Source organism: Thalassophryne amazonica, chromosome 8 (genome assembly GCF_902500255.1).
Source record: "Thalassophryne amazonica chromosome 8, fThaAma1.1, whole genome shotgun sequence".
Classification (NCBI taxonomy): Eukaryota; Metazoa; Chordata; class Actinopteri; order Batrachoidiformes; family Batrachoididae; genus Thalassophryne; species Thalassophryne amazonica.
In genome coordinates, this window is record NC_047110.1 from 90,618,141 (window position 1) to 90,690,229 (window position 72,089).

Genomic DNA, 72,089 nt, shown 5'->3' on the forward strand with positions numbered 1-72,089 from the left:
AAAGGTCTTGTCTCAGAGTGATGCTGAAAAACTAATTCATGCATTTATTTCCTCTAGGCTGGACTATTGTAATTCATTATTATCAGGTTGTCCTAAAAGTTCCCTGAAAAGCCTCCAGTTAATTCAAAATGCTGCAGCTAGAGTACTAACGGGGACTAGAAGGAGAGAGCATATCTCACCCATATTGGCCTCTCTTCATTGGCTTCCTGTTAATTCTAGAATAGAATTTAAAATTCTTCTTCTTACTTATAAGGTTTTGAATAATCAGGTCCCATCTTATCTTAGGGACCTCATAGTACCATATCACCCCAATAGAGCGCTTCGCTCTCAGACTGCAGGCTTACTTGTAGTTCCTAGGGTTTGTAAGAGTAGAATGGGAGGCAGAGCCTTCAGCTTTCAGGCTCCTCTCCTGTGGAACCAGCTCCCAATTCAGATCAGGGAGACAGACACCCTCTCTACTTTTAAGATTAGGCTTAAAACTTTCCTTTTTGCTAAAGCTTATAGTTAGGGCTGGATCAGGTGACCCTGAACCATCCCTTAGTTATGCTGCTATAGACTTAGACTGCTGGGGGGTTCCCATGATGCACTGAGTGTTTCTTTCTCTTTTTGCTCTGTATGCACCACTCTGCATTTAATCATTAGTGATTGATCTCTGCTCCCCTCCACAGCATGTCTTTTTCCTGGTTCTCTCCCTCAGCCCCAACCAGTCCCAGCAGAAGACTGCCCCTCCCTGAGCCTGGTTCTGCTGGAGGTTTCTTCCTGTTAAAAGGGAGTTTTTCCTTCCCACTGTCGCCAAGTGCTTGCTCACAGGGGGTCGTTTTGACCGTTGGGGTTTTTACGTAATTATTGTATGGCCTTGCCTTACAATATAAAGCGCCTTGGGGCAACTGTTTGTTGTGATTTGGCACTATATAAATAAAATTGATTGATTGATTGAGATTTGGTACTTAAATTAAGAGTTGTGAGAAAAAATGAGGTTGAAGGTCCAGTGTGAATTGAGGACAAGCAGAGGTGAGCGGGAAGAGGAATGTTGTAAAAATGAAGTGCCGTTTAGGTGGCTGTGAAGAAGAATAAAGTACCTCAGAGACAAGGATGGGCGCAAGAAGAGAGGAAATGAAGAAAAATGAATAGCAAGAAGAGTGGGAGAAAAAAGTACAAGAAAGGAGGGAGCAGGAGGAAAATGGGGAAGATCATGTTGATGTCTGCTTCTTATTCACACACTAATTTTCCCCCTGGAGCTCATTAGAATATAAAGAACGAAGCACACAACCCGAAAAACCAGCAGAGTGAAGAGAGGGGGGGGGGGGGGAAAGGGGAGGTAGAGAGGAGGAGGAGGGAGAGAGGAGATGAGGAGCAACAGACTGAGAGAAAGCTTCAGTGGGAGAGGAGAGAGACTCAAATAAGAATTTTTGAAATAGAAAAAGATCAGTAGAAACAGAAAAGAGAAAATGATTGGACGACTGGAGCCTAAATGATTTACAGAGAATATGAAACGGTGGAAGTGGGACAAGGAAATTTGTTTTAAAGAATGTGTACACACAAGTAAACAAGAAACAATTAACAGCAATCATGTGACATGTGTAACCATGAAACGGAAATCCAAATCAGCAACAAAACTCACAATATATTAAAATATATCCAGCACACACACACACACACACACACACACACACACACACACACACACGCCTGAGCTTTTATGGCTTGTTTTTAAAAATGATTTCAGCAACAACCAAACAAACTGCCACAAAAGGCTGAAATTAAGTTTAAGAAAAATAAAAGTACCATTTAAATTTTATTAATTTCTTCAGAGCAAATAAATAAGAAAACAGTAGATAAATTGATCTGATTGACTGATAAATCAAATAATTGTCATAGTATTCACATTATTTTACAGCCCAGATAATAATAATAATAATAATAATAATACATAGAAATCAATAAAAAGTATCCAAAAAATAAAACTCCAATTTATTTAAAGTTTTTTTTCCTTCAGGTAAATTATATAAATTGTAGGTTCAGCCTTTTAGCCACAACTTGGTTTTTACCCAAAAACAAAAACAAGAAGCATGATTTTAATCAGAAGAGCAAAACAGCAGCCTCAGATTTCCACACACAATCACTAGTAGTTTCCTCATAGAATATTTTTTTTCTTTTATGTAACACTTAAATACAGAAATACAGATATTATAGTCATCAACCAGATTCAGTGTTCAGTATTAGTATTATCATTATTATCATCATAATAGAATAGAAATAGTGGCTTAAGTCTCGCTATATTTATATAACCATTTACATATTGTGTAAATCATAAATGTATATATCCTTTTTCCAATTAAACTGGGACACTATTAAAAATATAAATTAAAGCAGAATGGGATGACTTAGAAATCATTTAAACCCAATATTTAATTGAAAATAATACAAAGACAAAATGTCAAATGTTAAAACTGGGAAATACTGTTTCCCATAAAAGCTCATTTTTAATTTGATGTCAGCAACATGGAACAATAAGTTTGGCACAGTCATGTCTTCATCGCTGCATTGCAGAATCATGGCATCGTGGCAATTTATGAAATTTAAAATGCAAAATCTTTCCAACATTTTGTAGGAAATGTTTTAGATATGGCATTCTGTGCCCATGCAGCCATGCACCTTTAAGCTGGGCAGAATGTGTTTTTGTGTTGTCTTGCAGACAGACGCAGGACAGCCAGGATGCAACATGTGCTGCACTAAAACGTGCATATCTTTTTCTGTATTACCAGTTCCCTCACAGATATGACACCCTCCTCCCCCCACATACCATCACAGATGCTCCTTTTTGAGCCTGACCGTCTCTGAAGATGGTCATTGTTCATGAAGGTTTGGGATTACAGTATTTTTTTGTAATATAAGACAACTCTGATAATAAGATAATTCCCCCTTTTCAAGACATATTTTCTGAAGACCAGTTTGTTTGTTTATTTTTTGTCTGTTTTGTTTTTTGTTTGTATTTTATTTTATAGTGATACTTAAAAAGCACATTTTGTGGGTAGCGCCTCATTTCTTTTTATCAACCACGTACTGATGCATTCACCTCTCAGTCTGTTGGTAGTCGTCACTTTAAGGACCACGATAAGATTTTGTGTGTTAACATTTTTAATATGGCTATTTTGTTCTTGCCATCTTCTAACATTTACACTGTCATTTCTTGGCTGCTTGAGAGTTGTTTGTTGACTATACCGCATTTATCACCATAAAGTTTGCATCATAACTTCTCAGTTTCTCAGGCCCCATAGAAAAGCACTGTCATGGCACCACAGAGTGCTTCATCCCAGAGGTCTCATAATAATAATAATAATAATAATAATAAGAGAAATAATAGAGTGCAGATTGTGTTTCTATAACAAACAGCTGACAACCCTATGCTGCGTTTTGTGATTAGGAAACACAATGTTTACCAGAAACGTTGTGACTATGTCCAACTTCTTCCATATAAAGTTAAAGGGTTGATTCGCTTCAGTTTACTTGTTTCACAGATATTTGGCACCACCTACTATTGTGGATGTATTGACATGTAAAAGTCTACACCCTGAATATAAAACAACCTCAGCTGTTTTCACCCCTGTTGTTTGTTTATTTGTTTGTCTATTTGTGAACAGCCTGTAACCCACAATTTTTCATATATCGTTATGAAATTTTACAGCAAATTCATATCCTGATAGGCAAGATTAAATTTTCAAGTCATAGGTCAAAAGTCAAAGTCAGGAAAAATCTTGGAAAATTGGAAAAAAGTCCCTATCCTTTAACACTGAATTAATTTTCAAAAGTTCATTGCTCTGTCAAAAAAGATTTATTTCATATCAGAGAGCGTTATGTAGGATGGCATCCTTTATTGACTGACAAAGTTGGATCCAGTTTACAGATTTTTTTGGCTATTTAAATTTAACATTGAAAAACCCATTTGATGTATATTTGACATTATATCTTAATCAAACATGCCCCAATCACTTTCATATTTAAAGGTGAGATGCAGAGTGGCACACACTATCACTTGACAAAGGTTGATCTGGATCTGATCCAGATTGTGGAGTTTGTGGACATTTGAATTTAACATTGAAAAACCCATTTGGTGTACATTTTGCATTATATCTCAATCAAGAGTGCCTCAGTCACTCTCATTTGTGACAATAAGGTACAAACTAACTGACACCCTCAATGAGTAGACAAAGTTTGATCTGCATCTGATCCATATTGCGGGTTTAGCAGATATTTGATTTTAACATTGAAAAAAGCTTTTGATCTATATTCTGTATTATATTTTAGCTTATGAAAAGCCACTTCTAACAGAACTTAAACCTTGAACATTTTTTCCAAGGTAAAAATTTGTGGAATTGGAAACTAGTCTTGGCGGAGGTTTGCGCTGTGCACGGTGCTTTAGTTTTTAAGATGTCTTTCTAAGAAAAGAAACATCATGCACTTCAAGCCAACATTTCAAGTCCATGATTTTTTTTGTCAAGGATCTTTATATCCACTAACATGATCGTCTCTTCTGTTCAACATCCCCTGTATCACGTCAGCTTGTTATTTCAACTTGTCACATCATTATTTGCCTGAAAACTCACCTGTGCCACTTTTTTGAAACATGCTGCTGGTGTCAAATTCAAAATGAGCATATGTTTAACAAAAAAGAAATTTCTCTGTTTCCACATTTGATCTGTTCTCTTTGTTCTATTTTAATGGAAGATGGGGTTTGAATGAGATGCACATCATCACAATCTGTGTTTCCTTATATTTTACTCAGGGTCCCATCTTTTTTGGAATCGGGCTGTATATATATGGTTGAAAGTTAGTTTCAGTGTCCAAAATTCCAACATTGAAGAAAAGCAAAGAAGAATCCGTGCTGAGAGGCAAACACGTACTGCAGCAGATAAAGTACAGACAGGAGGAAGGCGAGAGATGAACTGTTGTGCAGAAAAGCGAGCGAGGGGACAACAAAAGATAAGATGGAACTCTGCACCTGTGGACAAGAGTGTAGTCGAAGAAACATCCAGTAGCAACAAGAGTTTTAAATAGACAAAGAAGTGAGGAACAGAATGAGCTGCAAGATGTGTTGATGAAGATGTGAATGGGGGACAGATGATGGTGTACAGGGGAAAAATATACTGTTGCAAAGTTGCAGGAACATTTGCAAAGTGATTATTTAAAAATGAAGGCAGGAATGACTGTGTATGACAAATACCACAGTGACTGAGAGGATAAGGTATGAAATATATGGCTGAATATGTTTTATTGTTACTTTAGGTATGTGCCAGCTATCACAGTATTAAATTCAAGCTCACGCTTTCCTGAATTTCAATATTACCTTATCTAATTCAGAGTTTGTATGTTATCTGAACATGTTCTTTAAAAAATAAAACCTTACTGGGTGGGCAAAAGCATCATGTTTTGAATGAGATATTCGTCCAGGAGACCATCAGGGGTTTTACATATTTTCATGCTGAACACAAAGCTCACTTTGTGAATCCCCAGAAGATCATTGTTTGCAGTATGTTCTTTCTGAGATGCTCCGTTAGATTTTTGAATTGAATTGTGAATTGTGCAGCCAGAAAGTAACACAAGTAAAATTAAAAGGACAAACACGCCTGACCTTGCACAAAATCCACATTGCAGGTGGAACTATGAACAAACAAAAAAAAGTTAAGGTTCTTAAAGTAAATGATCATCTTGTTCTCAAAGTATGTATGTACTTTGACAAAGTGTCTTACGCTACGCACAACCATAGTATATCGGTTTCATCTGGCATCACGCTGCCCCAGAACACAAGCAACATGCTACAGCTTCCCCGACCCTCTATTAATCCTCATGTTTCTCATAGAATTTCAATTTCTTTTGTGCCTGGAGCACTAGTAGAGACTGCGCTAAACAGAAACCTTTCTACGTTGGGTTTATGTTAGTTTTACAGCAGAGTTACACTACGGTTGGGGTGCTACATGGGAGCTCACTTCGGAGTGCAAATGTGTGCACAGTTATACCGGAGTCCTACCTTCTTTCTGTATTACCTGCTCTTTAATTTGGGATTTTTGTGCATTGTTGCAGTGAACTCTTTATTATTGGTATTTATTCTTTTATTATTAGAGTTTGTTTGTTTAGTGACAGTATAGTAATATAATAGTCATTATAGTAATTATTAAAAACAAATGTGTGATTCTTTTGGCGGGGGGGGGGGGGGGGGGTATAAATCGCAGTTCCAAATATATATGTATATATATCAATTGGCAATTTGGTGTAGAGTTTCAGCTTAATTTACACACAGAGCTTTACTGGACCCCATGCTCTGCGTAAAGCCACATAGGTGGGGTTTATGCTGGTTTTCTCTGAGTTCAACCACACAGGAGCTCACTTTGGAACTGTATTACTTTAATATACAGCATGTTACCCTTTACACACAACTCATCACAACCAAAATGTCCCAAGGACACACTGAAATAAACTCAAACTTTAATCTAAAGTGGAAAATTGAGAACAAAAGTCAACAAAACATATATAGACCATCAGTTAAAATATGGAATATCACGTATAAATTCGTAGTTCTCGTCATCTTATTAACATCTGATTTTCCTCCCAAATGAAAGTAAATAAAGTACATTCAAATTTTTTGCACACTGGCATCCTAATCCTCTAACAGCAAGCATATTTTTGAAGCGGTCATATCTTTTTATGGTTGTTAAGACTCAAGAATAGCTGTATTTGGTTCAATTTTTCACTGGTTTTGATAAGATTTGCAGTTCTTTGGTGGTGGGGTCTTATGCAAAAACTACATGAAAAGCATCCAATCAAAAAATGGTACTTTGAGCTACCCACTAACAGTAATTTCACACACATATCTCATTGTTTGCTTTCATGTAAAGTTGTTATGAAGGTAATTTTGTTTTGTTTTTTTCATTTAATACTGTACATATGGGTCACGTGCACTCAGAGCTAATGAGCATACAGAAACTAAACCATTAAAAATGAATAGAAATTTAACATATGCAGTTGTATGTTTATGTGCATTGAATTTGACTAATTGATTGGAGAATATCTGACTAGCAAAAGACAGAATGTGTGATGTAAAAACCCAGCGAGATGGGAAAAAGCATAGCAGTAAATGGGTAATAATATTATGACAGCAAAAACATATGTATGAGGATAAAATTTTCTGAGCAGCCGATTTTATAATCACTTTTCAGAAATTCTGGTTCTGCTTTTGAAAGTCAATGCAATTTCCCTTAATAACTAAACTCCACATATGGCTCTAATCAGTGGGAAATGTGGGAACTCACAACCTTCAACAGTTCAGCTGATGGAGATGAATGGATTAATGGATGACTGAATGAATGTGGAGGAGGACGGGGTTTGCACTATGCCCTTAGAACATACTGCATCAATAATAAGCTGCCTCTTTCTGTGGGTTTAAAAAAGTTCTGGACGGCCAAAGCTGCAGTCAAGCCACAGAAAGACAGGGAGCAAAGGATGGATGAAAGGATGAATGAACAGAGTAAGGGAAGTCAAGAAGCTGGCCATTTCATTTCTTGGCTTCCTAACTCTTGCTCCTCCCTCCAGTGTCAAAGCCAAAATTCTGTTGTCACATTCTTTTTTCTTTTTTTGCCTCTATGTAGTCTCTTCTTCTTTGTCCTCTCCTTCCAACCGCCATGTCACCTCTTCAGTGTGTGCTCCATCTTATACTAGCTCCTCCTCCTTTGGTCCATCCCCTGCTCCTCTTCCTCCCTCCTCCTCCTCTCTCCATCTTCTCCTACATGGGAAACACCAAGAAGCCGGAGAAGGTGGAGTATTTCCATCCTCCCATTAAATTTCCTCTCTCCAGTTTGAGGTAAGCCCGGTCTCCCTTCTCCATCTGGATCAGAACGCCATTGCTTGCCGCTTCACGCGTCACATCCTGGTCGCCGGCAAATGCTGAAATCACTGGCCAGCCGTTGTGCATCAGACTCACCTGGATAAGACAGACAATGGCAATGCAAGCTGTTAGTCACCTGTACAGTTAGAGAAACGTAGAGACATCTGGTAACGAAGAACATTTTCGGACATATTTCACAGCAAACCTCAGGCCGCTAATCTTTCTTGAAATACCCCACATGTTGTGATAACACCAACAGAGATTGTTGGGGTTTTTTTTTTTTGTAAATCACAGCTTGAATCTGCTGCAGAGTCAGCACAGCATCATTGCATTTATCACTTTCCGTCGCAGAGCTCAATTTTACTACCGCTTGTAGAGGTAGTAACAATAACTTGGAGAGACATTAAGACAAACATACGAAGATAAAAATAGTCGCACACTCCGACTGTCCAACAAAACAAATGTTTCAATGAGGAAGAACACCATGTTCTTTTAAAGACAAGCCACTGTCAGTGGTTTGCTTATCCTTTCACAAATTCACCAAATACTGTCTTTCTTCTCTGACTAAGCAAGCATATATCTGCACAAAAACAATAAAGTTTATCAGTTTGAACTTTAAATATCTTGTCTTTGTGGTGTATTCAATCGAATATAGGTTGAAGAGGATTTGAAAATCATTGTATTCTGTTTTTATTTACATTTTACACAACATCCCAACTTCATTGGAATTGGGGTTATACTTTGCCTTTCATATTTTGCTGAGTGGCTGGAAACTGAAGATGAATCAATGGTTCCTCCCCTATACACTCACTACTGGTTGCTAGTCCAGGCTAACAAGTTTTAGAACCCTCATTTTTGTGGTTATACATAGTACTTATTACAAGAGAAGGCAAGGGAGTATGAATCCTTTAGAGTCACCATGGATCTGCTGAGGCCTTTCCCCTTATTGTTTGTATGTATTTATTTATTTATTTTTCCACTCTTTCTTTCTTTCTTGTGGACTATACCTTACATGGTGGACATGACATTAGCCTGGCCAACTGTCTGATCACACAGATCACACGGTTGAGAGGTGATGTTCTTCATGGCACAATATGTGTTCTCCAGCTGTGAGTTGCTCCAGACAGGTGGGCGTGTCACCAGCGAGCCGCTGCAGGTGACCGCTGTATCATCGCTACTCACAGCTGGAGAACACATATCATGGCATGAACAATATCACCTCTCAACACCACCGTGATGTACATGTGTTGGCAGGCTCTCCTGAAATGGTAAAAAAAATAAAAACACATATCATTGTTGCAACACATTCAGCTGCGCCTCAGTGCACAGTGCAGACACCATCGGTCTGGCTGCCTCATGTGAAAATATCCGTCTGATCATGTGAACAGCCAGTTGCCGATTAAAATGTCACGTCCACCATGTGAGTTATAGCCCACATCTCACGGTCTCTTTCGGCACACCATGCACTGGACACCTGGACGAGCACAGGTGGCTGATGTGTTAAAGATATGAACACATCATTTCATTCATGTCAGTTCATTAATTCCTTGTTTATGTCCATGGCCATGGTTCATGAACATGGAGGAACAGAAGAATGATAATTCTTATATTGTCTGCTCTTTTTAACAGGAATTAAATATTTTAACAGACAAAATGAAATCCATTTGTTTTGTCATTTCCAGCACAGACCGTCAAGTCATCAGGCATCAATTACACATCGATGTCAATAACATGATTGTCTTACATTTAAACAGGACATCCATTGTTCTTACAATTGTATGTAAAAGTTTGGGCACCCCTGATGATTTCCATGATTTTCCTTTTAAATCATTGGTTGTTTGGGTCAAGAATTTTAGTTAAATATATCATATAGCAGAGAAACACAGTGATATTTGAGAAGTGAAATGATGTTTATAGGCTTTACAGAAAGTGTGCAATAATTCTTTAAACATAATTAGGCAGGTGCATATATTTGGGCACCCCAACAGAAAAAAATACATCAATATTTAGTAGATCCTTCTCCTTTTGCAGAAATAACAGCCTCTAAACACTTCCTATAGCTTCCAATGAGAGTCTGGTTGAAGGTATTTTGGACCATTTGTCTTTACAAAACATCTCAGATTTGTTGGTTTCCGAGCATGGACAGCTCGCTTACAATCACACCACAGATTTTCAATAATATTCAGGTCTGGAGACTGAGATGGCCATTCCAGAACATTGTACTTGTTCCTCTGCATGAATGCCTTTGTAGATTTTGAGCAGTGTTTAGGGTTGTTGTCATGTTGAAATATCCATCCCCGGTGTAACTTTAACTTTGTCACTGATTCATGAACATTGTTCTCAAGAATCTGCTGATATTGACTGGAATCCATGTGACCCTCAACTTTAACAAGATTCCCAGTACCAGCACTGGCCACACAGCCACACAGCATGATGGAACCACCTCCAAATTTTACTGTAGGTAGCAAGTGTTTTTCTTAGAATGTCATATTCTTTTTCAGCCATGCATACCGCCCCTTGTTATGTCCAAATAACTCAATTTTAGTTTCATCAGTCCACAGCACCTTATTCCAAAATGAAGCTGGCTTGTCCAAATGTGCTTTAACATACCTCAAGCGACTGTTTGTGGTGTGTACGCAGAAAAGGCTTCCTCTGCATTACAGCATCATACAGCATCTTTTTGCACAAAGTGCGCTATATAGTTGAACGATGCACATAGACACTATCTGCAGCAAGATCATGTTGTAGATCTTTGGAGCAGGTCTGTGGGTTGAATATGACTGTTCTCACCATCCTTTGCTTCAGCTTAACTGAGATTTTTCTTGGCCTGCCACTTTGGGCCTTAACTAGTACTGTGCCTGTGGTCTTGCATTTCCTCACTATGTTCCTCACAGTGGAAAATGACAGCTGAAATCTCTGAGATAGATTTTTTTATATCCTTCCCCTAAACCAAGATGTTGAACAATCTTTGTTTTCAGGTAATTTGAGAGGTGTTTAGAAGCTCCCATTTTGCCACGAATTAGAAGAGATGCAAAGAGGGGAAACATTTGCAAATGGCCACTTTAAATACCCTTTCTCATGATTGGATTCACCTGTGTAAGGAGGTCAAGGGTCAATGAGCTTACCAAACCAATTCTGTGTTCCAATAATTAGTGCTAAATGTATTCAAATCAATAAAATGACAAGGGCATCCAGATTTATGCACCTGCCTAATTTTGTTTAAATAATTATTGCACACTTTCTGTAAATACTAGAAACTTCATTTCACTTCTCAAATATCACTGTGTTCATCAGCTATATGATATATTTAACTGAAATTTCTGATCCAGACAACCAATGATTTATAAAGGAAAATCATGCAAATTATCGGGGGTGCCCAAACTTTTGCATACAACTGTATAATGTTCTGTACTCTTTTTATTTTTATCCTGTTGGGTGTTCTGTGGTATGCACAAGGTTTCAAACCGTGAGCTTCCAGGATGCTTATTTGTGAATGTGAGAACTGATTTTAAGCACCCTATTATTACATGTGAAAATGTGATTTTTGCCATTTTTTTCTTCATTAGTGTGTCAGTAAAAAGGCAAATTTGAAATTTACAAATATCCATCCATTATCCATACCTGCATACTCCAGTTATGGGATATGTGCTTGCTCATAGGGGGTCGTTTTGACCGTTGGGGTTTTTCTGTAATTATTGTATGGCTTTTGCCTTACAATATAAAGCACCTTGGGGCAACTGTTTGTTGTGATTTGGCGCTATATAAATTAAATTGATTTGATTTGATATGGGGGGTTGGAGCCTAGCCCAGCAGTCATAGGGTGTAAGAGGGGTACATACACCCTGGGCAAAATGCCAGTCTGCATAGGTGTCAACCTCACTCCAGAAAGGGCAATGAGGGTGCAGGTTTCTTTGTATCTAACAACTCCACCAGGTGATTTCACTGAGTAACAGCAGACGGGATGAGTTCATCAGTGAAATCACCTTGCAGACGTTGACATATTTTGGAAATATGTTTTTACAATCTTTACAGTTTGTAAAGACTGTAATACAACTTTACTGTAATGAACATTACAGCTAACGTTCTGAGGACATTTGACAAATGTTCTTACAACGTTTTGGGAACTTTATTTTGTTAGCTGGGCAGATGACATAAAATTACTTGAATCCTAAATTTTGGTGATGAGGTTGTGATTGAGGATGTTTTAAGCTTTATTTTAGACATTATGAGATTAAAATGAATTTGTCAAAAACAAACACATGGAGCTCCATGAGTTGTCAATGAAATGTAACTTAATTCACAACCAACAATGAGCAATTTCACATATAAATTAAATGCATGTTACAACAATAAGTGAAGGTATGAGCTGTCAGGGTGCTTTTGTAGTTAAGCTGTTACTGTACATGAGTGTATTGTATAATGTTGATCTGTAAATGCGTATTATTGTGAAATAATCAATATAACATGAACAGATCAGAACACAAAAGCGCTTTTGCCAAATCCAGTACAATTCACTAAAGTTCAATTGAAATTAAACATCTCTAAGAAAGCCTTTCCTTATATAGAGCCCTGTCTCTGCATTTGGGGTTAATAAAGGTCTTGGCCACTATTTGAGGAAAATAATTGTATTTGAGGCGTTAAGGTGTTTTCTACATGGTACAATTCTTACAACTCTTAAAAGTTTTGCACCCCTCCTGTTGAATTTGTTGACAGAACCAAATTAAAAGTTTTTTTTTCCTATTTCTGTTTTTGCACTAATGAAAATGCACTATTACTATTCATGCATTAATACCATTCCCACTGCATTTATTTTTAAAAAATGACTAACATGTACACATCCTGTAGGGTTTTGTCATGAGCTGTAATTGTTTCACAAAAACATCCTGACAGAAATACATTAACACCTGAGGTCTAAATGCACTAAAATACTTCTGCTCCTGCAGGAAGTCATTATACAACAGTTGATAATTGATTGAACACAGAAACAAGCATGTAACTTATGTGTACCTAATGGCACACGATGGTAAAGAGGTACAGCAGGCATACATGGGCAAATGCATGCCTGAGTGTGTGTGGGCAGTGGATATGGGCTCATCATAGTCAAGAGCTCTGTTGACCAGACGTTCCTTTTAATATCCAACTAAGTGTGAGTGTGCATGTGGTTAACACTGATTACAGCACCCTGTGTACTGCAAGAATACACACAAATTGTGGAAAACTTTATATTTTACAATTCCATAAAGAATATAGAAAGTAGTTTCTAAATCCACAGACATAAAAGACATACTGTATTAGTATGAAACCTAATGTTTTTTTGTTGTTGTTGTTTGTTTGTTTTGGGGGGCAGGGGGGTTGTTTTTTTTTTTTTTTTTTTTTGTAAAGTCTGGAAGAAAAAGAATCCAACTTTGTACAATATGACCCACTCAAAGTTGAATTTAAACAAAATACAGTGACTTCTTGTCCAACAGAGGGACACTAAAGCTGGGAGCTAACTGTATGGAACATATGTGCAAGTACCCAGAAGTGAAATCAATTCTCCAGGACAATCACTTCTGTTGCTGTCATGTTCGGATTATGTGCACAACAAAGTAGAATGTTCAAAGGCACAAAATAAAGCTGAAAATTCACCAGTTAACTCACTCATATTGCCGCCAATTGAGGTTTTTAATCCTCTTCAATAGTCCCTAATTACAGGCTCTGTTTCTATACATTCCAAGTGAACCAATCTACTCATTCTGTAGTTCAAGACTGGAGCACTGGGAGACTATAAAAGCCAAAGCACATGCGTTCTGTACGGGCTGCTCCCAGGCTTTAGGTCCGCAAATAAAAATCCAGTATCTGTAATTACCCATTTCAAGTGACATGTAAACTGCCTTAACATAAAGAATAAAAACCATAAGGTAAGTTAAAGACAAAATGTTCTTTCAAAATGTTGACAAAAACAATGGCAGAGTTACTTTGTGTTATGATATAATACAGACCAACAGTCAGTTATGAAGAGGTTGACAAAATAGCAGCGATAAGGTAAATCAAATCAAATCAATTTTATTTATATAGCGCCAAATCACAACAAACAGTCGCCCCAAGGCGCTTTATATTGTAAAGCAAAAGCCATACAATAATTACAGAAAAACCCCAACGGTCAAAAACGACCCCCTATGAGCAAGCACTTGGCGACAGTGGGAAGGAAAACTCCCTTTTAACAGGAAGAAACCTCCAGCAGAACCAGGCTCAGGGAGGGGCAGTCTTCTGCTGGGACTGGTTGGGGCTGAGGGGAGAGAATCAGGAAAAAGACATGCTGTGGAAGAGAGCAGAGATCAATCACCAATGATTAAAAGCAGAGTGGTGCATACAGAGCAAAAAGAGGTGAATAAAAAGAAACACTGGGTGCATCATGGGAAACCCCCCAGCAGTCTAAGTCTATAGCAGCATAACTAAGGGATGGTTCAGGGTCACCTGATCCAGCCCTAACTATAAGCTTTTTCAAAAAGGAAAGTTTTAAGCTTAATCTTAAAAGTAGAGAGGGTGTCTGTCTCCCTAATCCGAATTGGGAGCTGGTTCCACAGGAGACGAGCCTGAAAGCTGAAGACTCTGCCTCCCATTCTACTCTTACAAACCCCAGGAATTACAAATAAGCCTGCAGTCTGAGAGCAAAGCGCTCTATTGGGGTGATATGGTACTATGAGGTCCCTAAGATAAGATGGGACCTGATTATTCAAAACCTTATAAGTAAGAAGAAGAATTTTAAATTCTATTCTGGAATTAACAGGGAGCCAGTGAAGAGAAGCCAAAATGGGTGAAATATGCTCTCTCCTTCTAGTCCCTGTCAGCACTCTAGCTGCAGCATTTTGAATTAACTGAAGGCTTTTCAGGGAACTTTTAGGACAACCTGATAATAATGAATTACAATAGTCCAGCCTAGAAGAAATAAATGCATGAATTAGCTTTTCAGCATCACTCTGAGACAAGACCTTTCTTTAGAGATATTGCGCAAATGCAAAAAAGCAGTCCTACATATTTACTTAATATGCGCATTGAAGGACATATCCTGATCAAAAATGACTCCAAGATTTCTCACAGTATTACTGGAGGTCAGGGTAATGCCATCCAGAGTAAGGATCTGGTTAGACACCATGTTTCTAAAGCCTCGGTCCCACCGAGTGAAGGAGTGAAGAAGGAGCCACGCACCCTGTTTTTTTTTTGTTTGTTTCGTGAGCTATCGTGGCATTATAGTGGCTCAGAGTGGCTCTTAGAGGCATTATCTTCAGTTAACGAGGCTCCTCTCTGAGCGTGGCGCTAATTTCAAGATGTTCAAAATTTAGCAACAACAGCGTGGCGCAGTTTGTGTTCGAGTTACTGCAACGGCTTAGAGGCATTTGTGTGGTGCTTATGAGTCTGCAAAAAGTCCATTATCCATGTGCCTGGCACCTTCGCAGGACCTGAGAGGCTATTTTTGGAGCGGCTCCTCCTCTTGCGCACACAATTGCACCTGCTCTGTGCGCTGGACTCTATATATTTTGTAGTGGATTAATAATTTTCTGCCAAACCTTGGATGTTGAAAACACTTCTAATTACTTCTGGCATCACAGAGGACTGTTTCATCTGGACACTTTTTCCTCTCTTACCTGCTCCATGTGGGATGTATTTTGAACAGCTTAAGGTAATTATTTTTAATGTTTTTTATAGATTGATAAAACAGTTCCTAGCTGTAAAAGTATGTCTGTATGTTGATGTCTGTTGTATGTAAAAGTATGTTAATTTAATATCTTGTTAATGGATCACATGAGCTCCGCTGTGTGTGCGCACTGAGGCAGGACCTGAGAGGCTATTTTTGGAGTGGCTCTTGCGCACACAATTATACCGGCTCTGTGCGCTGGACTCTATATAAAATAATTATTTTGTAGCGGATTAATCATTTTCTGTCAAACCTTGGATGCCGAAAATACCTCTAATCACTTCTGGAATTAATGGATCACTCTGCTGTGTGTGCGCACTGAGGCAGTGACTCATCATCACGCTTCAAACGAGCATTTAGGCAGAACACCAGCTCACAAAAGAGTGATATTTCAGTCAATATTGGACGAACACAAAGTTAAAATTTGGGTGACTGCGTGAAAGTGGATGTGTGTTTAAAGCCATGGAAGATAATAACTCCAGTGGAGCAGCTAAGAGCAGGAGCTGTGCGGCAACACAGGTGGAGAGCGCGCAAAAGACCGATTTTGAAGATATAACACAAAGTTAAAAGTTGTATCATGGTGACTTGTAAGCTGCGGAAGAAATAAAGAAATATATATAGAAAATGATCCTCAGGTGTATATAATAAAACGGCCACCTCATTCTGTATGCAGAACGGCACCGCATGCAAAAGAGTGCTTTTGCAGAAATAAACGGACGAACACAGTCAAAAGTGGATTCACGTTGTAAAAATGATTGTATTTAAAGCCAGGGAAAAAATAAAGCCAGCAAGCCACGGATGGAAAGGAAGCCACTTAGAAAGAGCAGAGAGGCAGCTGTCCATGAAAGGACAACAGCAGTGTGCGCGCAAAAGAGCGCTTTTGCAAAAACAAACGGACAAACACAAAGTTAAAGTGGATTCCCGTTGTAAAAATGACTGTGCTTAAAGCCAGGGAAAAAATAAAGCCAGCAAGCCACAGACAGAAAGGAAGCCACTAGAAAGAGCAGAGAGGCAGCTCTCCTTGAAAGGACAACAGCAGCGTGCGCGCAAAAGAGCGATTTTGCAGAAATAAATGGATAAACATAAAGTTTAGTGTTTTTAAAGCCGCAAAAAAAAAAAAAAAAAAAAAAGCCAGAGAGCCGCGGAGCCAGCGAGGAGCACAGCGGCGGCTCTCCAGGAACCTGTGGTTCGGGTCTAGCTGGTCTGGTGCATTACAGGTGGACAGCAGCTTGGCGCACAGCGCACAACTGCGGAACTGTGATGGAGTGTCTATTTTTGGACATCTTTAAATGCTGCTGTGAATCTGTGAATTGAAAACCCACACTTTAAAGGGACCAGGTGTGGGAGGGCTGGAGGTTTGGACCAAACTCATGCCTAAATGTGCGCCAACATGGCATTATCATGGCGCTATCATGGCACTACGTGGCTTAGTGTGGCTGATGCGAGCCATTCGAGGCTGTAATGACAGGTGGTCGTGGCTCACTAGAGGCTGCTACGTGGCACAGAGAGGCACATAGTGGCACCTTCATAGTGGATACTGATAGATGAAAACGTGGGTCATTCTTCAAATAATCACACCACACCCATGCGTGGCTCCTTCTTCAGCCTTCATTATTCAGTGGGACCGAGGCTTAAGATTTGTGGGGCCAAGTACAATAACTTCAGTTTTATCTGAATTTAAAAGCAGGAAATTAGAGGTCATCCATGTCTTTATGTCTGAAAGACATTCCTGCAGTTTAAAGCCTTGGTCCCACCGAGTGAATAAGGAGTGAAGAAGTTTTTTTTGTTTCGTGAGCTATCGTGGCAGTATAGTGGCTCAGAGTGGCTCTTAGAGGCATTATCTTCAGTTAACGAGGCTCCTCTCTGAGCGTAGCACTAATTTCAAGATGTTCAAAATTTAGCAACAACAGCGTGGCGCAGTTTGTGTTCAAGTTACTGCGACGGCTTAGAGGCATTTGCGTGGTGCTTACGAGTCTGCTAAAAGCCCATTATCCGTGCGCCTGGCAGTTACGCAGGACCTGAAATGGCTTTTGACCTTTTGGAATGGCTTTCCTCTTGCACACAATTCCACCTGCTCTGTGCGCTGAGCTCTATATAAATAATGTAATCATTTTCTGCCAAACCTTGGATGCTGAAAACACCTCTAATCACTTCTGCAGTCACAGAGGACTGTTTCATCTGGACGCTTTTTTTTCCTCTCTTTCCTGCTCCATGTGGAATATATTTTGAACAGCTTAAGGTAACTATTTTTAATGTTTTTATAGCTTGATAACATCACGCTACACAGCACTGCGTGGCTCATACGTGGCTCATGCGTGGCTTAGCATGGCTTAGAATGGCTGATACGAGCCATTCGAGGCTCTAATGACCTGTCGGTCGTGGCTTCTACGTGGCACGTGTGTGGCTCCTTCATCCTTCATTATTCGGTGGGACCCAGGCTTAACTAATTGGTGTGTGTCCTCTGGCTTCATGGATAGATAAAGCTGGGTATCATCTGCGTAACAATGAAAATTTAAGCAATGCTTTCTAATAATACTGCCTAAGGGAAGCATGTATAAAGTGAATAAAATCGGTCCTAGCACAGAACCTTGTGGAACTCCATAATTAACCTTAGTCCGTGAAGAAGACTCCCCATTTACATGAACGAATTATAATCTATTAGATAAATATGATTCAAACCACTGCAGCGCAGTGCCTTTAATACCTATGGCATGCTCTAATCTCTGTAATAAAATTTTATGGTCAACAGTATCGAAAGCTGCACTGAGGTCTAACAGGACGAGCACAGAGATGAATCCACTGTCTGAGGCCATAAGATCATTTGTAACCTTCACTAATGCTGTTTCTGTACTGTGATGAATTCTGAAACCTGACTGAAACTCTGGTAACTGTGCGGTGGGTTTGCTCTGGCTACTACCAATACCGCAGCAGTATACAAAATCCATGATCAGCCAAAACATTAGCCAACAAAACCCCCCCAACAAAATCTGCATTAGTACGGAGTGTAACCAGCATGCTGAACAGACGTTTAGATACGTAGCTATGTGGCCTGGCTCAGATGATCAGGAGCCAATAAAATCAACACTGACTATGCCTGAAAAATGCACCAAAAAAAAGCTTTGTTCCAAGATATCGTTACTGAGTTAACAATAATGTTTTGGAACAACTTAGCATATTGACAAGGTGCAACTTTCTCTCATGAAAATTGCAACTTGATTTAAATTAAGATGGTATGTTATAATGTTAGAGAAAGAACAAAGTCTTAGCTTTGAGTCTGCACCTGAATTTGTAGATTATTGTTGTGTGTTGGGGGGTGTGGCTGGATATTTTGGTGTTCTTTTCTTTTCTTTGCTCTCCAGGTGACATGAGCACTGATTTGTCTGTGGAGAAGGTGCTGGCTGAAGAATCCTTCACCCTCATCAACATCATGTGTAGCACCTGTGAATGGTGCTCACATGCAACCTTAAAGACTTTCAGCTGAAGCAGATAATTGGATGGCGTTCTGCATTTAAGTCATGTGTGATTCAAGCAGAACTGCCGGGAACTCGACCTTGTGATGTTCGTTTGTGAGACGCTGAGGACCGCGCCTGGGTTTGACACATCGAGCCCGTGAAGCAAGGAAGGGTGAGGACACATGCTGTCAGCACACATCAAAGGTGATTAAGTGTTTAACTAATTATTGATAGTAACTTGGTATTTTGTTACACAGTATACTTGAATTGTGATGAGAATTGTGCAGCTTGCTTCTCACTGCTGTGGCGTGCGGATAAGTGATCCTCCACCTGTTGTGAGAAGCTGCTCATTTGCATAAAGTTAAAAAATACAGACCTGAATGTGTTGCTGATAGCGTGTGTCTTTTGAAAGATATTAGTTGTAACTGCTGACTTACCTCACCTCTTCTTTGCTTCGCAGAGAGTCGGTTTGTCGTGTCCACCTGGGGGGTGTTTGGCGGTGGTAGTGGGTCCAGGAGCCCCGGGCTTCAAGCCTTTTGGGTGCTCGAGAGCGTGCCAGCCTTCACTCCACCAGAAACACGCCGTTTTAGTTTGTACACATTATTATGCACCAAAGAGGGTGAAAAATAAATTGTTCTGTTTTGGAACCGCTTTCTGGTTATTTTTAGCGCTGGGTTCCGTCAGACACAGGTCCGCTCCTCAACCCGCATCGACACATAACAGTAGTTCCCGGCCATTCCATAATGGACCCAGCGGCAGAGGCGGTTCCTTTTGCCGAAAAAGTTCAAGAACACTTGGAGAAAATATGGGAGCAATTACAGCATCTCGCAAACCAAATTAAACAAACAGACGCCCGTGTTACGGAGCTTGCAGCGCAAGCCGTTCCGCTTCCTGCTGCTCCAGCTGCGGCACCATCGATACTAGTGCAGATAACTCCGTCACCCAGAGATTCGGCGTCCGAACCGATTGTTTGTCGTCCGGAGCCTTGTGCGGTGATGCAATGTTCTCTGGTTTCTGCTCAGTCAGGTTGGAGCGCCGCAGCTTTACGAGGAATGTTTCTAGATGGGTTAAATGAGTCATTAAAAGACGAGCCGGCAGTCCGTGACGAGCCAAACGATTTAGATGAGCTAATATCGTTGGTGATTCGTCTAGATGATCGGATGAAGGAGCGTGGACGCAAGAGAGGACGCCCATTAGAGCGGGTTTTTTTTGTCTCGGGGCTTTCCCCGACACAGATCTGGGCCGCCTCTTCTTCGCCCCACTGAGGCTCCTCCGACGGGACCTCTGGCTCCTCCTGTTGACGAGCCCATGCAGCTCGGACGAGCAGAGATTACTGTATTGCCCCGACATATAAATGTCAAGAAAAATAATGGTGACGTATCTCCAGGTGTTCTGGGACAGGCAAAATAACACACATAAAAAAAAAAAAAAAAATCTAGCACGAGTAAATGTTTTGTTTTCTTTAAATAGGGGTTATAATTGTATGGGGAGTCAGAGGCATATCTGGTGGAGTGACTGTTAGGCGGTTAGAAGTCTGCCTGGGCTCACGTCATTGTTAATTTTTATGTGTTTTTAGGTATTTTCTGTTTGGGTTGTTGGGTCGTTTTATTTTGTTGTTTTTTATTTCTCTACATCCCTAACCCCAACCTCACTTGCCCCAAGACCGTTTGTCTTGTGGGTTGTGGGGTGGTGCAGGCTGGTCACGCTGAGCATTCTCAGAAGACCTCTGCACCTGGGGGGGGGGGTGTTAGAGGCGTTTTTCTTGGTTTGGTTAGGGCCCGGTTCCACTCCAGCCTCGGTGAGCCTTTGTACCGTTCGTCATTGGTGTTGCCGGGGTGTGGTGCAGCGGAGACTTACCTCAGTCGGAGGGGTGGGCCGATCTGTTGCCGTTCGCCATTTCGGTAGTTCCACCCCTCCCGAGAGGCTGGGGTATGGTCGAGTTGGGGCACCGGACGTATTTCCGGTTCTCCGCTGCGCCTTGGGGTTGGAGCTGGGTTAGTTTTTTCCTGTTCCCTTCTCCAGCTTAATGTTTTGAGCCGTTCGCCAAAGTTGAGCCGCCGAGGGGCTCTGGGAGGGACCCGGGGTCTTTCGGGGTGCCAGGGAGGGTAACAGGGTTTACGGTCGTTTTATATCCCCCCGGGGTTGTTTTTGGTAGTCCTCGGGGGGTTGATTTTTGATTTTGTTCTGTTTCCTTCCGGGTTCCACCTCCAGGGTTGATGGGACGGTCCTCTGGGGGGGAATTGGCTTGGGGCCAACTAGCCAAGTGTGACCGGGTCTGGGGTTCCGGGGTTGTGGGGAGGGTACCTCCTGGGGTTGATGGTACGGTCCTCTGGGGGGCGCCGTTTGCTCCATGTACACCTGGGGACCTTTGTGGGATTCTGGTTCTGGTTGTTCCTCCTGGAACTGGCGGTAAAGGCCTTCTGGGGGGGGTTGGGCTCTGCAAGTCGTTCTGGGGGGGTTGTTTGTTATTTTTCTTTTATGCATTTATGTTTGTATTGTGTTTGTGGGACTGTGTTGGGTTTTTGCGTTTGGGAGTTTTTCTTTTCTTCCCGGGGTTTCATGGGACGGTCCCCTGGGGAGGTTTTGGGTGGGTTTTGTGTTTTTTTTTCCTGTGTGTTGGATTGTACTGGGGAATGTTTTGGGGCTTTTGTTGATGCCAGTCGGCCTTCCAGCTGCGGTGCCCTGTCCTGCTGTCTGTGGTGGACCTTGGGAGCGTGGTGCTGTCTGCTTCCTGACGAGGACCCCGGTGGGAGGTGCTGTTCTCAGGCCTGGTCTGTTCGGTCGCCGGGAGGCTTCCCGTTAAAGGGGGGGTACTGTTGTGTGTTGGGGGGTGTGGCTGGATATTTTGGTGTTCTTTTCTTTTCTTTGCTCTCCAGGTGACATGAGCACTGATTTGTCTGTGGAGAAGGTGCTGGCTGAAGAATCCTTCACCCTCATCAACATCATGTGTAGCACCTGTGAATGGTGCTCACATGCAACCTTAAAGACTTTCAGCTGAAGCAGATAATTGGATGGCGTTCTGCATTTAAGTCATGTGTGATTCAAGCAGAACTGCCGGGAACTCGACCTTGTGATGTTCGTTTGTGAGACGCTGAGGACCGCGCCTGGGTTTGACACATCGAGCCCGTGAAGCAAGGAAGGGTGAGGACACATGCTGTCAGCACACATCAAAGGTGATTAAGTGTTTAACTAATTATTGATAGTAACTTGGTATTTTGTTACACAGTATACTTGAATTGTGATGAGAATTGTGCAGCTTGCTTCTCACTGCTGTGGCGTGCGGATAAGTGATCCTCCACCTGTTGTGAGAAGCTGCTCATTTGCATAAAGTTAAAAAATACAGACCTGAATGTGTTGCTGATAGCGTGTGTCTTTTGAAAGATATTAGTTGTAACTGCTGACTTACCTCACCTCTTCTTTGCTTCGCAGAGAGTCGGTTTGTCGTGTCCACCTGGGGGGTGTTTGGCGGTGGTAGTGGGTCCAGGAGCGCCGGGCTTCGAGCCTTTTGGGCGCTGGAGAGCGTGCCAGCCTTCACTCCACCAGAAAGACGCTGTTTTAGTTTGTACACATTATTATGCACCAAAGAGGGTGAAAAATAAATTGTTCTGTTTTGGAACCGCTTTCTGGTTATTTTTAGCGCTGGGTTCCATCAGACGCAGGTCCGCTCCTCAACCCGCGTCGACACATAATTATATTGTTTTCAAATGCAGCTCCAACTGTTCCATGTGTTGGGGTTTCCACATGGAAACCCCAACAATAAAAGCACATATGACTGCTGTTAACTAAAAAAAAACAAAAAAAAAAACAAACCTCAATATCCAGGCTCAGCTTAAAAACATTAAAGTTAACAATTTTCATGAATCTTTTTAAGTAATCCCAACTCAGGCATTACTGAGTATAATGCCATGAAACCTTTACAGTAAGACTAACGTAAGCTTAAAAAGCATTTAAGCATTTAGTTAAGTAGTTTAGTGTACTTGATTTGCTTTGTCCCCTACGTGGTAAGTTGAACTAAGGTTTTGATGTGTAGCCAAATTATTTCATTTACATTATTCTAACTTTTTCTAACTATTCTACTCAGAAATGTCCTGTGTGCAAATTGTTAGTGTAGTTTTTTGAGAATTAGTACCTTAGTAAACTCTTGTCAGTATTTAAATGTAAAAATTCCAGTTTTATGATAGTTTATTTGAAAATCATTAGTGTAAAACTAACACTGACAGTGTAAATGTGTGTGTGTGTGTGTGTGTGTGTGTGTGTGTGTGTGTGTGTGTGTGTGTGTGTGTGTGTGTGTGTGTGTGTGTGTGTGTGTGTGTGTGTGTGTGTGTGTGTGTGTGTGTGTGTGTGACTAGAAGACTGAAAGTGTGTCCATTGCATGGTACAAAAACACTACGAAATGCAGTAATATCTCTGCAAAATGTAAAGTAGGTACTCTTCTGGACATTTGTGTCTTTTATTTTGAAGACCAGGAAAGAATTCTTGAAGATGATGCCAAAAAAAAAAATCTATTGACCTTCTTTCATCTGTCCTCATCCAACTTAATTCCTTTAAAGTTCAATCCAAATATATCAGATGCCATTATAGACATTTTAGTGGCCATGTAATGAATAATTGCTTCAAAAAAGACAATTATTGGAATAGGCTTCAATTTATTACACAGATGTTCGAAATTGAACATTATACATTTGTGCTTTACCTGAATCTTGCTGCAATTGTAGACATTACTGACCCAAAATGTGTGTTCATTCAGAGACACATGCATCAAGTAAATGCAGTCTTACAGTGCATCTGGAAAGTATTCACAGCGTTGCACTTTTTCCACATTTTGTTATGTTACAGCCTTATTCCAGAATGGATGAAATTCAATACCCCATAATGGCAATGGTAATTTTGTTTTTAGATTGTTGCAAATTTATTAAAAAAAAAAAAAAAAAACTAAGACATCACGTATACAAGTGCATCAACAAAGTATTGAGCAAAGGGTGTGAATACTTACGTACATGTGATTTCTTAGTTTTAAATTTTTAATAAAATTGCTTTAAAAATTACTTTAAAAAAACTTTTTCGAAATTAATTTAATCCATTTTGGAATAAGGCTATAACATAACAAAATGTGAAAAAAGTGAAGTGCTGTGAATACTTTCTGGATGCACCATATAGCAAATTTAGGTAGATAGGTAGATCTGGCTTAAATGTGTCTTTTCTTTGAGAGTTCCCCTATTTTATTGATTAATCAAAGAAACCAAGGGGCACCAAGGATTCTGTGGTGTGCTTGGGGATGGTCTAGTGGTTAAGCGTTGGGCTTGAGAACAGAGGATCCTCGGTTCAAATCCCAGCCTGACCAGAAAAATCACTAATCCTGGGCAACGTCCTTAATCCCTTAGTTGCTCCCGGTGTGTAGTGAGCACCTTGTATGGGAGCACCCTCACACTGGGATGAATGTAAGGCATTATTTGCAAAGAGCTTTGAGCATCTGATACAAATGGAAAAGTGCTATGTAAATGCAGTCCATTTACCATTTACATAATACCTAAAACAAAATATCATCAAAATATGCAAACAATCTATTTGGCAAACCACAATACATTGAATAACACAAGGAGGAGGTTGGTTGAGGTGGAACGAGTTTTCTCAGCTGCCACAGCAGCACTTGAAACTGGTAGTGAGTGCAAACACAGAGTGCTTGAAAGATTTGGATGACTATGCATATGATTGTAGATGATGAGTTTGTAAACTTGGCAAGTGTAAATATGAATGAATTCATCATTTATGGCGTGAGTGAGTGGAAGCAATTAATGCAGCTGAACAGACAAAGGTTATTCTATTATTCAGGCAGATGTTCTTACACTAACATGGTCAAAGAGGCATCAGTCTGAGGTGACCGAGCTTTGCCTGGTGTGAATTTGGATTGTGACCATCTCGTGCTGTAAAAAAAAAATAATAACTTTGCTGCTTCCCAAGTTTCAATTTTAAATTCAAGAATTGTAGAATCTTTGGCAATAAAGAAAGAGTTTACTAAATTTTACAATGAGTGATCAGATTATTGTTACATTGGCAGAATGCAGTTGTGTGTAATCATACTGTTTTATACCATGGTCAGTGAGAATTCCATGACTACCTGGCGTGCATTATTTTCGTGTATACGCTCACGGAGTTTCGCGAGTTAAGTTACTGTAATATCACTCCGCTCTGGTCGTCACCATAGCAACGCGCAAATCAGTTGGTGCAGATCAGCTGTGTTTTGACAGGCGAATGACAGAAATGCGATCAAACATGGATTTCCAAGTGAATTTTAATATTGAATGCACTTCGCAGAGTAACACCACTCTGCTTCGCGTCGTGGTGTTTTAGACTCCGTGTCGTGCATTCAAACCGTATAATGCACGGCTTCACGTTGTTTAATTCTTACTTAACCCATTCCCATCTATATAGCTAATATGATCAGGTCAGCTGATGCCACCGTGTATTTGTTTACATCAGAGGAATTTGTGGATTTTTAAGAATTCTAACAGCAGTATCTGCTGCAGACATCTTAAATTCATAGCTCCCTGCATCTAACTAATAGGCGGTGGTGGAGGTTTTCAGGATTTTTGTCGTTTACAAAACTGAATTTTGTCAACATACACACAAGACTTCAACTTAGTGTGTCAGCAAGGAGACACTAAAACTTCCTCAATGATCCAGGGAAGGTCTAAGCACAGACAGCATCAGATTGTCTCACTTGAGAGTTCCTGGCAATGACACACCAAGGTGTTTATGTTTGTTTCCCTACAGTGGAGTGTCTTAGGGATTACCTCGACCCAGTTCACAATAAAACTGGCTTACTGTGTTTTGGAATGTAGCCTGCAATGGTCAAACTGTTGTTTGCTCACAAGCACTCTGTGTGCACAGGTTTGGTTAAAGAATATAAAATATAACCTACCGCATTGCCGGTGGGGATCCACAGGCTCTAGATTGAGTAGTGTTTATAAAATAGGTAGGTGACGTTTTTTCAAGGGTAGTAATAAATTAAGCAAAGTTTCTATAATGAGTTGGAATGGTGTGTGAGTGCAGAATGTTTTAGAACTTTAGACCTCAACAGTTTTTAGAAGAACTCAACCCTTGTATTTCCTTTTAATTCCGTAATTTTTTAATGTTAATTTACTGTCTTATTGTATTTATACATTGTTTAGAATCTAGTTATCACATACACACTATTATTATCATTATTATTATTACTATTATTATTATTAATATTTTATTTAATTTTTACTTCTATTTTGTCATTTGATTTTTAAATGGACCATAATGGAAATACATGTTTTCACTTTCTTGTGTAATCCATGTATTTTTAACATATTTATAATTATATTATGTACTTACATTGAACTTACTAAATAAAATCACACACACACGCTTTTAATATATAAATGATTTACCACTCCCTGCTGGATTGGCATGTGAGTCCAGAATGTAAATATCAGTGTCCATTGTTGTTAGCTAATATATGTAGCTTCTCTAAAAATATTAATCCTATCAACGTTTAGTTTTGACACTGTTCATCCTTGATCCAAAATACATAAGCATACCAAACGGCAAATGTCAGCTCTGTTTAGTTTGTGCCTGATCAAAATTGCACACATGCATGCACACACCATATTTTCACCCGTTCCACACGCATTGTGTGTCCAAAATCATTCCTTCACCAGATACCCCATCACATCTCCATGTACGCCCTCAATAACTACAAACTAGAAGTTAGCCTACTCCAGCTTAAAGGTGACGTCAGCTGACACTCTGATTGGATGGATTTATTGTATGGCTACACCATGCCTACAACCTGTCCTTGAATAACTGGAGACTTTTATCCAGCACTGATGCAATCTGCACCCTAGCTTGCTTTCAGATTTTGTGTCAGATAAACAGCAAAGATTTGTTGGAACCACTTCAAATGGACTTACACTTTTCACCTTAGAGTAGTATCTCACTGAGCCACGACTGTTGGAGAGTAGATGGCAACGTAAATTTGTGACCAAACACGTCAATGAGCGACAAATCATAGTTGGTATTTCACTGAATTGGTATTACTGAAACATTTTTTGCATGTTCCCAGAATTTTGGCTGAATGTCAACCAAATATCACACAGACTTGGGGCAAAGATGTCTGCATACATATCATGTGAATGCCACTCAAATGCCATGTGGCACTTTCGCAATTATCAAATGCAGCCTTTGTAGATGCTCGGATCTGTAGATTTGCAGGTGAATACCATGCAGCACTCTCACTGATGTCCAACACCACTCACCGCTGAAATGAAGTCACATTTGTGCACAAAAAGGTCAGCTGGTATTATCCTGCTATTATGTCAATAGAGGCTGTGGAAATTCCCTCAGCTGTACCCAGTAAGGAACAGCTCTCTAAATAATAATGAAATTTAATTGAATTTAATAATAAAATAATAATAAATAAATAATAGATAATAATAAGTAATAATAACAAAGCCTAGTGTGGCTCCACGAAGAAGAAAAAAATACAAGAAGAAAACAGAGCACTCACCCACTTGAAGCATGATTTCCTGCAGGATAAACTTTGTATTGTCCAGAGAGAAAAGACATTGGCTGTCACCGTTGTGCACCGATCCGATGTGCACAACATCCACCTGTGGACAGATTTTCTCAGGAATAACTAGCATTCGTCCACTGCTTTGCTGAAGCCCAACTTTGTGCTCCTGCTCTGGCCCTTTATATAAAAAGTAAAGATAATCCCAGCTGCCATGGACAGGGGTGTCCAGCCCATGCACGCACGCAGTTCGGCAGTTGAGCCGCGGCTGCTGGACTCCCTCAGCTGCTTCCAGAACCACTGCCTCTCTGCAGTCATTTCTACTATTTTCGTGTTCTCCCATGGCAGCTCATTTGTGTCTCCCAGGGGGAATGTCACATCCTCATTTTTGTCTCCCGCCACACAGATTGTAGTTTCATCCATTGTAAACCACTCACAAAGTTCTCTCATAATTCTCACACATTATGAGTTGCAGGGACTACGTTCAGAGACTCTGTAGCAAGGAACCTTGTCACCTTGCCAACTTTGAACTGTTCAAAATCTAGACAGGACACATTCGATGCCCTTACTCAAGCGAGGGAATTGCAATGCCCAGCAAACATTGCACGTAATCAAGCGAATTCCCTTGTAATTGTCGTTCACATGCTGTCACAGCACAGTGGGAAGGTACCCATAGACTGAATACGACAGGTCACTAAAACACATATGGCCGTTTATGATGGTTTTCCTTAGGGCTGCTTCACACATAGTGCGAATACATACAACTCCAGGGTGACTCACAGCGGTAGAGCTCGTGTGAGCGAACCACGAAACATTGCACCGATGGGCAGGCATGCACGATGCAGGTGTGACGGTTCGTGCATGCGGGAACACAGTACCAGCTGTGAAAATAAAAAAAAAATAAAAATTACATGCCACCCACGGGAATCGAACCCGCACCTTCCAAAAGCTCTGATTTCCAGTTAGAAACTTTACCAGTGAGCTACCATCGCTATCCTGTGAAAGCTGTGGAAAACTGCCCGAGATCAGAAAGGACATGGATGTATTAAAAAAAAATAAAACCACACACCATAAAAAAGCACAGCATTTATCAATCGGGCAAAACAAATATGATCTGTCTGTTCCTCTGTAGATGACCCATGGTCACTGACGTATACTCGGTGACATGAAATGACATGAATGAGAAGCAGTGTGCTCTGATCATGTCCACATCTGCTGGCGATGTCCAGCCGGCCCTGTGTCTTGTGGAGGGCATGCCACAGGACTTACACCGCTTCATGTGGAACAGAGCTCACGTGGGTGACGTGACAGTCAGATCGCCTGCTGCGTGTTATGATCAGCCCGTCGCCACAGCGATTGTGAGTAGAATTTTGAGGGAACAAATGAATTTACTCCATTTTGTAATAAGGCTGTAACATAACAAAATGCAGAAAAAGTGAAGTGTTGTGAATACTTTCCAGATGCACTGTATAAGAAGTAGGAAGGACAAGGAGAGAGAGAGAGAGACGTTTGTGTCTGGTGTATGTGTGTGATGCTCCCAGAGACAGACTTGCAGACAAAGAACATCACTTCGTTACCCTCTGAGAAATACACACATACAAATCCTGCAGATGAATCCCACCCACTCCCAAAGCGTTCAGCCAAACCACTCATGTGGAACTGACACTTACACCCCTCCATCCCTGAACCTACTCTATATGTTTCCCTCTGCTTCTCTTTATTTACACACAATCCCTTCATGTCTTGCCGCTTTAAACCTCGTTTGTGCGCATACTGCCATTTTTGTTTGCTTGTTAACAACTGACTTTTTCCTTTCACACATATTTGTTTTTTCTATGTAAAGTACCACATTGACTCTGTTCAAACATGACCCATTTGTTACAAAAGGAGCCACTATTTGGTGTCTGGCACAATGCAACAACACACAGCGTTATATATAATGCAGAAGGAAACAGAATGCAATGTGCCACCAGCATATCTTTTTGTGCAGCAAGAGCAGTTAACTGTAATCCACATTACATCCTCCACACATTTGTAAAATCATACAAATTCAAGTAAACAGCACCTTTTGTGCAAGTTTGCTTTTTAATGTAAATGGACTGCATTTATATAGCGCTTTTCCATCTGCATCAGATGCTCAAAGTGCTTTACAATAATGCCTCACATTCACCCCGATGTCAGGGTGCTGCCATACAAGGCGCTCACTACACACCGGGAGCAATAGGGGATTAAAGACCTTGCCCAAGGGCCCTTAGTGATTTTCCAGTCAGGCAGGGATTTGAACCCAGGATCTTCTGGTCTCAAGCCTAACACCTTAACCACTAGACCATCACCTCCCTCATTAATGTCTTTAATTTATTTGCAAATTCTCACAAATTATTGTGACCCTTCTGTGGATGGCGCACTGCAGCACAGACACCTCATCATGTGGAACAGAGCTCATGTGGGTGACGTGATGGTCAGATCGCCTGCTGCGTGTTCTAATTTGACAGTCCATTTCAACCTGGCAGGCTGTCATTGTCCGCTCCGTGCGCGCGCTTGCTGGCTGCAGCTTGTTGCCACAGTGATATATGTTTTTAGTTATGTCCACGTAAATACAGCAATCAGATACACGTGTGTCACAGTGGACAGGTGTTAGTCCATGTCCATCCAAATACAGTAGGTGTTGCCTAGCTGATATGTCCAGAATGACAGATCACCACAGACGCTTCTGTCATAGCCACACTTCCTGTCAGTACTCACCGCACACATCAAAGCCACACTCGTGTGGAACTTAGACAAATTTCACAGTAGTACAACAGTGGTAGCCTGCAGTCTGCTGTTGTGGGAAGAGTGCGACTGGCTACACATTTTCTAAGTTCAATGCGAGCGGTGTTAGATGTTCGTACGTGTCACCTGGAATTTGGCCGACACCTGCTGCAAGAGGGTGCAATGGGTTCTCACAGCGCACACTCTGTCATTCAGCCACTGGTGTGCACAAATAATTGTAGCAACAGGTCTACGAGGCGTTGGAGGCTGGGGCTATTTCACACGGTTTGCGCACGATTCCTGCGTCATGTGTATGGGGTGTGCACTTTGTCCAAACTTTGCACTATGTGTGAAGGGGCCCTTAGATTTAGCTTTAAAACCTTGTAACAAGATTGCACAATACCCTGAGTTTTGGAATTGTGTTAAAAAATAAGACATTTGGCATATCCTTATTTATTTACTTATCTTAGAAATTATGACAAAATTACTTTGTCAGCTTTGATTCACACTTCAAACCAGTATTAAAAAAAAAAAAGCTACAGAAATACTGTGTAGTCCTGCAGTAAGTGCAGAAAACGGTAGTTTTTAACGGGCTCAAGTCTCTGTCCTGTAAACACACACACAGAGGGTCAGTGTGTGGTGTATTTCAGTGATGTATCGGTCTAATAAAAATGTGACAGCAGCTTTAGAATGATGAGGCGTATGTGTGGTCACACACTGTACTGACCTGTTTGAATAACGTGTTGGATTTTCCCAGTGTGCAGCTTTATGTGCCCAATGTCATCTGGCCCCTTACACAATTACAATTACCAGCCATAAATCTAAAATAAAGAAGATAAGAGGATTGCGCTTCAAGTTGGGATTCAATCAGTATGCATTCATTATAAGTGCCAATTAAATGCTGAGTTAAGGAGAGAGGCAGAATAATAAAGACTTTTTTAAAAAACAAAGAGAAAACTGTGGAATAACAATGAGGAAACGTAAAAAGAAGAAAAGAGGCTGAACAAAGGGATAAAATGGCCAAAGAACATTGGAAAGGAAAGAGAAGGAGGGTGAGAGGATATCTGTCTTTGTGCAGGTAAATATGTCTCAATGCAGCAGCCTAACCCACATCCTGTTACTGCATCATCATCTATTGTCCAGTTGACTGTCTGGATGTGACAGTGATGCTCATTTGAACTTGCTCTGTATTTTTTTTTTATGTATAATGTACAATGAAATTAAAAAGTGCTTCACCTGATGTGCTTAAGAGTGCAAACATAACATCCACAAGACAAACTATATATAGAGTAAGCGTGTACAGGCAAACACACAAACACACATCGTAATAGAGAGCTGTGAGCTGCTACATCTGTGCGTGCCGCCATCTTCATCAGTGCCTGCCACCGTCTATGATGCAAGTGGGCCTTGACAATGTGTCACTGTCTGACATTTTAGGGATGAAACCAGACTGATTTTTCTAATCTCTTCTTTTTGTTTTTTTCTCATGTCAGTGTTTCTCACATCTCCCTCATCTCTCGACCTTTTCTTATGTTTTTACTCCTTCTCCCTCTCCGGAATTCTATTTTTTCATCATATTTTCGTCCTTCTCTCAATCTGCCCTTTTACACCCCCCACTCATTTCTCAGGTTAATACGCTCTATGGTAGACAAAGGCACAAACCGGAAATGGTACAAAAAATCTCCGCAGTGGGGAAAAAGCCACAAACCCTTGTCGTAAAAAGCCACAAACCGACGGTAGACAAACACACAAACTGGAAATGGCACAAAAAATCTCCGCAGTGGGGAAAAAGCCACTGTCTGAACATTGTGGCTGCTGGTACCTCTTTACAAATGAAATTAAATGAAGCTGTACTATGCTTTCACAATTGGTCTTGATGAAAGATATTTGCAAAAGCTAGGGCAAGCTAAAGGTCACAGAGCACTCAAAAACGTGAATGTGGTGGGTTGCACACTTTATATTAACTTTTTTTTATTTTAATGTTGCTTAAAATATGTGTTTTTGAAGTTATAATTTCATGAATATTTTTATTTAGGAATATTTTTGCTTTTAACTAACCTAAAAGAATTTTGTAGAACCTGTTGACAATAAGTAAATAAAAAATAATTTAGGTCATCATTTGAGTGCACTGTTATAGTTGCAGAGTGTAACTTTTTCCTGTTGCATCACCACTTATGCAGCTTCATGGTAGTGATACAGACAAGGATCTTCTTAAAAGGAAGTAGCAAAATTTCAGCTGCAGGTTTGCCATGGGAGACTCGAGCCTCTCTTTGATCTGTTTTCTTGTTTAAAATTCGTGTCGTGCCACTCCACCATGAAGCCACGACTGGTGATGCAATAGACAAAAGTTACACCAAAGCTTCTCCAGTCACACCAACAGAAGCCTATAACTCCTTTAGAATCATCTGGGTGTCTTGATGATTTCTGTCACTTGTCTCCTGCTTGCACAGTCACTCAGTTTTTTAGAATGACTTACTCCAAACAGATTTTCCATACAGCACCATACTGTTTTAATTTCTTAGTGACTGATACAAATGAAGTCCAAAAAAATATTCACTGACTTGGAAATGTTCATGCATTCATCTCCTAACTTGTTTGGAAAAAAAATTGGCTGTAAATGTGATTATAACTTTTCTGTAAATAAGATTTTCAAAATTGTTTTTGTCTCTTTTGTACTCAGGCTAAAAAGAATGACCCAAGCAGATGGGGAATCCCCTGAGTCTAGTCTGCTGGAGGTTTCTTCCTGTTAAAAGTGAGTTTTTATTTGCCATTGTTGCCAGTGTTCTTGTTTATGGAGTGGGTAAGGTTTCGCCTTTAATCTATGTATATCACTCTGACTCATGTGATTTGGCTCTGTACAAATCATTTAAATTGGAGTATTTCAATTCACATATCCAAAGAAGGATTCAAGTGTAATAAAGGTGATAAAGGTGTTTTTAATTTGTCATTATCAGCATTATGGATCAGAACATAGTTGCCAGTAAACTGAAAAATTCTACATTAAAATAGCCAATATGATATGATAATGTATTTGCGTTTCTTGTTTGGGTGGTTTCAAGAACTCAACCTACCTTTAAAAGTGGTTCCCTTTTTTTGTAATGATCAAAAGTGCTCAGAGAGTAAGTACAGAGACTGTTCACATGCATTTAAAAGTATCAAACATGTAGAGAAAATGTTACATGGGCTTTCAAAGTCACGTCCACTAACAAGTAAATATGTGAACTTTCTTCCAAAAAAATTTATCTATTTTTCTGTGTAGTAGAATAGAATGTAAAGCTGGAGAAAGACAGAGACGTTGTCATAACGTTATCTGTTTAACTTTCACCAGTGCTAGAAAAATTTCTCAATATGAATATACAAATTTCAAAAGGTTTTCACTCATTGTCCTCAGCAAAAAATAAATAAATAAACAGCAAGAAAATGTACAAAACTGTCACCCAGCATTTTCTTCCTAGTACAGTCAGAAAATATATATATTATTAATAACAACCTTCAGAAAACACACAAATCGCAGTCAATTTCCTTGTGTTAAATTGCACCAAAAGCAGAATGCTTCACTGAGAAGGAGATGAAACACTGAATGAAAAAAGAAAAAAAAAAAGAGCAGCTGTTATTCTTCATAGCACAGATTGTGTGCACCGAAAATGCAGTAGAAAAGTAAACAGATCACAGATGTAATTACTGATCTAAAACATGCCTAATTGTGCCTGCAATTTATAGCCATAATAATGAAGTCCTTTTCCCCAGAGTACTGAAAATTCTGCAGTAACACCAGTATGTACACAAGGAGGCAAAACGACATGCTAAAACACCACAAATTCTCCAGTTCCTCTGGTCCTAACAAAGACCAACAACAAAAGGATTTACTGACAATCAGTAATCAGCACACATTACTTTTATAATGAAGGGATTCACATTAGTTTTTCAGTTACTGACAAAATGCTCAAACACACCATGCATGTGTGTTCTCAGGCCAACCATGCAAACAAAGACCATATTAAAACTGCAATGTGTAGGATTGGGAGTTATAAAATCTCACGTACATAACCATGTGTTCATTAGTGTATAATTACCTGCAACGATGAACCCATGTGTTTTTGTGACCCTAGAATGAGGCCTTCATTATGTATATCTTCTTCTTCTTTTTTTTTTTAAATATTATTATATTAGTGATAAAAATGGAGGAGTGGGGTACAATTAGTTAAAACTAACAGCTAACCTTAACTTATCTAGCCAGCTGCAGCACCGTTTATCATAGCTAACAATATAGTCGGTTCTGTTCTGTTTGGGAAGCTAACGTTAATCCACACTTTTGTTTACATTTGTTGTTATATGTATTTGGTAATACCGTTATTGTAGGGTTAAACTATGCTATTGTACTTTATATGCGCGTTACCGGCTTTGTTTAACATTGTTGGCTAGCAAGGTACGGTTGGGTTATTAACAGCTAATTTAATTGTAGCTCATCTAGCTATAGTTAGCTTATTTTTTTATTTACATTTTTATTTTACATGGTGTAGATTTTTAATTATTCTTCAGTTTATGGGTTCTTTAATAGATATCAACATATAGTATCTATGTTTGGGGTTTCCATTAGATAGCATATAGAATATGTATTATGTCTTCTTATAAGCTAGCAGGGTGAACTTTAGATAGATACCTCATACATATTGCATCATATCTTCTGTTTCTATAATAAAATAACCATATTTATAGCTTAGCCTACTAGCTATAATTTAATTTTACTACTAGTCTACAGACAAGGCAAACATATACTACAAGCTTCTCCTGTATGAATATTTAGTTTTTAGAAGGTAACTCCTATAATATTATGTAGTAACTATATTTCTTGTATATGTTGTTTATTACCCTTATTGTATAAATATCACATATATATATGCTGTCTATTTTCTTGAGCCGCTTGGGTGGGTAGGGAGAGTTCCCATGGGATAAAAAAAAAAAGCTTTTCAACCTACCATACCTGGTTCTCAAGACCAGGCACCTAACTGGCTCTACTCTATTCTATTCTACTCTTCTTTTTTTGTTAGATATTTATGTATACCTTAGTATACACTAGTAGTTCTACCTTAGAATTGGAATGTATTATAGAAGACAATTCTTACTGAATTTTCATGAGGCTAACATGTTGCACCATCATGGTGCACTGCCGTGCTGATACAGCAGCTGAAAAGGGACATATTTACTCCACCTTATGCATTTTGCAACATGGCTGACAGACTGATGAAAAACTGAGTAAATTTTTGCTCCTTCATAGGTAGATTGTCTGTTAGTTGCTAATGCAGACTAACAATTTTGAGAACTCTCATTTGTGTAAAATAGAGGCTCATACCTATTGCTTATAAAAAGAGAAGGCATGGGAGCGTGAATAGCTGTCGCTGTTCGTGTGGAAAAACGTCCCCTTTTGACAACAATGCAATCTGCAATCTCACCACAAGATGCATTAAATCCTACACATTGTACAGTGAGAAAAATAAGTATTTGAACACCCTGCGATTTTGCAAGTTCTCCCATTTAGAAATCATGGAGGGGTCTGAAATTTTCATCTTAGGTGCACGTCCACTGTGAGAGACATAATCCTACCCTTTGCAAGAATTTTCTCTCAAAAATTCTTGAAAGGGTAGTTGTAAAACAGCTAACTGATCATCTGCAGAGGAATGGTCTATTTGAAGAGTTTCAGTCAGGTTTTAGAATTCATCATAGTACAGAAACAGCATTAGTGAAGGTTACAAATGATCTTCTTATGGCCTCGGACAGTGGACTCATCTCTGTGCTTGTTCTGTTAGACCTCAGTGCTGCTTTTGATACTGTTGACCATAAAATTTTATTACAGAGATTAGAGCATGCCATAGGTATTAAAGGCACTGCGCTGCGGTGGTTTGAATCATATTTGTCTAATAGATTACAATTTGTTCATGTAAATGGGGAATCTTCTTCACAGACTAAAGTTAATTATGGAGTTCCACAAGGTTCTGTGCTAGGACCAATTTTATTCACTTTATATATGCTTCCCTTAGGCAGTATTATTAGACGGTATTGCTTAAATTTTCATTGTTACGCAGATGATACCCAGCTTTATCTATCCATGAAGCCAGAGGACACACACCAATTAGCTAAACTGCAGGATTGTCTTACAGACATAAAGACATGGATGACCTCTAATTTCCTGCTTTTAAACTCAGATAAAACTGAAGTTATTGTACTTGGCCCCACAAATCTTAGAAACATGGTGTCTAACCAGATCCTTACTGTGGATGGCATTACCCTGACCTCTAGTAATACTGTGAGAAATCTTGGAGTCATTTTTGATCAGGATATGTCATTCAAAGCGCATATTAAACAAATATGTAGGACTGCTTTTTTGCATTTACGCAATATCTCTAAAATCAGAAAGGTCTTGTCTCAGAGTGATGCTGAAAAACTAATTCATGCATTTATTTCCTCTAGGCTGGACTATTGTAATTCATTATTATCAGGTTGTCCTAAAAGTTCCCTAAAAAGCCTTCAGTTAATTCAAAATGCTGCAGCTAGAGTACTGACGGGGACTAGAAGGAGAGAGCATATCTCACCCATATTGGCCTCTCTTCATTGGCTTCCTGTTAATTCTAGAATAGAATTTAAAATTCTTCTTCTTACTTATAAGGTTTTGAATAATCAGGTCCCATCTTATCTTAGGGACCTCGTAGTACCATATCACCTCAATAGAGCGCTTCGCTCTCAGACTGCAGGCTTACTTGTAGTTCCTAGGGTTTGTAAGAGTAGAATGGGAGGCAGAGCCTTCAGCTTTCAGGCTCCTCTCCTGTGGAACCAGCTCCCAATTCAGATCAGGGAGACAGACACCCTCTCTACTTTTAAGATTAGGCTTAAAACTTTCCTTTTTGCTAAAGCTTATAGTTAGGGCTGGATCAGGTGACCCTGAACCATCCCTTAGTTATGCTGCTATAGACGTAGACTGCTGGGGGGTTCCCATGATGCACTGTTTCTTTCTCTTTTTGCTCTGTATGCACCACTCTGCATTTAATCATTAGTGATCGATCTCTGCTCCCCTCCACAGCATGTCTTTTTCCTGGTTCTCTCCCTCAGCCCCAACCAGTCCCAGCAGAAGACTGCCCCTCCCTGAGCCTGGTTCGGCTGGAGGTTTCTTCCTGTTAAAAGGGAGTTTTTCCTTCCCACTGTAGCCAAGTGCTTGCTCACAGGGGGTCGTTTTGACCGTTGGGGTTTTACATAATTATTGTATGGCCTTGCCTTACAATATAAAGCGCCTTGGGGCAACTGTTTGTTGTGATTTGGCGCTATATAAAAAAAAATTGATTGATTGATTGATAATCTAAAAAAAAACAAAAAAAAACAAATCCGGAAATCACAATGTATGATTTTTTTTAATAATTTATTTGTATGTTACTGCTGCAAATAAGTATTTGAACACCTACCAACCAGCAAGAATTCTGACTCTCACAGACCTGTTAATTTTTCTTTAAGAAGCCCTCTTATTCTGCACTCTTTACCTGTATTAATTGCACCTGTTTGAACTTGTTACCTGTATAAAAGACACCTGTTCACACACTCAATCAATCACACTCCATCCTGTCCACCATAGCCAAGACCAAAGAGCTGTCTAATGGCACCAGGGACAAAACTGTAGACCTGCACAAGGCTGGGATGGATGACAGGACAACAGCTAAGCAGCTTGGTAGAAGACAACAACTGTTATGATTATTTATTAGAAAGTGGAAGAAACACAAGATGACTGTCAGTCTCCCTCGATCTGGGATTCCATGCAAGATCTCACTTTGTGTGGTAAGGATGATTCTGAGAAAGCTCAGAACTACACAGGAGGACCTGGTCAATGACCTGAAGAGAGCTGGGACCACAGTCACAAAGATTACATTAGTAACACATGATGCTGTCATGGTTTAAAATCCTGCAGGGCAGCAAGGTCCCCCTGCTCAAGCCAGCACATGTCCAGGCCTGTTTGAAGTTCACCAGTGACCATCTGGATGATCCAGAAGAGGCACGGGAGAAGGTCATGTGGTCAGATGTGACCAGAATAGAGCTTTTTGGAATCAACTCCACTTACCATGTTTAGAGGATGACAACAACCCCAAGAAAACCATCCCAACTGTGAAGCATGGGGGTGGAAACATCATACTCTGGGGGTGCTCTTCTGCAAAGGGGACAGGATGACTGCTCTGTATTGAAGAGAGGATGGGTGGGGTCATGTATTGCGAGATTTTGGCAAACAACCTCCTTCCCTCAGTAAGAGCATTGAAGATGGGTCATGGCTGGGTCTTCCAGCATGACAATGACCCCAAACACAGAGCCAGGGCAACTAAGGAGGGTCTCCGTAAGAAGTATTTCAAGGTCCTGGAGTGGCCTGGCCAGTCTCCAGACCTGAACTCAATAGAAAATCTTTGGAGGGAGCTGAAACTCTAAACCTGAAAAATTTGGAGAAGATCTGTATGGAGGAGTGGACCAAAATCCCTGCTGCAGTGTTTTTCATTTCATTTCATTTCATTTATTTATTTATTTAAAAGGGACAACACATATTAATGAACACATAAAGTGTAAATATGTCATGATTATAGCCATGGGCTAATTTCCATCTGTAGTCCCTGAAAGACTATAAGAATTAAACAATTTACAGTAAAAACACACAAACATCACAGGAGCTTACAGTACAACAGACTACATTACATAGGGGTCACCAACTACTACAAGACACTGACTAGACAAAAAACAGGAAACAAAAGGACACTGACATGATCTGAGCATGAAGGTTAGCTTACACAAATTTAGTCAAAGGAGGACACACAGTTAAAAACAACAAAAAAAAACTATATGTACAATTCAATTAGAATAAGTTAATTAAAACTGCAAGTCTAATTTCATACATTTATATATTTTAAAAACCATAACTTTAAAAACAATCATTTATAAAGTGCTGTAGTGCATTGCACATTCCCTACAGTTCTTCTTAGTTTCTACAATTGAGTTCACAATGCTCACATTTTTTATTTGATTTGAGCCACTCTAAGTGACTTTTGAAGGCTTTAAAGCTTGGAGCCTCTATCACTGTAGTTGGCAAAATGTTCCATTGGGCACTGCCTTTGTAGGACAGAACATTTTGTGCAAAAGCTGTTTTTCACACAGACACTTCACAGTCCCCTCTACTCATAGCCCTGGTGACCCTCGGACCAACTGTTCTATATTTAATATAGTTTATAAGAGGTGGAGGAGCCAACCCATGTAAAATTTTATATATTAGATTTTATTTTATAAAATTTTCAAAACTAAATAAGTTACACTTTGTTAAAAGCCTTTCAATCAGTTTTAAAATTTTTAAATTGAGACCAGCTGGTTATGCAGTAACCTACATGAGAAAAAATCATACAGTGCAAGAACATCATAGCCGCTTGATCTGTCATTGACCTCCTTATTTGGTTGAAGTTAAACACATTGTATTTGATTATTTTAGTTATCATTTTAATATGATTTTTAAAGGAGAGTGTCGAGTCCAGCAACACTCCCAAATATTTGAATTCTTTAACTAACTGCAGTTCATCATCTCCGATGTACACATTGGAGCGCTCTATATTGGAAGCCTTTTTTTAAAAATACATACAGACAGTTTTCTGTATGTTTAATTTCAGACATGATCCGTTAAGCCAATTTGAAATATACTTTAGGGTTGATGTAAGAGTTTGAGCTGCTGCCTCAGGTGATCTTGCACTTGTGTAGATTACCGCATCATCAGCATAAAGTTGTATGTCCACATCTTCACAAACACTTGGTAGGTCATTAATGAATAATGAAGTGTGTGCAAACCTGGTGAAAAACTACAGGAAACATTTGATCTCTGTAATTGCAAACAAAGGCTACTGTACCAAATATTATCATTGATTTTCACAGGTGTTGAAATACTTAACTGCAGCAGTAACATACAAATAAATTATGAAAAAAAATCATCATTGTGATTTCCGGATTTTTTTTAGATTATGTCTCTCAGAGTGGGCGTGCACCTAAGATGAAAATTTCAGACCCCTCCATGATTTCTAAGTGGGAGAACTTGCAAAATCACAGGGTGTTCATATACTTATTTTCCTCACTGTAGCTTTATGGAGACTGCTCCTTGAAAATATTTCTTAGACAGCCAGTAAGGAAACAAAGAGAACCACACAAAAAGCATGATGCCCTCTCCAACCATGCGTTTAGCCAAACCATGTACTATAAACTGCACTACCTGAGATCAGAGCACATCCCACTTCAGAGTAAATTATAAAATCTGAAAGAAAGAAAAAAAAAATCCTCTAAAACTAAAACTTGATTCCAAACTATTTTAAACTAAATATTAGTTCTTGGGAAGAAATGAAAGCAAACCTTGACCACAAGTCAAGTCACAACTGGGAGCATGCGCTGCTGTGCTTTGCCCCATCCACATCACCACGGAACCACCTTGGGTCCTGGGTAGCAACCACCCAGGCAGACAACTGGTCCATACCCACATCTCTAAAATAACCCTCTATCCAGGTGAAATGTGGACGTCCCCTTGGCCTTCTCCAGCGACTGGAGTCCTTAACACTCAGGCACCTGTGTGTTGGTTCATGCACAGAGAAACGTGCCAAAATGTTGTAGCTGACACTTCCTCACAATGCAAGTGATACTCCTAGCCATAGTCTCCCTTAGTAACTGCTCGTTTGATACAAAGTCATTCCAGCGGTACCAAAGGATCCTTCAGAGGCATCTAGTACCAAAAACATCTAATCATTGACTTAGATCACTGGTTAACATCCAAGTCTCACAACTATACAGCAAGACAACTATACAGCTGCTGCTTTTTTACCTGTTTAATACTTCTGTTAGTTTTTCAGTGTAACTGCTGTGAATTTTAATTCATTTATTTGCATCTGTGTGAGCCTTAGGAGTGGTAAGCTTATCCATTATTGGTTAGCTTGTGTTTGCTTGGCTACATTCTTGAATTTCTTAGTGCACAAAGTACACTACTAATTCTACTTTACACACTCCGTAAATCCTGCGTGATGTTGGAAGATAGGGTGGCTCTCTTAGAGAGCCGTGTCCCTAAGTCAGAGCAGCTTCTTAGCTCAGTGGAGTTAGATGTTACGGGCACTCCAGATAAGGTTAGTGTTGGGCCGGCTAGCGAGCCCATTAGCATCAGCTTAGAAACGCCGGCTGTGGAGGACGGCTTTTGGACTGTGGGTAGGCGGAGGAAGCCCCGTAGGGCTTGGTGCCCGGTTGTGGCACCCCGATCACACTCACCAGTGCGAACTGTGAATCGGTTCTCCCCCTTGGATTTGCCTGATGTGAATTCTCTGAGCCCACAAGTGACTTCCACTCCTGTCGCCAGGCCGAAACACCGGACTTTAGTGATAGGGGATTCTATCACCCGCAAAGTCAGGTTACAGATGCCGGCTGACATTAAATGTATTCCTGGGGCCAGAGCACCCGACACTGCATCTCTTCTTAGGGTGCTGACGCTGCAGAAGGGAAGACAGATGAAGGAACATGACATGAGATAGTCACATAGTTATTCACATTGGCACCAATGATATCAGGATGAAGCACTCAGAGGTCACAAAATGGACATAGACAGGACTTGTGACCTTGCCAGAAAGATGTGTTGGTATCAATTAATAGTCTCTGGTCCCCTCCCCTCCCGGGGAACTGATGAGGCGTTTAGCAGGCTGACATTGTTAAATAGGTGGCTGGCGCAGTTTTGTAGACAGCAAGGCTTTAGCTTTATTGATAACTGGTCTTTGTTCTGGGGCCGCCATGGCTTGCTGATGCCGGACGGCCTCCACCCTACTGAGGAAGGCACCGCCATCTTGACTGCGAACATAGATAGAGCTCTACAGGGAGGGTAACATTCGGAATCTACAGCAGGCGACGGAGCAGATGATTAGAGACCCTGCAAGGCTAATGACAAATGTGGATGTGGAATCCATTAGCTTAGCGGGAAAATTAGTGCAGAAAATCCACTATGGTGATAGTGCAGTTTATTTGCCAGGGAGGGAATTTCAACAAGTTGAGACTGTGGCCTGCTTCTGTAGTCGTGTCCATAAAAATCATAGAGGGATATGCTTTCCAAACTTAATACCCATTACTATATTGGATGATGTTGAAATTGAGGATGGTTGTGGTTGTTCCAGCAATAGCAAAGATTTTGTGTCTGCTACCTACAACGCACGTGGAATGTCTCAAACCTAAACCTACTTCTAGGCATCTTATATATGCTACTCTGGAACCACCCCTAAACCCAAACAGCTCAACTGTCAACTCCACTGAGGTCCTTAGACTGGGTCTGATTAACATAAGATCACTGTCCACAAAATCATTGTTGATCAATGATCTAATTATTGATCATCACTTAGATATGACTGGGCTATGTGAAACCTGTCTTAAACCTATAGCTGTCCTCCCCTTAAATGAGGCCTGCCCACCAGCATATACATTTAGTCACGTCCCTCGTGATGCGAAGCAAGGCAGGGGTGTTGCTCTTATTTATAAATCTAGGTTTAGCTTATTAGCTGTTGGGGGTTACAAATATAACTCGTTTGAGCATCTGATTCTGTGCTCTGCTCAGGATATTACACATTGCCAAGGTCAGAAGAATAAAAATCGGTCGTATTACTTTGTCACTCTATATAAGCCTCCTGGCCCATATTCTGAATTCTGAATTTGGTGCATTCATCTCTAACTTGTCAACTAGTGCAGAAAACATTCTGATCATTGGTGACTTTAACATTCATATAAATAAGCCTTCTGATCCCCTCTGCAAATCATTTATGGAAATTGTGGATGCATTAGGATTTCGGCAATGCATTCGGGATTCGACGCACATTAGTGGAAATACCTTGGATCTGGTTCTCACACGTGGTATAGCTGTCACGAACATTGACATCATGCCTCTTACATCTGTGGTGACTGATCACTCACTTATTAAGTTTACAGTTTCGCTGCTGTGTTTAGTGGAACAACAACCTTATATATCATTATGGCGATGCATCAACTCCTCAACTAAGACTGAACTCAAAGCTAGACTGCCTGATGTCTTAGTTTCACATATGACAAATACCCAGTCAGTAGACAGACTTGTGGATAGTTTAAACTCAGTGCTCAAAACTACACTCGACATGATTGCACCACCTGTGTTAAAACCGCGCTCCCCCAAATCACAGTCACCTTGGTTCAATGATAAACTGCGTGACCCCAGTATTCCACCTTGCGTGGCATGATGCTATCTTAGACTATAAGCATGCATTATTGGCTACAAAGCGGACCTACTACTCTGATGTGATCAACAAAAACAAGCATAACTCAAAGTTCTTGTTCGACATGGTGACAACACTTATGCATGGACAACCAACTGTAGTTCGCTCTCCTTTTACAGCACAAGATTTCCTGGATTACTTTGGGAAGAAAATAGAAGACATCAGGTTAAACATATCCCGGCATGCCTTAACCCAGCCACTACACCCTGCTATTGAGGTGGGCGCCACTACTAAGGTATTACCTAGATTTACAGAATTTGATAGTATCTCACTAACGTCATCAAAAAGCACAACCTGTTTATTTGATCCTATACCAACAAAACTGTTTAAGGACCTGTGGCCCACTCTTGGGCCGACTGTGCTGGAAATTATTAATCTTTCTTTAACTTCTGGATCTGTTCCTAAATGTTTCAAATCTGCAGTGATTAAACCATTACTTAAGAAACCTAATCTTGACCCTAGTGTATTGAAAAACTATCGGCCGATATCAAATCTATCATTTTTCTCTAAAATTCTGGCAGCTCGTAGACTATCTTACTGAGAATAATCTCTTTGAGCCACTGCAGTCTGCTTTAAGAAAATATAATTCTACAGAGACGGTTCTCACTAAAGTGGTGAATGATCTTCTGCTTACAATGGATTTGGATACCACTACGATTCTGTTGCCGTTAGATCTCAGTACTGCATTTGATACAGTGGATCATCATATTCTACTTGATAGGCTGGAAAATCATTTTGGGATTACTGGGAGTGCCCTTGCATGGCTGACGTCATACTTGACCAGTCGTTCTCACTGTGTTTTGTACAGTAACACTACCTCTATCCTTAGTAACATGAAATTTGGGGTTCCACAGGGGTCTGTCTTAGGCCCCCTGCTTTTCTCCCTTTATACAGCACCCCTTGGGCACATATTGCGGCGTTTTGGAATTACCTTTCACTGCTATGCAGATGATACTCAGTTATACATGCCGATAACTGCTGGTAATCTCATTCACAAAAAATCCTTAGAAGATTGCCTTGCAGCAGTGAGAAGTTGGATGTCTAGAAACGTCCTCCTTTTAAACTCTGATAAGACTGAAATGATGGTTCTTGGTCCAGTGAGACATCTGCATCAATTTGACCAGTTAACGCTCAGCCTAGGCTCGTGTGTCATACATCACACTGACAAAGTGAGGAACCTTGGGGTAATTTTTGATCCTCCATTGTCCTTTGGCCTCCACATTAGAAATATTACTAGGACTGCTTTCTTCCACCTGCGAAATATAGCGAAGATTCGTCCCATCCTGTCTATGGCTGATGCTGAGACCCTGATCCATGCATTTATCTCTTCTAGACTGGACTACTGCAATGTTCTATTTTCTGGTTTACCGCAGTCTAGCATTAGGGGTCTCCAATTGGTTCATAATGCTGCAGCCAGACTTTTGACACGAAGCAGAAAGTACAATCACATTATACCCATTTTGGCATCCCTTCACTGGCTTCCTGTCCCAGTGAGATCAGATTTTAAGGTTCTGCTACTAACCTATAAAATTATTCATGGACTGGCACCTCCCTAATGAGCTGACCTAATTAAACCTTACGTACCGGCCCGGGCTTTACATTCTCAGGGTGCAGGACTACTTTGTGTCCCTAAGGCGAATAAGAAGTCTGCGGGTCACAGAGCTTTCTCTTATCGTGCCCCTATTCTGTGGAATGATCTCCCTGCGTCAATAAAACAGTCAGATTCTGTGGAGATTTTCAAGTCCAGACTTAAGACGCACTTATTTTCCCTTTCATATGGGTAGCATACTGGTACAGTTTTGTTTTACGCTTTTAATTCATTTATTAGTAATTGCAGCGGTCCGCGCCCTCAACTTTACCTAAATTCTGGGTCTTTTACTGAAGTTTAGGGCTAGTGGCCAGAGATCACCTTAGTATTTCTTCTGTTTTCCTTGTTGTTTAATGCTGGCAAATTATACAGTATTTTTTTGTCTTTCTGATGCCTGATTCTGTTTTTTTTCTCTGTTTAAGGTGCAGCTCCATCCAGAGATGGGAGTTGTATTTGTGTTGGCAACCCTCCTGTCGTCTGCGCCAGTAGCATTTCTTGTATATTCGTCCATGAATTGTTTCTGTGAATTGTTCTGTAATTTATGTTTGTAGCATGGCCCAAGCAGAGGATCACCCCTTTGAGTCTGGTCTGCTTGAGGTTTCTTCATCAGAGGGATTTTTTCCTTACCACTGTTGCTCTGGGGGTTGGTAAGGTTAGTCCTTACCTGTGTGAAGCGCTTTGAGGCAACTCTGTTGTGATTTGCCGCTATATAAATGAAAATAAATTGAAATTGAAATTGAAAGACAGGCAGCACTAGGACTCTAAAGGCTATGACCTTTGTTTGCCTGCAAAGATAACACACTTGTCAAACACTTCTGTCCAGTGGCCACAAGCTCTTTCTAGGCACATCTCAATCTCAAAGGCAGAGGACCCAGAGACATGAATATCACTGCCAAGACAAGTAAATGTTTCTACATGTTCAACTCTTCCACCACATACAAATGCCCCTCTGATGGCTGAGTCTAGGAGGTTGTTAGGAACCTGAATTGTAGTCTTGAACCAGAACAATCTCAAGCCCACACACTGTGCTGTAGTCACATTATCCACTGATTTCCCAAAGATCACAGCATCGTCTGCAATGTCAAGGTCAGCAAACCTTTCCTCTCCAACAAAAGCGCCTTGAGGCAGCTTTGTTGTGATTTGGCGCTATGTAAACTAAATAAATTTAACTGAATTGAAGTCACTGGTTTCCACAACCCTATCCAACAGCCAGTCCATACCAGCATTGAACAGTGTAGGAGAAAAAAACACCCATCAGGAACACTAGTTTTCACTGGGAAAACTGTCCGCACAGCACTCATTGTATCTATATATCAGTAGTGTCCAACGTATCCCAGAAAGGACCAACAGGGTGCAGGTTAACATCACTTTGATCAGATGGGATGAGTTAATCAGTGAATCATCATCTGCTGGAGTCAGTGGCTGCAAAGAAAACCTGCACCCTCTTTGCCCTTTCTGGGATACTTTGGGAACCACTGGTGTATAAACTGGCTAAAATCTCCAGTTCCTTCTTGGGGATCCCACAAATTCTTAGAATGTCCCAGAGAGCAATCCAATCAACTGAATCAAACGCTTTGCAAAAATCAACATAGGTTGAAAAGAAGCACTGGTTGTGTTCTATGAGTACTCCCAGGGCTAAAATTGGGTAAGCAGTTGACTTCTTGGGTGTGAAGCCAAACTGTTATAGTCAGTGAGCAGAAAGTAGCTGAAACTGAATCCTATTAAGAATGGTCTTTGCAAGCGCATTCCTTGGCAAAGAGAGCAGTGTGATACCCCTATGGTTGTTGCAATCCATATGAGCATATGATCACTCTTTCCTTTCCAGATTGAGACAACAAGTCCTTTCTTCTAATCTGAAGGGATGATACCTGTCTCCCAGATTGACATAAAAATTGTTTGCAATGTCACAGGGACATCACCTCCATCCACCTGGAGGTGCTCACTTCCAGAGCCACAAATCCCTGGAGTTTTCCCCGTTCTCAGTTGTTTCACAGCCTTTGCAATCTCACCCAGATTTGGTGGTTCACAACTGACTGGAGAATCAGATCTAAGAACCCTGTCACCAGAAATTTCTAATGTCACAGTAGGAGGATCAGCTTTATACAACTGCTCAAAGTATGTAGCCCAACACGACAGTACACCAAAGGCATCTGTCAGGACTGAACCATCCTCTGCCATAACTACAGTGGAATGAATTGTAGATCTGGAGGAACAAAGTGCTTTGATTCCTCTGTAAGCAGGTCAAGGGTCACTAGACCACAGATGGCGTGTCACCTGATCACAGATTCCTGAAACAAATGCCCCCTTGTCCATTCTCAGGGTCATCACAGACCACTTTCTCAGTTCTCTGTACATCCTCATATTTCTATGAAGTTGTGCACTCCAGCTCCTGTGGATGATATTTAGAATGTCCTCAGAAATGAAACTCCTCATTCTATGGACACTGGTGGCTCCAATACAGTTTTCAGCAACTTTCAGGATCTGATTGTGCAAAAACTCACAGAACCTATTCGGATCACCATTTATGTCCTTGTCTGCAAGTCCTCCAGCCAAATTGCATGAAACTTCCTGAGAAAGAGTATGATCTTGAAGTCAAGTTAGATTTAACCTTGAGCACTGAGCAGTACCCTGTGTAATGATGCCGGTAGCGCATTACTTAGTAACGCGCTACACTAATCTGACCACTTTTTTCAGTAACGAGTAATCTAACGCATTAATCTTTCCAAATCAGTAATCAGATTAAAGTTATTTCTCCAAGTCATTGTGCGTTACTATTATGTTTGCATTGTGGGTCGATGGCAGCATTAAACTTGGTCAGTGGGCAGGGGGTCGGGGTTCGACTGAACTGCCCACTTTTAGCAAGCTGTGAGCTTTTCCTCCATGGTTTTCTGCAGCAGCTACGACTCGTCCTCACCTCTTAAAGCGCGGCGACAACAGCACACCTGCAGTGAGCTTTACAAAGACATTTTTATGCTTTTTTTCTCCTTTATTTCGAATTCTGAACTGAGCCGCTCTGTATCTGCTCTCTAAAAACAGCTGATCCTCCGCGAGGCGTCAAAAACTAACACTATTTTCCACTCAAATGCACCTAAACTCTCTTTCTGAGGACCACATGATGTGAAAACACAATAAACCTTTCTTACCTGTAAATCTGGTCATGTTTTCTGCATAAATAAATGTTATCCATTCTTTGTGCTCAAACACCAAAGCATGGGCGAATCCAGAGGGAAAGAGGGCGTGGGGAAAGGATGTGCCCCCCCCCCCCACAACACCCCTAGATTAAAGGTCCAGTTTTGAAGCCTTTTTTTACTACAACTACTAATACTACTTATAATAATAATAATAATAATTTCGACAAGTAAAATCTTTAGAGAGAATTTAAATCTTAGAAAAAATTTAATAGTTACATTTATAAATAATGTAGGTTAGAAATTGCAAGTTTTACTGTTACAGTGCTGTCAACAGTTAAATATGAGGTCAAGAAAGATGTCTTTATTTTACTTTTTATAAAACAAGTATTTATTTTCATTGAAGTCAAGAAAGGGGGACTATGAAGTGAGTTTTGGCAATTTTGGCAGTTTTGTCATGTTGAGGCAGCAGAGGGTTGTTGTCGGCAGCTGGGGAAAGTAACTAAAAAAGTAACTAGTAATCTAACTTAGTTACTTTTACAATTGAGTAATTAGTAAAGTAACTAAGTTACTTTTTCAAGGAGTAATCAGTACTCAGTAATTGGATTACTTTTTCAAAGTAACTGTGGCAACACTGACCCTGTGAGACTTCAACTGAATCCTCAGGGAAGTCACAACAAGTCTGTGGTTGGAATTCAAAAACTGGGCACTTCTGCAGACCCTACAGTTCTGAAGAATTCTCCAGCATTTTCCCAGAATAGTGCAGCAGATAACTGAAACAATCGTGCAAATGGTGATACAAGCACCAAAGTTGGTACAAATACTCCTTAGACATTACTCTTTTGAAAAACCGACTGGCCACTTGAATTTCAATAGGCGGCCAGGTAGGGGTCAATCGAAGAATTACACAGGGGTCAAAATTAAAAATGCTCAAATCATTTTGAAAACTATACCACATTATTTGTCTGATCATAAAGATTCCAAAAAGGTATAGTTTGGATTATCTATGACCGAATGATCAGGAGCTATGGGGTAAAAACAGCAACAATGGTGACAAAGGTTAGTTTCAGTTTGTACAGGGGTCAAAAGTTAAAGTTCCTTCAATCTTGGTAAAAAGTGATGCAAATTATTGGTTGAGCTAATAGGATTAATAAATGGAATAGTTTTGATGTGTTGAATGTTTGGTCTCCAAAGTAAAGGTAAAACAAGGTCAACGTCCATTGGATTCTATGACATGTGACATAAGTTACCCTGTAACATGATAACAAAGCATGATACATGGTCCAAACTATTCCTTTTTAAAACCCTGATAACTCAACTAATAATTTGCATCATTTTTTACCAAAATTGGAGCAACTTTAACTTGTGACTCCTGTACAAACTGACACTGACCGTTGTCACCATTTTTGCTGTTTTTACCCCATAACTCCTGATCATTCGGTCATAGATAGTCCAAACTATACCTTTTTGGAATCTTTACGATCAGACAAATAATGTGGTGTAGTTTTCAAAATGATTTGAGCATTTTTAATTTTGACCGCTGTGTAATTCTTCAATTGACCCCTACCTGGCCGCCTATTGAAAATTCAAGTGGCCAGTCGTTTTTTTCAAAAGAGTAATGTTTAAGGAGTATTTGTGCCAACTTTGGTGCTTGTATCACCATTTGCACAATTTTGCTCTAAATATTCTCTTAGCTGCTGCACTAGAACGACATGTTCAATCTCGCTGACAACACCACTAGTTTTAGAATATCATGTCCAGTGGTATACATTTGGATGTTGAAAACAGGATCCAGCAGCTCTGAGTCCCCAGCTTTTTATAAAGTCAAGGAGGATTTCATCATTTTCACCACAGTTCCCAGATCCATGGAGATCAAGGCAGTCCTTATAACCAGTCTTGTCAGTGCAAGTGGTTGCATTCAAATCAGCAATGGCCGATAAAGTGTCACCTCTGGGGCAGTCATCAATCACCAAGAGAAGCTGTGAAAAAAAAGGTCTCCCTCACAGAGACATCACTCATCACAGTCAGAGCAAAGACCGAGACAACAGACACAACACACAGTGAATGCGTGAGTGCGAGCCTTATAAAATGCTCACTGACATGGGTAACAGCCGACACCACTGGAAGGAGATGGTCTGCCAGAGCAACTGCCACTCCCTCCATATGCTGACTTTTGCAACGACCAGACCAGAAGCAGGAGTATCCACCCACGGAGATCTGGCTACTTCCATGTTTTCACCCTTCAGACATTGCAGCTACTACAGTGGGCACAAAAATAAATAAATAATTCAACAACAAGCCCACATTAAATTAAAAGGATGTGTTCCCTAACACCTCCTTCACACATCAGCACAAAGTTCTGCCAAAGCAAAGGTAAATTAGCAGAGATTTAGGCCATGAATGAACAAGAATGTGACATATGGACTGTGGGTTTGTCTGCATCTGTGTAGAGTAGACAATCGTCCAAACAGTTCAAAGTGAAGTGAACCTCACAGAAGAAAAGTACACACACACACACACACAGTAAAATTGAGAAAATACCCTTATGTATTTAAGGGTTAAATCCAGGACCCACTGTGTAGAACAAACACCAAGAACAAAATTAACCACTTCTAAAACGGGACTAACACTGATACTGATTTATGTTTTTGAACAGTGTAGTTACTGTAATTTCATCAACGTTACTAAAATTCAACATACTATATCTATAAAACCTAAAATGTCCTGTACAGACCCTGAGGTCACTAGTGCCCGTGCTTGTCCAAGGATTTCATAGCGTCAAGGAGATGAAGTGTCTCATCTAAGGACACAAACAGGTAGCATGACCAGAAATTGAACCTGGGTCTATATAATGGCATGTGTTCATTGTGGACACCCTCCAGGACTCTCTATGGTTTTCCAAAATATGGACATGATTTCAAACAGTGACCTTCTGGGATGTGTATCATGAAAGTGAAAAACATGATCTGATACATCTTTCTGACCATGATGCAAGAGGCTCAGGGGATGACCATGTAGCACCTGGCTATAGCAAACAGATGGCTATTTTCAAGAGGCAAAGATGGTGCAACAGATCTGCTAGGTCAGTAGGTCAGTAATGTTCAGCCTTTATTCTTTGGAGACTCCCCAATTTGTATCAAAGAAAGGGACACACACACACTCGTATCTATCTATATCTATATATAGAGAGGGAGACAGAGAGAGAGAGAGATACACACACACACACAAGCGCATTATTGAGTCGTGTTTATAAAACAGGCAGCTGACATTTTTCAAGGGTGATAATAAATTATGCAAAGTTTCTATAATGAGTTGGAATGGTGTGTGAGTCCAAAATGTTTTTAGAACCTTAGACCTCAAGTTTTTATAAGAATGACTAAACTCTTATTTGCTGTTAATTACATAATTTGTTCATGTTAATTTGTTGTCTTAATGTATTTATAAATTGTTTAGGTTATTGCTATCATATACACACTATCATTATCATTATTTTTACTTCTATTTTGTCATTTGATTTTTTTTAATGGCCCACAATGGAAATAAGTATTTTCGCTTTCTTGTGTCATCCATGTATTTTTAACATATTTACAATTATATTATGTATTTGCATTGAACTTACTAAATAAAATCATGCACACATGCTTCAGGGTTGCCAACTCTCACGCAGAAAGCATGAGACTCACGCTTTCAGCATCAATCTCACACTGATGGTCAAAGTGAGATCTTGCATGGAATCCCAGACCGAGGGAGATCGACAGTCATCTTATGATTATTTATTAGAAAGTGGAAGAAACACAACAGTTGTTGTCTTCTACCAAGCTGCTTGCCTGTTGTCCTGTAGTCCATCCCAGCCTTGTGCAGGTCTACAGTTTTGTCCCTGGTGTCCTTAGACAGCTTTTTGGTCTTGGCTATGGTGGACAGGTTGGAGTGTGATTGATTGAGTGTGTGAACAGGTGTCTTTTATACAGGTAACAAGTTCAAACAGGTGCAATTAATACAGGTAAAGAGTGCAGAATAAGAGGGCTTCTTAACTCATTGAGTGCCAGCCATTTTCAAAGTTCAGAACATCCCAGTGCCAGGATTTCTTCAGCATTTGAGTGTTTTTTCAGGACCCATAGAAAATTGAGTTCTATGTCCATGTCAACAACAAACATACCACAAGAAAAGAAAAGAGAAGAAAAGAAATTGGCTCGATGACGCGTCTTTGGTGCGGGGTGTTACTATCGGAAAAGATGCGTTTTAGAGTCAATGGCATCGAGTGAGTTAAAGAAAAATTAACAGGTCTGTGAGAGACAGAATTCTTGCTAGTTGGTAGGGGTTCAAATACTTATTTGCAGCAGTAACATACAAATAAATTATTAAAAAATCATACATTGTGATTTCCGGATTTGTTTTTAGATTATGTCTCTAACAGTGGACATGCAACTAAGATGAAAATTTCAGACCCCTCCATGATTTCTAAGTGGGAGAACTTGCAAAATCGCAGGGTGTTCAAATACTTATTTTCCTCCCTCTCTCTCTCTCTCTCTCTCTCTCTCTCTCTCTCTCTATATATATATATATATATATATATATATATATATATGTGTGTGTGTGTGTGTGTGTGTGTGTGTACACATACATACAAGATAGAGAGAACGAGAATTAATAAAGTGACTGTTTGCCACATATATATGAGTAACTTTAATTACAGTTTTCCTCCTTTTTACCCATGTGTCAGCAAAGCAGTGATAGCGGGGTATTGTTTTCACTGGTATATGTGTATGTGTCGGGGGGCAGTAGGTGCAAGATAACTAAAAACAGCTGAAGAGGATATTATGTAGATATGTATCTAGAGGTCATTAAATGGTGAAGTAGTTTGGTCAAAAGTAAAGGATTGTCTGAAAAAGCCCAGATGGATGATCTAAAGCATATAATGATCAGCAAAATATTTGTCATTGATTGATTGATGAATGATGTCATGATAGTCATACATAGTAAAAAAAACAAAACAAAACATTACAGTCATATGTACGTTTATGTCACGATGTGTAGAGCATGCAGAGTATACATCAGCCGTCTGATGCCTTTCATTCCCTTTGGTTCATCTGAAGATAAAGTACTGTGTTTTTAGTTCCTCTTGAGTTATTATGACTTTATGTAACATGCGCACTTTTAATTTCAACAACCTTAGAGCAGACAAAACCTCACAACCCTCCTGTGAGCTTTGCCGTGTGGGAGGGAAGCGCCTCACACCCCAGGTTGGGAACCAGGGTGCTAGGTGGTTGCGATTGTGATCCAAAGGTGCTCTTTGAGGTGGATGTGGCAACATGTTGAAGCTCCAACTACTCCCAAACCTGCCCTGTAGACCTGAGTGACATTTATAATAAATGAACAATGTTTTTTTTTCTACTAAGGCAGCATGGTGGTTTAGTGGTTAGCACTGTTGCCTCACAACGAGAAGGTCATGGGTTCAATTCCTGCCTGTGGCCTTTCTGTGTGGAGTTTGCATGTTCTCACTGTGTTTGCGTGGGTTTCCTCTGGGTGCTCCGGTTTCCTCCCACATCCGAAGACATGTTAGGTGGATTGGAATCTTTAAATTATCCATAGGTGTGCGAGTGGGTGCGGATGTGTTTGTTTGTCTGTTTGTGGCCCTGTGACAGACTGGCGTCCTGTCCTGGGTTTACCCTGCCTCACAGTCTATGACTGCTGGGATAGGCTGCAGCCCCCCGCGACCCTTAATTGGATTAAGCAGTTGAAGATGAGTGTGTGTGTTTTTCTACTCGAATAGATGGTAAGCCAAGTACATAAAGCTTTGTTACAGTTTGAATGTTTGCAGCATCATAAAGAGAAGAAGACGGAACTCTTATTCTTTATATTTCCAGTATACAGTATTTGAGTCTATGCAGTATGAGAAGTATATGGAAGTTAAAAGGCACACGTGCAGCAACTCTCACTTGTGATTAAAAAGATGACTAACCTATCCAGTAAACTATAGTTGATGTGCTAGCGCCTTAACTGTCTTGCCTTTCTTATTGCTGAGTGCTGTGTTCAAAGCAGCACATACAAGATGTTCTCTGAAGCTGATTTTATTTCTTTATTTTTCTTCTTCATTTTTCAGTATAAAGACAAACAGATAGCAGTGCATGGCCATGTTGGAAATGAGGCTCCATAACTAAAAGAAGTGTTTGATGTCTATATTGTAAGGGGCTGTGAAAATCTATGGATTTTCAAAAACAACTGAGTGAGCTATCCATTAGCAGAAATATGCATAAGTCAGGCTTGTGTTTGGCCTGACGGGTGGCATTATGGGGATTCCTGCAGAGTGAAGATGGATATATATTTAACTTGCAATGCAAAAATTAAATTGCTTGATTAAAAAAAGATGCTTTGTTTGAAGCAGTGTTTGAGACAGACACCCCACATCTCAAGTCTGACCTTACGCATACAGATGTAGAGAACTTGCACAAAGGAGGACTGATGAGTGAAAGTACAAAGTGTTTATCCTTCCTTTTATACATCTACCCATCTTCCGCTGATCAATAGTTACTCATGTTGTCTGACTTTCTTCCAATGGCTCTCTTCACCCTCGCTGAAGCTGAAGCTTCCATTTCTCTTTCTTTGTTGTCAGATTTTTTGTCTTTTCCACATCATTCCTTTGATTTTCCTTCATTTCTTTAGCATTTCCTCTTACAGTTTTATGCATCCCTTTTTCTTCACTCACACCCTTTCCCAACACCTTCATTCTCTTCCCCATCTCTCTCTCACTCGTTTCTCCTGCTGTCTCTCATCTCTTGCTCGCACCACGGTAGCTGCCTCAAAGGTAATCAAACAGTGGGAGTTTTGAACACAGCAGATGTGCTGGATGGATGGGACGATGAATGGAAGAGGTTGAGTGTGAGCAGCACCACATGGTCTGGAAGCTTACAGCAGAGAGGAGAACTTTTTTGATTCTTGCAGAAACATGACAGAACAAAGTTGCAGGACTAACCTCCCAGAATCAATACTGAAGGGTTGCTGTGCACAAATATACTGTGGCAAAAACTGTACTGGGTGTGTCTTGGCGATTGCGTACAGAAACTCTGCATGCGCAGATAGAAATTCTGCACACCAAAAAGTCGGGGCAGTGGTTTTCAAAATGACTCAGATTTTGGCTTTTGGACCAGGTATTTGCTGTATTTTTTTCTGCTGCATCTCTCAGCTACCATCAATTCATACTGAGAGTACAACAAATTGGTAGCTGTGGTAATATCCCACATTACCAACATTCCGTTCTGTGTGGTACAAGCAACTTAATTAGCCCCAGTGCCTATTAGTTTTCAATCAGAAACAGTTACTCGCACAGGTCACTACAGCTTTCCCTCACTTATTGCTTGCACTCCTCATTACTGCCATGATTATTAATTCAAGACTCCGATAAAGTATACACAGGAAAACATAATGTCAAAGCTTCAGGGAGCCGACAGTATAATTACACAGCAGTTTAATTTGTAAAGTATACACTGTAATTAAGCCATGTGGCTTGTAACGTGTCTTCACATACATGTTTAAATGCTTGAAATTATCTTAAAATGAATCAGGTGTTTCCTTTTGCTTGACACATCATAATGATAAAGATGATGGCTGTGTATGTGAATGTTGTTTTGATAAAAAGAGATATATGACAGAAGTCTGCAGGCAGATTTTGTGTGCAAATGTGTGTTTGTGCATGCGGTGTGGCACATACATATTCCCTGCTGCTTAAAACTACACAATATTGCACAAAATTGCCAATGCTGCATAAACTGCACGGCTGTACATCCTCTAAACTGTACATCCTTTAAATAGTGTATATAATGCATTCTTTGGTCTAATGTGTTTTCTTTTTTAAATCATCTGATGTGAACTTTCTACATGCAGATTTTCTAGGGAGAATTTCATTGTGTTGTATATGCCTGTTGTTACTGTGCACATGACAATAAAAAACTCTTGACTCTTTACTTATATGTGATGTAAATATGAACCAAAAAGACAATACAGACAGAAAACACATTTGTGTGTGTTTGTGCACAAAAGAATAACTAATAATTGCTGGGCTAAAAATATGTTTGCTTGCTTTAAAAAAAAGATATACTTAATAACTGATTTGCAAAAAGCAACTAATGGTTATTTGTAATGTAATATAAATAAAGAAAATTCAAACTAGCTTTTATAAATGATGAAGAAAAATGCCAAAATACACAAATATTATTATCGTTGCAGATTTATGAGCAAGAACAGATGTTTAAAACATTAATTTATTTTAAGATATTTTCCCCCTAATGAGCTCTTAAATCTTGAGGAGAAAAATAAGACAATATTGCTGTCCAGGGTCCTGAAAGTTTTTTTTTTTTTTTTTTTTTTTTTTTACATGGCGCTGTCCCGGGTGCTGAAAGTGATCCCGCTTGAGCCGTCTGCGCCTCCGCGCACTCACTGAACAAAACCAGACGAGTCTGCCGGCCGCGCGCGCACCGCTTGGCTTTCTCTCCTCCGCGTGCGCTTCCATTAATTCGGATTAGATGTGCGGGTGGCGAGTGAATTTCTTTCATCTTTCAACACCCGCCTCCGTCACTGTCGCTGAGTCGCTCGTGGGATGATCAGATTTTAAGAAGGGAAGGAAGAAGAGCGTGGGAGCGCACGCAAACACATACACACGCTTGCGCGCGCGCCACAGGCATGCACGCACAAACACGAACACGCTCTTACCTGTATGGTTTGGCGGTTATAGACTTTCACCACGTGGAAGTTAAAACTGTAAATTCCTTTGCGCGGTGCGATGAAATTACTTCTCTCCTCGTCAAAATTCCTCCCAACGTTTACTAGAACCTGACAGAGGAAAGAAAGAAAGAAAGAAAGAAAGAAAGAAAGAAAGAAAGAAAGAAAGAAAGAAAGAAAGAAAGAAAGAAAGAAAGAAAGAAAAAGAAAGAAAGAAATATGAACATGTGTTTCATATCTTTGCACTCGGGTGGTTTTCTTATTACATGAAAATAGACAGTTCATGAATTTCATGCGCGCACAGCCACTATTTCTATTTATAGCGACTTTAAGATTATTGCTTTATTCTCATTATCGCACATCACACTATAATTCCTGGTGAAAGTGAAATTGACGCCACTTGTTTTGGAGTTGGACTCCAGCAGCGAACCTCACACAGACTGTGGTAATACCACAGTAATAACTCTGCTTTTATCTCGAGCTTTTCCACCCACATCGAAACTTACAGACTTTATGTGGAATGAAAGGGAACTTAATCTTTCAAATGAAATTTTCAATTATGGATTTCTGCAGCCAAATGTCTGGTTTTATGGATGGAGTCGAACTTGCGCGCGTAATTGAGCGGCAGTTTGAAAAAGAATTAACCTTTATCGGCACGCGTGAGGGACCGCGTCCTCGCGACCTGATATCACTAAATTATTTGGCGAGATGTCAGTTCCAATATCCCACACTGTCAGCTCAAAAAGTTGAAAAATTCAAAAGCCTTAGCCTCAAGGCTGTACTTAGCCTGCCGCATTAAAAAGATAGACGAAGATACACTTATAGCTATAAGTTACCTGGGCTGTCCACCCAACAGACGTCCAAACTCCGTCATTTAATCTCGATTTCTTAAGCGTTTTATGGGTTCAATAAGCATGTTTGTACTGTCAATTCCGTTCGCACTGCAGACTGTTTTAACAGGTTCATTTTTCAAATACAGAATAGGATCAACCAAAAAACCAACAGCAAAAACTTCAATCTACTGGCCGAATAAAGCACAGAGCACTTTCAATGCGAAACGTCTGAAACTTCAACTAGCTTTCATAATCAAGTTCCTAATTTTTTGCTTGTTATTCTCAGTAGAATGGAATAGAATTTCACTTCTTACCCGGTCGAAGTAGATGACCATGGTTCGGTTGCTCATCTCGGAGGGTTCGTGGTTGGTGTTCCGGACCGCCGAGAACGCCACCTTTGCGCTGCCGGAACGCACGGAGATCCCGAGCGCAGTGCCCGTGGGGTCGGAGGTGGGGTTGGAGTCACACACCACCAGGCACTTCCCCTCCAGGACGATTGGTTCCGTCTCGTTCTGAGCGCGAGCCGGACTCGCCGCGAGCCAAACGACACTCAACACGCAAAACACCAACATAGCGGAACACGCTCGTCCTCACAGCTGTGCGTGTGTTCTCGTGGAAAAAAAGTGTCAGTTTCCCGGTGACGGTGGTCCCGTGAAAAAAAGGGAGCTCGCGCCGCTCCGTTCTCCTGCTTTGAATTAGCCTAAAGTCAGAGTGTTGGAGGGGTTTTGTTCCAGCCCGCGCGCTGTTCCTTTGTTTTAAAGCGACTTTAGACCTCCGCTCGACTTCCCTGCTTGCCACGCGCTCTTTTCCTCTTTTTCCTCTCACTTGTCGCCGTCTTTTTTGGCACTTGGAAACGCACTCAAAGCGGGAGTGGCGCGCGCAGCGGGGCCCTGTCCGACTGACGCGGCAGCAGAACTCATAGCGCGCGCGAGGGCAACTCCGTGTGGCGCGCGCCAAAATTATCGATATGTCAGATAGGAGAGTTTCAAACACAAAAGACTCGCGAGGAAGGAACCGCAACGCGCGAGCGCAAAATGCCCCCGCCCTGCTTGTACTTTTTTTTCCCCTTCTTAGACCACCGTCCTCTGCGATAACGGACCTATCATCGGATTAGCGCGTGCGCGTCTTCGATATTTTCCAATCACTGGCTGCCGACCGCCCACTTTCCCGCCCAAATCTCTCTCTCTCTCTCTCTCTCTCTCTCTCTCGTGTGATCATCTTATATGACGATGAAGTCCGTCTCAAACCGGATGTGAAAACTTGAGTTCTTAAGCTGCTTTGCAAACAGCAGCAGGTGCAGTTATGAAGCATTTTGCAGGAGGATTTGAACAGACATACGCATGCAGACATAACGAGGGGCCCTATCTTGACAGTACACGGCACACGTTTCAATTTGGAGCGTTCCCAACGCCAGTCTGCACGGTGAACAATCTGAGTGCAAAGGTGCAAAGGCGTTTGTATGGGTTTGCAATCTAACATGAAATAAACCAATCACAGCGTCATCTGTTGTTGACCTCAAGAGCAGTGAACACATTGCTGTTTAGAAGACAAAAGTGAGACATTTTCAAAAGAGGAAACAGATCTGCACAAAAGCGTGGAAGCACAAAGCAGATCATTTACATCTATCACAGCTACTTGAAGTGAAGCAGATAAGCACGTTTTTTTTCTGCAACACCTCCTCCATCTCCATGTCTGTATAGGTGTATGTAGGTGTATGTAATACTGGGCTGTATAGACAGCAGAAACACACTGCTCTCAAGGCGGACTGAACTGACACCCAAGGTAACTAGATAAAAAAATAAAATAAAAGGCTTTACTCTTTATGCTGTAAGTGCAACAAATCAGCAGAAGTAATGCAAAGTGTCTATACTTCATTCCATAATTTATTTGAAAAGTGTAGCTTGATTTTTGGAAAATTCAGCAAGAGAACGGGCTAAAAACAGTCGAATACACTGAACCTACAACATGTTGTAATTAGTCTAAATGTGATTAACTAAATATTTGTTTTGAACAAGTCCTTTAATTTCATTTATTGATTTGTTTATTTTAGAAGACATTACAACAATAATACTGTGTCTGATGTATGACCTGGCAATATTTCTCAATCCTGACTGAGCAAAGGAACACATCTCACTGCCAGTCCATGAACAATTTTATAGACCAGCAACAGGACTTTAAAATCCATCTGGCAGAAACCGGAAGCCAGTGAAGGGCCGCCAGAATGGGTGTAATGTGGTCAAACTTTCTACTTTGTGTCAAAAGTCTGGCAGCAGCATTTTGCACTAACTGAAGACCCCGAATGCTAGACTGCGGCAGACCAGAAAATAAAGCATTACAATAATCCATGTCGATGTCTAGCTAGACCAAGAACCATCATTTCAGTCTTATCAGAATTTAAGAGTAGGAAGTTACTAGACAACCAACTTCTCACAGATACAAGGCAATTTTCTAAGGATTTTATATGGGTAGGATTACCAGCAGTTATCGGCATGTACAATTGAGTATTGTCAGCATAACAATGAAAGGCAACCCCGTAATGCCACAGAATATGCCCAAGGGGCGCTATATAAAGTGAGAAAAGCAAGGGCCTAACACAGACCCCTGTGGAACCCCAAATTTAATTTCACCAAGGCCAGAGGTAGTATGACGTTAACCCATATGATGTTAAGAAAAAAAATCATTTAAAAACAGCAGTATGACCATGAGTGTCAACAATGTTTTAAATAATTGAAATGTGTTTAAACCTCAATGTTTTAAACATGTAGTTGTAATTATTTATTTAACAAGCTAACATGGTAATATTGGCACCAACCTTGAGCTTCAACAATGTCTGAATTCCATGATTAAGATGCTTAAACATCCTTAACTTGAAACACGTTATTTATGTGCAGACAGTAACATTGTAACATTAATCTGTGTAACCTCTGACATAGGTAAAAGTAGGTTAAAGCTGCAATATGACCTTGAGCTTCAATAGTTTTAATGAATCTAGTTACTTAAACATCAATATATTTTAAACTGTTTTCCATTTTTTGTGTTTACTGGTATATTTGTGTGTTTTCAAAAGACAGCATGGTGATGTTGTGTGTGACCTCTGACCTACAAAAAGATAACATGACCTTGAGCTTCAAAAGTGTACTATTTAGGTTGTTTAAACGTCACTAATCTGAATTATGCTTTTTCACAAGGTAGCACGGTAACAGTACAGGTGGATTTGTGACAGAGGAGTTGTACTTCCAACCATCAGACTGGGTTCTGATTCCAGGGCTCTCATTTATCAAACAGCAAAGAAAAAGTTTGAAATTCTGTTGCACAAACAAAATTTAATATGCATGTAAGTATACAAAAAAATCTGTATTTATCACACGGGAAATATTGGCTGTTGATAAATCCCACATATTCTAAACCATATGCATGTTCATGGTCATTTGCATAAAAAAAACACTCTCAGTTAACCATAAATAACAAAACTCATTTAAAAATCAAGTGTTGCTTCTGTTCTTCATGGAACAAGCCGGCCAAGAGAGCGACGAAAACGAACTTTTGTGAAGCGAAGATCCAGATACTTGTGTATGGTCATAGCAGTGAGCTGACAAAAATAAATACAGCGAGTAGCAACAATGAGTCCATAAGTGGTTTTGAACCCAACCATTCGCACATGATGTTGCATGCTGGTTCTTAATTTAGACATCACAACGACTTATGGGCAAAAATTTAACAAGTTCACCACAAGAACCAGCATGAAACTTTGTAATTAACAGAATAAGTAGACAAGTATTTATTGTCATAGTTTTGCCCTCCTGTGATGTACCCACACTGCAGTCTGTATTCAGATAAAATCTATTCTTATGAAATTTGAGCAGTGAAAATAACGTGGGCCCATTTGTTATGTAAAATTAATATGCAGATCCACTTCAGATGTGCTGTGGTGATTCTGGGTGGAAAAAAAAAACCTCTGGAACAGCTTAAAGGACTTACTATGTTATTGCTGAATAAATCAAATCAAATCAAAAGACCACCACCACCACCTGAAGTGCTGCTGCATATCTCCACGTCATGGAGAAGAGGCTGGTCCAGCACGTGGCGAGGCGCTTCACACCGACCTTGAGCAGAAGGATTGTACAAGCGGGGGGGGTCCATATACTGGTCATTCCTGGGAAGAGTGGACAGTGAATCCTCCATGGGCAATAATATTTTCAAGACGCAACTGCCTTCCCTGTGGGGTCACTCAGGTGAAGATTGCGCCGTGCTACATCATGGAGACATGGCTGTTTCAGCGCATCCAGGAGCACTTTGAACAGATACCAAAGAGAGGAAGACAGGACACCTCATCACAGAAATGTGTCCATTCTAACGCATCCAGAAGAGTGGATCCTGCAGGGACATCATTCTGCAAGTGGGTGAGTGTGCTGTTGAACTTTTTCCTGTTTTTGTTTCTCCTCCTTGGAGCCATGCTGGAATTTTTAAAAATCATTATATTGTAATTTACAGGGCAGTGCCTTACTGGCTGCATGGGGGAATTTCCACAGCGTCTTTTCGTGTAATAGCAGGATAACGGCAGGATCATACCAGCTGAACACTTTGTGCCCAAACATTTCAGCTGCAAGTGGCATTCAACATCTGTGAGAGATGCCACACAACATGTGGCACTCATGCCACATGTTGCATTCATGAGTGCGGCACTACAGTGGCACTCATGATATGTATGTGTACAGTACATTTTCAGCGTGAGTCCATGCGATATTCGGCTGACATTCGGGAGACATGCTCTAATGTGTGGTTAGTACCAATTCAGTGAGATAATCCAACTGCAAATTTGTCACAAATCCACATCTCCAACTACTCTCCAACAGTCGCGGCCCAGTGAGATACGACCTTTAAGGCCTGTTTTTAATCATACTCCCAAGCATGGCAAGGTTGTGTTGTGTGAACTTCGATCTCAAAACAAGAAGTAAAAAACAACAGCAGTTTCAGCAGTTTTACTTTATCCAAAGATGCTTGAAGAACAGGAAAAGGGCTTAGTCTTATTTTTCCAAAAGATAGAGCATGGTCATTGTGAGCAGGTGCCCAGAAGCGCCTGGGTTCGATTCCCAGTCAGACTGGAGAATCAAAAACATACCTTGGGCGAGGTCCTTAATCCCGTCTAGTGTGAGGTTGGGCACCTTATATGACAGCATGCTGACATCGATGTTTGTGTGTGAGTGAGTGAGGGGGGCGTGGGTGAATGCTCATTGTAGAGCACTTTGAGCATCTGCAACAGAGAAAAAAGTGCAATAAACACAGTCCATTCCATCTCCTGGTCCAATTTTCATTTCAAAATTCCACACATTATCTTCAGCAGTCTGTCATCCTCAAATTTTGGATTTATTGTTTGATCATTTATTTGTCTTTGTCTGACTGACAGCTGAGTTTTAGATGATGCCACTTTTCTTGGCTTGTACTTCTGTCTGACCTTTTCTTGTTTTGCCTTCATTCTCTTCCTGCTCGCTTCTTCCCTTTCTCATGTTTCTCTTGCCATACTTTTCTCATGCCAGCTATAGCTCCTCCCACTTTTCCATCTCTTTATCCATCTCTCCTTCCTCTCCTTGCAGTTTTTATGTTGTCTTTTCTCTTCTTCTAATATTTCCTGTCTATTCTCTCTCTCTCTGTCTGTCTGTCTGTCTGTCTCTGGGATTTGACACAGGCTGATGGTGAATGACAGGCCAAAAGGACTTCTCTCAGACGCAGGACACAGGGGACAAGACACATCTTCTCTGTGTCTGCTCAGACAGGGAGGCTGTCAAACCCCCAAATCCACATTTTATTCTCTCTCTCTCTCTCTCTCTCTCTCTCAAGACAAACACGGTGTCTCGGGGACTGACTACACTTTAACTGCAGTGACAGACAGGAGCATGCTGCCGCTCCACACACACACTTTCTGTGACTGCAGCTCTATGGCCTGTGATTAAACTATCATAGATATCACAGTTATTGCCTGCGGACGAGAACGCCTGTCTGTCCACCTGCCAACCTAATTGCGTGTCTGTCTCTCCGCTGCCTGTCTGTAGATCGTCTGCAACCTCAGACTGTGAGGCTGCGCAGTGCTGCTGTGACATTTACAAAAGAAGATCACCAAAGATCACCGTGTTTGTTTGTGGGACTGAAAAGGCGCAGACAGTATATTTGTCTCCAGAGAGGATGTTACATTTTCAGCATTTGTTTGTGAGCAGATCTGTTAAAAATAACCTCAGAGTTTTGATCCAATTAGTCTGAACATGGAGGAATGATCAAAGCTTCACAAAGAACAAAGTGATCGGATTTTGTGAAAAATCAAGTGAACGTCAAGGTCATAGGGTAGGCCAAGGTCAAAATGTTGGTCCAGTAAAGTCGTACAGTACAGAGGAGATATTTCAAAAACTAGGAATTGATTAAAGACACACCTGTGGTTACTATTAAACACCAATATGAAGTCATATATCATTTTTGCCTCTACTGGTGGTTGGCTCTCACTGCGGTATTGTATCACTTCCTGTTCCGGAGCACAGCGGTGTTTTTCTGTATCTGTTAGCTGTTTAATCTGCGCAGTTAGATTGATCTAGTTATCTAGATTACGGTTTGTTTCCCAGTGTAATCTTTACGTGCCTTAACTAAAGCACTCCTTCTGCTGAATCACCTCTAAATTATTCACTTTGCGTGTTTTTAGGAATCCGCTAGGTTAGCGTAGCTACTAGCTCTTAGCCGATTTAGCATGGCGGCTTCTCCTGTCTCTCCCACACTTTTCTGCTCTGGGTGTGAAATGTTTAGTTATTCCTCGGCCTCCTTTAGCAGTAATGGTACTTGTAATAAGTGTAGCTTATTCGTAGCTTTGGAGGCCAGGCTGGGCGAATTGGAGACTCGGCTCCACACCGTGGAAAATTCTACAGCTAGCCAGGCCCCTGTAGTCGGTGCGGACCAAGGTAGCTTAGCCGCCGTTAGTTCCCCCCTGGCAGATCCCAAGCAGGCTGACTGGGTGACTGTGAGGAGGAAGCGTAGTTCTAAACAGAAGCCCCGTGTACACCGCCAACCCGTTCACAGTTATAACCGTTTTTCCCCACTCGACGACACACCCGCCGAGGATCAAACTCTGGTTATTGGCGACTCTATTTTGAGAAATGTGAAGTTAGTGACACCAGCAACCATAGTCAATTGTCTTCCGGGGGCCAGAGCAGGCGACATTGAAGGAAATTTGAAACTGCTGGCTAAGGCTAAGCGTAAATTTGGTAAGATTGTAATTCACGTCGGCAGTAATGACACCCGGTTACGCCAATCGGAGGTCACTAAAATTAACATTAAATCGGTGTGTAACTTTGCAAAAACAATGTCGGACTCTGTAGTTTTCTCTGGGCCCCTCCCCAATCGGACCGGGAGTGACATGACGGCATCCATCCCACTTTGGATGGAGCAGCTCTCATTTCTAGAAATCTGGCCAATTTTCTTAAATCCTCCAAACCGTGACTATCCAGGGTTGGGACCAGGAAGCAGAGTTGTAGTCTTACACACCTCTCTGCAGCTTCTCTCCCCCTGCCATCCCCTCATTACCCCATCCCCGTAGAGACGGTGCCTGCTCCCAGACCACCAACAACCAGCAAAAATCTATTTAAGCATAAAAATTCAAAAAGAAAAAATAATATAGCACCTTCAACTGCACCACAGACTAAAACAGTTAAATGTGGTCTATTAAACATTAGGTCTCTCTCTTGTAAGTCCCTGTTGGTAAATGATATAATAATTGATCAACATATTGATTTATTCTGCCTAACAGAAACCTGGTTACAGCAGGATGAATATGTTAGTTTAAATGAGTCAACACCCCCGAGTCACACTAACTGTCAGAATGCTCGTAGCACGGGCCGAGGAGGATTAGCAGCAATCTTCCATTCCAGCTTATTAATTAATCAAAAACCCAGACAGAGCTTTAATTCATTTGAAAGCTTGTCTCTTAGTCTTGTCCATCCAAATTGGAAGTCCCAAAAACCAATTTTATTTGTTATTATCTATCGTCCACCTGGTCGTTACTGTGAGTTTCTCTGTGAATTTTCAGACCTTTTGTCTGACTTAGTGCTTAGCTCAGATAAGATAATTATAGTGGGCGATTTTAACATCCACACAGATGCTGAGAATGACAGCCTCAACACTGCATTTAATCTATTATTAGACTCTATTGGCTTTGCTCAAAAAGTAAATGAGTCCACCCACCACTTTAATCATATCTTAGATCTTGTTCTGACTTATGGTATGGAAATAGAAGACTTAACAGTATTCCCTGAAAACTCCCTTCTGTCTGATCATTTCTTAACATTTACATTTACTCTGATGGACTACCCAGCAGTGGGGAATAAGTTTCATTACACTAGAAGTCTTTCAGAAAGCGCTGTAACTAGGTTTAAGGATATGATTCCTTCTTTATGTTCTCTAATGCCATATACCAACACAGTGCAGAGTAGCTACCTAAACTCTGTAAGGGAGATAGAGTATCTCGTCAATAGTTTTACATCCTCATTGAAGACAACTTTGGATGCTGTAGCTCCTCTGAAAAAGAGAGCTTTAAATCAGAAGTGCCTGACTCCGTGGTATAACTCACAAACTCGCAGCTTAAAGCAGATAACCCGTAAGTTGGAGAGGAAATGGCGTCTCACTAATTTAGAAGATCTTCACTTAGCCTGGAAAAAGAGTCTGTTGCTCTATAAAAAAGCCCTCCGTAAAGCTAGGACATCTTTCTACTCATCACTAATTGAAGAAAATAAGAACAACCCCAGGTTTCTTTTCAGCACTGTAGCCAGGCTGACAAAGAGTCAGAGCTCTATTGAGCTGAGTATTCCATTAACTTTAACTAGTAATGACTTCATGACTTTCTTTGCTAACAAAATTTTAACTATTAGAGAAAAAATTACTCATAACCATCCCAAAGACGTATCGTTATCTTTGGCTGCTTTCAGTGATGCCGGTATTTGGTTAGACTCTTTCTCTCCGATTGTTCTGTCTGAGTTATTTTCATTAGTTACTTCATCCAAACCATCAACATGTTTATTAGACCCCATTCCTACCAGGCTGCTCAAGGAAGCCCTACCATTATTTAATGCTTCGATCTTAAATATGATCAATCTATCTTTGTTAGTTGGCTATGTACCACAGGCTTTTAAGGTGGCAGTAATTAAACCATTACTTAAAAAGCCATCACTTGACCCAGCTATCTTAGCTAATTATAGGCCAATCTCCAACCTTCCTTTACTCTCAAAAATTCTTGAAAGGGTAGTTGTAAAACAGCTAACTGATCATCTGCAGAGGAATGGTCTATATGAAGAGTTTCAGTCAGGTTTTAGAATTCATCATAGTACAGAAACAGCATTAGTGAAGGTTACAAATGATTGATGGTTGGAGCGCCTTGGGGCAACTGTTTGTTGTGATTTGGCGCTATATAAGAAAAAAGTTGATTGATTGATTGATCTTCTTATGGCCTCGGACAGTGGACTCGTCTCTGTGCTTGTTCTGTTGGACCTCAGTGCTGCTTTTGATACTGTTGACCATAAAATTTTATTACAGAGATTAGAGCATGCCATAGGTATTAAAGGCACTGCGCTGCGGTGGTTTGAATCATATTTGTCTAATAGATTACAATTTGTTCATGTAAATGGGGAATCTTCTTCACAGACTAAAGTTAATTATGGAGTTCCACAAGGTTCTGTGCTAGGACCAATTTTATTCACTTTATACATGCTTCCCTTAGGCAGTATTATTAGACGGTATTGCTTAAATTTTCATTGTTACGCAGATGATACCCAGCTTTATCTATCCATGAAGCCAGAGGACACACACCAATTAGCTAAACTGCAGGATTGTCTTACAGACATAAAGACATGGATGACCTCTAATTTCCTGCTTTTAAACTCAGATAAAACTGAAGTTATTGTACTTGGCCCCACAAATCTTAGAAACATGGTGTCTAACCAGATCCTTACTCTGGATGGCATTACCCTGACCTCTAGTAATACTATGAGAAATCTTGGAGTCATTTTTGATCAGGATATGTCATTCAAAGCGCATATTAAACAAATATGTAGGACTGCTTTTTTGCATTTACGCAATATCTCTAAAATCAGAAAGGTCTTGTCTCAGAGTGATGCTGAAAAACTAATTCATGCATTTATTTCCTCTAGGCTGGACTATTGTAATTCATTATTATCAGGTTGTCCTAAAAGTTCCCTAAAAAGCCTTCAGTTAATTCAAAATGCTGCAGCTAGAGTACTGATGGGGACTAGAAGGAGAGAGCATATCTCACCCATATTGGCCTCTCTTCATTGGCTTCCTGTTAATTCTAGAATAGAATTTAAAATTCTTCTTCTTACTTATAAGGTTTTGAATAATCAGGTCCCATCTTATCTTAGGGACCTCGTAGTACCATATCACCCCAATAGAGCGCTTCGCTCTCAGACTGCAGGCTTACTTGTAGTTCCTAGGGTTTGTAAGAGTAGAATGGGAGGCAGAGCCTTCAGCTTTCAGGCTCCTCTCCTGTGGAACCAGCTCCCAATTCAGATCAGGGAGACAGACACCCTCTCTACTTTTAAGATTACGCTTAAAACTTTCCTTTTTGCTAAAGCTTATAGTTAGGGCTGGATCAGGTGACCCTGAACCATCCCTTAGTTATGCTGCTATAGACGTAAACTGCTGGGGGATTGCCATGATGCACTGTTTCTTTCTCTTTTTGCTCTGTATGCACCACTCTGCATTTAATCATTAGTGATCGATCTCTGCTCCCCTCCACAGCATGTCTTTTTCCTGGTTCTCTCCCTCAGCCCCAACCAGTCCCAGCAGAAGACTGCCCCTCCCTGAGCCTGGTTCTGCTGGAGGTTTCTTCCTGTTAAAAGGGAGTTTTTCCTTCCCACTGTAGCCAAGTGCTTGCTCACAGGGGGTCGTTTTGACCGTTGGGGTTTTACATAATTATTGTATGGCCTTGCCTTACAATATAAAGCGCCTTGGGGCAACTGTTTGTTGTGATTTGGCGCTATATAAAAAAATTGATTGATTGATTGATTTTTCTAATTGTAACATGATGTGACCTTGAAAAGTCAAGCTCAAAGTCATAATTGTTGACATCTAATAGTTTTGAGACCGTGCAGATTTAACATGGTTGAAGAGTTGCAGGTTAGTTCTTGGACAAAACTGATCAAATGTCAAGACTTCACTATTATCATTGATGTTGCACCGTCTGAGTTCTCTTTCTAGTTTGTTTGTTGTCAACATGATTGCTAAACTAATCATCATCATCATCATCATCATCATCACAATTCTTTACAAAATGTTGATGCATGAGCCAAGTAATAAAAATATCAAATTTTATTAAAAAAATCCAGATAATGGAGTGAAACACAAGAATAAGATTTTTTTCACCTTCTATAATATTAATACATTTCTAAAAAAAATAAAAAAATAAAAAAAAATGCATGAAATTTGGAAGAGGGGTGGACCATGGGCCAAGTAAAAGCAGGTTAAATTTTGGAGTGGATCAGGATAATCGAGTGTAACCAGGAACATTTTACCCCCTCGTTCTTTTGTCAACACTTTAAATTTCCCAAACCCAGCTGAACCTAATTTCATGGAACTTGGTGGGGGGTTGGGACATGGGCCAAATAAGAACATGATCTGTGCACAGTACTGTATATTTTCATACCCCTTTGTGTGTTTCTGTTTGCAAGTCGTAACAGTTGCAATGGATCTTCTGTGCTGCTCGGATTCTTTGAGGCTTCACTCAAAGACCAGAGTCATTGTTCACAAGTCTAACATGCATGACACGGTCCAACAAAGCATCACTAACTTGCTGTAAGCAGACTGTAACTGTGGATCTGCTGAAGAAACACCTGCAGCCTGAACTAAACAACACCAAAAGAAAGATTTGTCAGCAGGGGCAGCATGAATATGAGTGACAGGAAGAGTTTCAAAATAAAAGATCTTAGTACACTGAACTGTGTAACTGCTCAAAACTGGTGCTGAGACTGTAATCAAGCACAGAGCTGTCATTAAATCACATCTCCCACTGTTTAGTTTACCATCAAATATCCTGAAAAAGTCAAAGTAAACCGCATCAGGCTGCATACACAGTCCACAACCACTCAATCACAAGTGCGAATCGATCGCTGTATAGACTGTAAATGTTTTCTTCAAATTTTAAAAGTAGAGACTCATTTCAGAACTGCTGTCAGTGACTTGAACAGACTGTTTCAGACAGGCTCTCCTTTTAATGGCTGGCAATTATTACTGTATATGGTGAAAATGTGTGGAAGAAAATACCAATACAACACACATAAAGTTGTATATCTAAAGTATTAAGAAGTTGGGTTACACAACAACACCACACAATGCAATATAATATAATTATATTGCATTGTGTGGTATTATATTGTAATTATACATGCATTTCAATAAAATTTATATAAGCAGTAGTAAGCACATGAATGTATCAATACCATGATATGTATCGAGTATTGGAGGACCGATGATGCGCATCATACTGTATCAAGTTTTGAGAAACAATAGAGAGCACTAGTTGTGAAGGAACATCATCCACAACATTATGGCCATGTGGTGTGTTTCTTTGGATGTGATCCAGAAAGCAGATGATTCTGACTTGAGGACCCCGACAACTGGAGAAGGTCAAGGGGACATTTATGTTTCATCTGGCTGCAGGTTACTTACAAGAGGTGCAAATGGGTCAGTTTGCTGTTTTGTGGGTGCCAACCAGGACCAAAGATGTTGCTGTGGTGTAATGGATGTGGAGATGCTCAGCAGCAGTGCCTGCTCCCAGACCTGACAATGCTGATCAGGAGACATTTAGTGCCAGATTGTAAATAATCAGGATTGTTGCAGCCTCAACTTTATCTAAAGTCTGGGTCTTTTAGTGAAGCTTAGGGCTAGTGGCCAGCGATCACCTTAGTATTGCTTCTGTTTTTCTTGTTGCTTTATGCTGACAAATTATAATGCATTTGTTGTCTTTCTGCCACCTGATTTTGTTTTTTCTCTCTTTTGAGGTGCGGCTCCATCCAGAATTGGGAGTGGGTGTCTTTTTCTGCAGGCCTCCCATCCTGTACGCCAGTATGGACTCCCAAATTTTCCTGTATATTTGTATTGTGATTTGTGTCTGTAGCATGGTCCAAGCAGAGGGTCACCCCTTTGAGTCTGGTCTGTTTGAGGTTTCTTCCTCAAGTCATCAGAGGGAGTTTTTCCTTACCATTGTCACCTGTGTGCTTGTTCTGGGGGTTGGTAAGGTTAGACTTTACTTGTGTGAAGCGCCTTGAGGCAGCTTTGTTGTGATTTGGCGCTATATAAATGAAATAAATTGAATTGTTTTTGTTGTCATGCAAAATATTCATTCCAAATGTAAATGTTCTTGCCATTGCAACTATTTCTGCAGCTGACAGAGTGCTAATCAAAGGAAGACTCCCAAAAATCTTTAGTGAGCTGAAAGTGAAGCTCTGGTCACATACAGTCTGTACTTTACATATAAAACTGTTTGTCTTACCTACATGCAAAGTAAGTCACCATCAAGTCACTCTCAAGTCATGAATTAGTAAATCCCAAGTCAAGTCTCAAGTCATAATGACCACCAAGTGTTTGACAGCTGACTTGACACTTGACTTGGGACTTGCAGATTGATGACTTGAGAATGACTTGACAGTGGCTTACTTCCACCTCTGCCTGCATGGTTGTAATGTAATATATATTCACTTTGATCCACATTATCTGTTTGTTGGAGGAAATATGATTCATCTTTACTATTTCATAAAGTGTTTTTGACTCATTGTGCTAATTTAAGCGTCAATGCTTTGCTAGTAAAAGGCAACACAGAACTGAAGGTGTGAAATCCGCCGCCACCACAAATATACATTTTTGTGAGGTTTGGTGATAGAAATGATTTTTCCCACTTAAAGGTACAAATTCATTATAAACTAAGTGTGGAAGAAACCGTGGGGGAAAACCTGACATACAAGCAGCTAAAATGAACCTCACACAGGAGAAATCTCAGGTTCCTGGAAAAATAAAGATGATCACACGCACACGCATACACATACACTCTTGCACATGCACGCACAGACACTGCACAGAGGCAGCCTTCCAAAACTACACACAGGCGGGTAAACACAAAGGGATCAGGGTTAACCAGGCATCAGTAGGGCTGTCTGGTGACAGGTGGCCCCTCCTGAGGCCTGAGTGTGTAACTGTGCGTGCAA

At 40.5% G+C, this 72,089-nt stretch overlaps 1 protein-coding gene across 1 annotated transcript; it reads right to left on the reverse strand.

The window, feature by feature from the left end:
• Positions 1–7,553: 7,553 nt before the first annotated feature.
• On the reverse strand, positions 7,554–58,476 carry cbln1 (cerebellin 1 precursor). The gene is made up of 3 exons (XM_034176969.1): positions 58,167–58,476; positions 57,011–57,130; positions 7,554–7,972 (listed from the first exon to the last, which is right to left on the reverse strand). Exons 1-3 carry the CDS (start codon positions 58,422–58,424, stop codon positions 7,775–7,777), a joined length of 576 nt encoding a protein of 191 aa, XP_034032860.1. The 5' UTR covers positions 58,425–58,476; the 3' UTR covers positions 7,554–7,774.
• Between the last annotated feature and the right edge of the window lie 13,613 nt (positions 58,477–72,089).

Coding starts and splice junctions, on each gene's coding strand:
- cbln1 (XM_034176969.1), bottom strand. CDS start 58,424: ATGTTGGTGTTTTGCGTGTTGAGTGTCGTTTGGCTCGCGGCGAGTCCG. Junction 57,131..58,166: donor TGGTCATCTACTTCGACCGG/GTAAGAAGTGAA, acceptor TTCCTCTGTCAG/GTTCTAGTAAACGTTGGGAG. Junction 7,973..57,010: donor ATAACCGCCAAACCATACAG/GTAAGAGCGTGT, acceptor TGTCTTATCCAG/GTGAGTCTGATGCACAACGG.